Genomic DNA, 72,089 nt, shown 5'->3' with positions numbered 1-72,089 from the left:
TTTCGTTGTTTTCTGGCTTGAATTCGCAAAGAAGAGCACGAAATCTACAAAATCATGACTTTTTACCAAGATTCAACGGCTGAATTGCAAGAAAACAGCAGAATTCTGCACGAAATCATCAAAATTCTTACAGAAAACCGCATATTTCGATGCAAAACAACGATTTCTCGCCGATTTACGTTGTTTTCTGGCTTGAATTCGCAAAGAAGAGCACGAAATCTACAAAATCATCACTTTTTACCAAGATTCTACGGCTGAATTGCAAGAAAACAGCAGAATTCTGCACGAAATCATCAAAATTCTTACAGAAAACCGCATATTTCGATGCAAAACGACGATTTCTCGCCAATTTTCGTTGTTTTCTGGCATGAATTTGCAAAGAAGAGCACGAAATCTACAAAATCATGACTTTTTACCAAGATTCAACGGCTGAATTGCAAGAAAACAGCAGAATTCTGCACGAAATCATCAAAACTCTTAGAGAAAACCGCATATTTCGATGCAAAACGACGATTTCTCGCTGATTTTCGTTGTTTTCTATCTTGAATTCGCAAAGAAGAGCACGAAATCTACAAAATCATAACTTTTTACCTAAATTCAACGGCTGAATTGCAAGAAAACAGCAGAATTCTGCACGAAATCATCAAAATTCTTACAGAAAACCGCATATTTCGATGCAAAACGACGATTTCTCGCCGATTTTCGTTGTTTTCTGGCTTGAATTCGCAAAGAAGAGCACAAAATCTACAAAATCATGACTTTTTACCAAGATTCAACGGCTGAATTGCAAGAAAACAGCAGAATTCTGCACGAAATCATCAAAACTCTTAGAGAAAACCGCATATTTCGATGCAAAACGACGATTTCTCGCTGATTTTCGTTGTTTTCTATCTTGAATTCGCAAAGAAGAGCACGAAATCTACAAAATCATAACTTTTTACCAAGATTCAACGGCTGAATTGCAAGAAAACAGCAGAATTCTGCACGAGATTGTCAAAATTCTTAGAGAAAACCGCATATGTCGGTGCGAAACGACGATTTCTCGCCGATTTTCGTTGTTTTCTGGCTTGAATTCGCAAAGAAGAGCACGAAATCTACAAAATCATGACTTTTTACCAAGATTCAACGGCTGAATTGCAAGAAAACAGCAGAATTCTGCACGAAATCATCAAAATTCTTACAGAAAACCGCATTTTTCGATGCAAAACGACGATTTCTCGCCGATTTTCGTTGTTTCCTGGCTTGAATTCGCAAAGAAGAGCACGAAATCTACAAAATCATGACTTTTTACCAAGATTCTACGGCTGAATTGCAAGAAAACAGCAGAATTCTGCACGAAATCATCAAAATTCTTACAGAAAACCGCATATTTCGATGCAAAACAACGATTTCTCGCTGATTTTCGTTGTTTTCTATCTTGAATTCGCAAAGAAGAGCACGAAATCTACAAAATCATGACTTTTTACCAAGATTCAACGGCTGAATTGCAAGAAAACAGCAGAATTCTGCACGAAATCGTCAATATTCTTAGAGAAAACCGCATATTTCGATGCAAAACGACGATTTCTCGCCGATTTTCGTTGTTTTCTGGCTTGAATTTGCAAAAAAGAGCACGAAATCTGCAAAATCATCACTTTTTACCAAGATTCAACGGCTGAATTGCAAGAAAACAACAGAATTCTGCACGAAATCATCCAAATTCTTATAGAAAACCGCATTTTTCGATGCAAAATGACGATTTCTCGCCGATTTTCGGGGTTTTCTGGCTTGAATTCGCAAAGAAGAGCACGAAATCTACAAAATCATGACTTTTTACCAAGATTCAACGGCTGAATTGCAAGAAAACAGCAAAATTCTGCACGAAATCATCAAAATTCTTACAGAAAACCGCATATTTCGATGCAAAACGACGATTTCTCGCCGATTTTCGTTGTTTTCTGGCTTGAATTCGCAAAAAAAAGCACGAAATCTACAAAATCATCACTTTTTACCAAGATTCAACGGCTAAATTGCAAGAAAACAGCAGAATTCTGCACGAAATCATCAAAATTCTTACAGAAAACCGCATATTTCGATGCAAAACGATTATTTCTCGCCGATTTTCGTTGTTTTCTGGCTTGAATTCGCAAAGAAAAGCACGAAATCTACAAAATCATGACTTTTTACCAAGATTCAACGGCTGAATTGCAAGAAAACAGCAGAATTCTGCACGAAATCATCAAAATTCTTAGAGAAAACCGCATATTTCGATGCAAAACGACGATTTCTCGCCGATTTTCGTGGTTTTCTGGCTTGAATTCGCAAAGAAGAGCACGAAATCTACAAAATCATGATTTTTTACCAAGATTCAACGGCTGAATTGCAAGACAACAGCAGAATTCTGCACGAAATCATCAAAATTCTTACAGAAAACCGCATATTTCGATGCAAAACGATTATTTCTCGCCGATTTTCGTTGTTTTCTGGCTTGAATTCGCAAAGAAGAGCACGAAATCTACAAAATCATGACTTTTTACCAAGATTCAACGGCTGAATTGCAAGAAAACAGCAGAATTCTGCACGAAATCATCAAAATTCTTACAGAAAACCGCATATTTCGATGCAAAACGACGATTTCTCACCGATTTTCGTTGTTTTCTGGCTTGAATTCGCAAAGAAGAGCACGAAATCTACAAAATCATGACTTTTTACCAAGATTCAACGGCTGAATTGCAAGAAAACAGCAGAATTCTGCACGAAATCATCAAAATTCTTAGAGAAAACCGCATATTTCGATGCAAAACGACGATTTCTCGCCGATTTTCGTGGTTTTCTGGCTTGAATTTGCAAAGAAGAGCACGAAATCTCAGCAGAATTCTGCACGAAATAATCAAAATTCTTACAGAAAACCGCATATTTCGATGCAAAACGACGATTTCTCGCTGATTGTCGTTGTTTTCTGGCTTGAATTCGCAATGAAGAGCACGAAATCTACAAAATCATGACTTTTTACCAAGATTCAACAGCTGAATTGCAAGAAAACAGCAGAATTCTGCACGAAATCATCAAAATTCTTACAGAAAACCGCATATTTCGATGCAAAACGACGATTTCTCGCCGATTTTCGTTGTTTTCTGGCATGAATTTGCAAAGAAGAGCACGAAATCTACAAAATCATGACTTTTTATCAACATTCAACGGCTGAATTGCAAGAAAACAGCAGAATTCTGCACGAAATCATCAAAATTCTTACAGAAAACCGCATATTTCGATGCAAAACGACGATTTCTCGCCGATTTTCGTTGTTTTCTGGCTTGAATTCGCAAAGAAGAGCACGAAATCTACAAAATCATGACTTTTTACCAAGATTCAACGGCTGAATTGCAAGAAAACAGCAGAATTCTGCACGAAATCATCAAAATTCTTAGAGAAAACCGCATACTTCGATGCAAAACGACGATTTCTCGCCGATTTTCGTGGTTTTCTGGCTTGAATTTGCAAAGAAGAGCACGAAATCTCAGCAGAATTCTGCACGAAATAATCAAAATTCTTACAGAAAACCGCATATTTCGATGCAAAACGACGATTTCTCGCCGATTTTCGTTGTTTTCTGGCATGAATTTGCAAAGAAGAGCACGAAATCTACAAAATCATGACTTTTTATCAAGATTCAACGGCTGAATTGCAAGAAAACAGCAGAATTCTGCACGAAATCATCAAAATTCTTAGAGAAAACCGCATATTTCGATGCAAAACGACGATTTCTCGCTGATTTTCGTTGTTTTCTATCTTGAATTCGCAAAGAAGAGCACGAAATCTACAAAATCATGACTTTTTACCAAGATTCAACGGCTGAATTGCAAGAAAACAGCAGAATTCTGCACGAAATCGTCAAAATTCTTAGAGAAAACCGCATATTTCGATGCAAAACGACGATTTCTCGCCGATTTTCGTTGTTTTCTGGCTTGAATTTGCAAAGAAGAGCACGAAATCTACAAAATCATGACTTTTTACCAAGATTCAACGGCTGAATTGCAAGAAAACAGCAGAATTCTGCACGAAATCATCAAAATTCTTACAGAAAACCGCATATTTCGATGCAAAACGACGATTTCTCGCCGATTCTGGTTGTTTTCTGGCTTGAATTCGCAAAGAAGAGCACGAAATCTACAAAATCATGACTTTTTATCAAGATTCAACGGCTGAATTGCAAGAAAACAGCAGAATTCTGCACGAAATCATCAAAATTCTTAGAGAAAACCGCATATTTCGATGCAAAACGACGATTTCTCGCTGATTTTCGTTGTTTTCTATCTTGAATTCGCAAAGAAGAGCACGAAATCTACAAAATCATGACTTTTTACCTAGATTCAACGGCTGAACTGCAAGAAAACAGCAGAGTTCTGCACGAAATCATCAAAATTCTTACAGAAAACCGCATATTTCGATGCAAAACAACGATTTCGCCGATTTTCGTTGTTTTCTATCTTGAATTTGCCAAAAAGAGCACGAAATCTACAAAATCATGACTTTTTACTTAGATTCAACGGCTGAATTGCAAGAAAACAGCAAGATTCTGCACGAAATCATCAAAATTCTTACAGAAAACCGCATATTTCGATGCAAAACGACGATTTCTCGCTGATTTTCGTTGTTTTCTGGCTTGAATTCGCAATGAAGAGCACGAAATCTACAAAATCATGACTTTTTACCAAGATTCAACGGCTGAATTGCAAGAAAACAGCAGAATTCTGCACGAAATCATCAAAATTCTTACAGAAAACCGCATATTTCGATGCAAAACGACGATTTCTCGCCGATTTTCGTTGTTTTCTGGCATGAATTTGCAAAGAAGCGCACGAAATCTACAAAATCATGACTTTTTATCAAGATTCAACGGCTGAATTGCAAGAAAACAGCAGAATTCTGCACGAAATCATCAAAATTCTTAGAGAAAACCGCATATTTCGATGCAAAACGACGATTTCTCGCTGATTTTCGTTGTTTTCTATCTTGAATTTGCAAAGAAGAGCACGAAATCTACAAAATCATGACTTTTTACCAAGATTCAACGGCTGAATTGCAAGAAAACAGCAGAATTCTGCACGAAATCGTCAAAATTCTTAGAGAAAACCGCATATTTCGATGCAAAACGACGATTTCTCGCCGATTTTCGTTGTTTTCTGGCTTGAATTCGCAAAGAAGAGCACGAAATCTACAAAATCATCACTTTTTACCAAGATTCAACGGCTGAATTGCAAGAAAACAGCAGAATTTTGCACGAAATCATCAAAATTCTTAGAGAAAACCGCATATTTCGATGCAAAACGACGATTTCTCGCCGATTTTCGTTATTTTCTGGCTTGAATTCGCGAAGAAGAGCACGAAATCTACAAAATCATCACTTTTTACCAAGATTCAACGGCTGAATTGCAAGAAAACAGCAGAATTCTGCACGAAATCATCAAAATTCTTAGAGAAAACCGCATATTTCGATGCAAAACGACGATTTCTCGCTGATTTTCGTTGTTTTCTATCTTGAATTCGCAAAGAAAAGCACGGAATCTACAAAATCATCACTTTTTACCAAGATTCTTCGGCTGAATTGCAAGAAAACAGCAGAATTCTGCACGAAATCGTCAAAATTCTTAGAGAAAACCGCATATTTCGATGCAAAACGACGATTTCTCGCCGATTTTCGTTGTTTTCTGGCTTGAATTCGCAAAGAAGAGCACGAAATCTACAAAATCATGACTTTTTATCAAGATTCAACAGCTGAATTGCAAGAAAACAGCAGGATTCTGCACGAAATCATCAAAATTCTTACAGAAAACCGCATATTTCGATGCAAAACGACGATTTCTCGCTGATTTTCGTTGTTTTCTGGCTTTAATTCGCAATGAAGAGCACGAAATCTACAAAATCATGACTTTTTACCAAGATTCAACGGCTGAATTGCAAGAAAACAGCAGAATTCTGCACGAAATCATCAAAATTCTTACAGAAAACCGCATATTTCGATGCAAAACGACGATTTCTCGCTGATTTTCGTTGTTTTCTATCTTGAATTTGCAAAGAAGAGCACGAAATCTACAAAATCATGACTTTTTACCTAGATTCAACAGCTGAATTGCAAGAAAACAGCAGGATTCTGCACGAAATCATCAAAATTCTTACAGAAAACCGCATATTTCGATGCAAAACGACGATTTCTCGCCGATTTTCGTTGTTTTCTGGCTTGAATTCGCGAAGAAGAGCACGAAATCTACAAAATCATCACTTTTTACCAAGATTCAACGGCTGAATTGCAAGAAAACAGCAGAATTCTGCACGAAATCATCAAAATTCTTACAGAAAACCGCATATTTTGATGCAAAACGACGATTTCTCGCCGATTTTCGTTGTTTTCTGGCTTGAATTCGCAAAGAAGAGCACGGAATCTACAAAATCATCACTTTTTACCAAGATTCTTCGGCTGAATTGCAAGAAAACAGCAGAATTCTGCACGAAATCATCAAAATTCTTACAGAAAACCGCATATTTCGATGCAAAACGACGATTTCTCGCCGATTTTCGTTGTTTTCTGGCTTGAATTCGCAAAGAAGGGCACGAAATCTACAAAATCATGACTTTTTACCAAGATTCAACGGCTGAATTGCAAGAAAACAGCAGAATTCTGCACGAAATCATCAAAATTCTTAGAGAAAACCGCATATTTCGATGCAAAACGACGATTTCTCGCTGATTTTCGTTGTTTTCTATCTTGAATTCGCAAAGAAGAGCACGAAATCTACAAAATCATGACTTTTTACCTAGATTCAACGGCTGAATTGCAAGAAAACAGCAGAGTTCTGCACGAAATCATCAAAATTCTTACAGAAAACCGCATATTTCGATGCAAAACAACGATTTCTCGCCGATTTTCGTTGTTTTCTATCTTGAATTTGCCAAAAAGAGCACGAAATCTACAAAATCATGACTTTTTACCAAGATTCAACGGCTGAATTGCAAGAAAACAGCAGAATTCTGCACGAAATCGTCAAAATTCTTAGAGAAAACCGCATATTTCGATGCAAAACGACGATTTCTCGCCGATTTTCGTTGTTTTCTGGCTTGAATTCGCAAAGAAGAGCACGAAATCTACAAAATCATCAATTTTTACCAAGATTCAACGGCTGAATTGCAAGAAAACAGCAGAATTTTGCACGAAATCATCAAAATTCTTAGAGAAAACCGCATATTTCGATGCAAAACGACGATTTCTCGCCGATTTTCGTTGTTTTCTGGCTTGAATTCGCGAAGAAGAGCACGAAATCTACAAAATCATGACTTTTTACCAAGATTGAACGGCTGAATTGCAAGAAAACAGCAGAATTCTGCACGAAATCATCAAAATTCTTAGAGAAAACTGCATATTTCGATGCAAAACAACGATTTCTCGCCGATTTTCGTTGTTTTCTATCTTGAGTTCGCCAAGAAAAGCACGAAATCTACAAAATCATGACTTTTTCCCTAGATTCAACCGCTGAATTGCAAGAAAACAGCAGAATTCTGCACGAAATCATCAAAATTCTTACAGAAAACCGCATATTTTGATGCAAAACGACGATTTCTCGCTGATTTTCGTTGTTTTCTATCTTGAATTTGCAAAGATGAGCACGAAATCTACAAAATCATGACTTTTTACCAAGATTCAACGGCTCAATTGCAAGAAAACAGCAGAATTCTGCACGAAATCGTCAAAATTCTTAGAGAAAACCGCATATTTCGATGCAAAACGACGATTTCTCGCCGATTTTCGTGGTTTTCTGGCTTGAATTTGCAAAGAAGAGCACGAAATCTACAAAATCATGACTTTTTACCAAGATTCAACGGCTGAATTGCAAGAATACAACAGAATTCTGCACGAAATCATCAAAATTCTTACAGAAAACCGCATATTTTGATGCAAAACGACGATTTCTCGCTGATTTTCGTTGTTTTCTATGTTGAATTTGCATAGAAGAGCACGAAATCTACAAAATCATGACTTTTTACCAAGATTCAACGGCTCAATTGCTAAAAACAGCAGAATTCTGCACGAAATCATCAAAATTCTTAGAGAAAACCGCATATTTCGATGCAAAACGACGATTTCTCGCCGATTTTCGTTGTTTTCTGGCATGAATTTGTAAAGAAGAGCACGAAATCTACAAAATCATGACTTTTTACCAAGATTCAACGGCTGAATTGCAAGAAAACAGCAGAATTCTGCACGAAATCATCAAAATTCTTAGAGAAAACCGCATATTTCGATGCAAAACGACGATTTCTCGCTGATTTTCGTTGTTTTCAATCTTGAATTCGTAAAGAAGAGCACGAAATCTACAAAATCATGACTTTTTACCAAGATTCAACGGCTGAATTGCAAGAAAACAGCAGATTTCTGCACGAAATCATCAAAATTCTTCGAGAAAACCGCATATTTCGATGCAAAACGACGATTTCTCGCCGATTTTCGTTGTTTTCTGGCTTGAATTCGCAAAGAAGAGCACGAAATCTACAAAATCATCACTTTTTACCAAGATTCAACGGCTGAATTGCAAGAAAACAGCAGAATTCTGCACGAAATCATCAAAATTCTTCGAGAAAACCGCATATTTCGATGCAAAACGACGATTTCTCGCTGATTTTCGATGTTTTCTATCTTGAATTCGCAAAGAAGAGCACGGAATCTACAAAATCATGACTTTTTACCAAGATTCAACGGCTGAATTGCAAGAAAACAGCAGATTTCTGCACGAAATCATCAAAATTCTTCGAGAAAACCGCATATTTCGATGCAAAACGACGATTTCTCGCCGATTTTCGTTGTTTTCTGGCTTGAATTCGCAAAGAAGAGCACGAAATCTACAAAATCATCACTTTTTACCAAGATTCAACGGCTGAATTGCAAGAAAACAGCAGAATTCTGCACGAAATCATCAAAATTCTTAGAGAAAACCGCATATTTCGATGCAAAACGACGATTTCTCCCCGATTTTCGTGGTTTTCTGGCTTGAATTCGCAAAGAAGAGCACGAAATCTACAAAATCATCACTTTTTACCAAGATTCAACGGCTGAATTGCAAGAAAACAGCAGAATTCTGCACGAAATCATCAAAATTCTTAGAGAAAACCGCATATTTCGATGCAAAACGACGATTTCTCGCTGATTTTCGATGTTTTCTATCTTGAATTTGCAAAGAAGAGCACGGAATCTACAAAATCATGACTTTTTACCAAGATTCAACGGCTGAATTGCAAGAAAACAGCAAAATTCTGCACGAAATCATCAAAATTCTTAGAGAAAACCGCATATTTCGATGCAAAACGACGATTTCTCGCCGATTTTCGTGGTTTTCTGGCTTGAATTCGCAAAGAAGACCACGAAATCTACAAAATCATGATTTTTAACCAAGATTCAACGGCTGAATTGCAAGACAACAGCAGAATTCTGCACGAAATCATCAAAATTCTTACAGAAAACCGCATATTTCGATGCAAAACGATTATTTCTCGCCGATTTTCGTTGTTTTCTGGCTTGAATTCGCAAAGAAGAGCACGAAATCTACAAAATCATGACTTTTTACCAAGATTCAACGGCTGAATTGCAAGAAAACAGCAGAATTCTGCACGAAATCAACAAAATTCTTACAGAAAACCGCATATTTCGATGCAAAACGATTATTTCTCGCCGATTTTCGTTGTTTTCTGGCTTGAATTCGCAAAGAAGAGCACGAAATCTACAAAATCATGACTTTTTACCAAGATTCAACGGCTGAATTGCAAGAAAACAGCAGAATTCTGCACGAAATCAACAAAATTCTTACAGAAAACCGCATTTTTCGATGCAAAACGACGATTTCTCGCCGATTTTCGTTGTTTTCTGGCTTGAATTCGCAAAGAAGAGCACGAAATCTACAAAATCATCACTTTTTACAAAGGTTCTTCGGCTGAATTGCAAGAAAACAGCAGAATTCTGCACAAAATCAACAAAATTCTTACAGAAAACCGCATTTTTCGATGCAAAACGACGATTTCTCGCCGATTTTCGTTGTTTTCTGGCTTGAATTCGCAAAGAAGAGCACGAAATCTACAAAATCATCACTTTTTACAAAGGTTCTTCGGCTGAATTGCAAGAAAACAGCAGAATTCTGCACGAAATCATCAAAATTCTTACAGAAAACCGCATATTTTGATGCAAAACGACGATTTCTCGCTGATTTTCGTTGTTTTCTATCTTGAATTTGCAAAGAAGAGCACGAAATCTACAAAATCATGACTTTTTACCAAGATTCAACGGCTGAATTGCAAGAAAACAGCAGAATTCTGCACGAAATCATCAAAATTCTTACAGAAAACCGCATATTTCGATGCAAAACGATTATTTCTCGCCGATTTTCGTTGTTTTCTGGTATGAATTCGCAAAGAAGAGCACGAAATCTACAAAATCATGACTTTTTACCACGATTCAACAGCTGAATTGCAAGAAAACAGCAGAATTCTGCACGAAATCATCAAAATTCTTACAGAAAACCGCATATTTCGACGCAAAACGACGATTTCTCGCCGATTTTCGTTGTTTTCTGGCTTGAATTCGCAAAGAAGAGCACGAAATCTACAAAATCATGACTTTTTACCAAGATTCAACGGCTGAATTGCAAGAAAACAGCAGAATTCTGCACGAAATCATCAAAATTCTTAGAGAAAACTGCATATTTCGATGCAAAACAACGATTTCTCGCCGATTTTTGTTGTTTTCTATCTTGAATTCGCCAAGAAGAGCACGAAATCTACAAAATCATGACTTTTTACCTAGATTCAACGGCTGAATTGCAAGAAAACAGCAGAATTCTGCACGAAATCATCAAAATTCTTACAGAAAACCGCATATTTCGATGCAAAACAACGATTTCTCGCCGATTTTCGTTGTTTTCTATCTTGAATTCGCCAAGAAGAGCACGAAATCTACAAAATCATGACTTTTTACCTAGATTCAACGGCTGAATTGCAAGAAAACAGTAGAATTCTGCACGAAATCATCAAAATTCTTACAGAAAACCGCATATTTCGATGCAAAACGACGATTTCTCGCCGATTTTCGTTGTTTTCTGGCTTGAATTCGCAAAGAAGGGCACGAAATCTACAAAATCATGACTTTTTACCAAGATTCAACGGCTGAATTACAAGAAAACAGCAGAATTCTGCACGAAATCATCAAAATTCTTACAGAAAACCGCATATTTCGATGCAAAACGACGATTTCTCGCCGATTTTCGTTGTTTTCTGGCATGAATTTGCAAAGAAGAGCACGAAATCTACAAAATCATGACTTTTTACCAAGATTCAACTACTGAATTGCAAGAAAACAGCAGAATTCTGCACGAAATCATCAAAATTCTTAGAGAAAACCGCATATTTCGATGCAAAACGACGATTTCTCGCTGATTTTCGTTGTTTTCTATCTTGAATTCGCAAAGAAGAGCACGAAATCTACAAAATCATGACTTTTTACCAAGATTCAACGGCTGAATTGCAAGAAAACAGCAGAAAGAATTTTGATGATTTCGTGCAGAATTCTGCTGTTTTCTTGCGATTCAGCCGTTGAATCTTGGTAAAAAGTCATGATTTTGTAGATTTCGTGCTCTTCTTTGCGAATTCAAGCCAGAAAACAACGAAAATCGGCGAGAAATCGTCGTTTTGCATCGAAATATGCGGTTTTCTGTAAGAATTTTGATGATTTCGTGCAGAATTCTGCTGTTTTCTTGCAATTCAGCCGTTGAATCTAGGTAAAAAGTCATGATTTTGTAGATTTCGTGCCCTTCTTGGCGAATTCAAGATAGAAAACAACGAAAATCGGCGAGAAATCGTTGTTTTGCATCGTAATATGCAGTTTTCTCTAAGAATTTTGATGATTTCGTGCAGGATTCTGCTGTTTTCTTGCAATTCAGCCGTTGAATCTTGGTAAAAAGTCATGATTTTGTAGATTTCGTGCTTTTCTTTGCGAATTCAAGCCAGAAAACAACGAAAATCGGCGAGAAATCGTCGTTTTGCATCGAAATATGCGGTTTTCTGTAAGAATTTTGATGATTTCGTGCAGAATTCTGCTGTTTTCTTGCAATTCAGCCGTTGAATCTTGGTAAAAAGTCATGATTTTGTAGATTTCGTGCTCTTCTTTGCGAATTCATGCCAGAAAACAACGAAAATCGGCGAGAAATCGTCGTTTTGCATCGAAATATGCGGTTTTCTGTAAGAATTTTGATGATTTCGTGCAGAATTCTGCTGTTTTCTTGCAATTCAGCCGTTGAATCTAGGTAAAAAGTCATGATTTTGTAGATTTCGTGCCCTTCTTGGCGAATTCAAGATAGAAAACAACGAAAATCGGCGAGAAATCGTTGTTTTGCATCGAAATATGCGGTTTTCTGTAAGAATTTTGATGATTTCGTGCAGAATTCTGCTGTTTTCTTGCAATTCAGATGTTGAATCTTGGTAAAAAGTCATGATTTTGTAGATTTAGTGCTCTTCTTTGCAAATTCAAGCCAGAAAACAACGAAAATCGGCGAGAAATCGTCGTTTTGCATCGAAATATGCGGTTTTCTCTAAGAATTTTGACGATTTCGTCCAGAATTCTGCTGTTTTCTTGCAATTCAGCCGTTGAATCTTGGTAAAAAGTCATGATTTTGTAGATTTCGTGCTCTTCTTTGCAAATTCATGCCAGAAAACAACGAAAATCGGCGAGAAATCGTCGCTTTGCATCGAAATATGCGGTCTTCTGTAAGAATTTTGATGATTTCGTGCAGAATTCTGCTGTTTTCTTGCAATTCAGCCGTTGAATCTTGGTAAAAAGTCATGATTTTGTAGATTTCGTGCTCTTCTTTGCGAATTCAAGCCAGAAAACAACGAAAATCGCCGAGAAATCGTCGTTTTGCATCGAAATATGCGGTTTTCTGTAAGAATTTTGATGATTTCGTGCAGAATTCTGCAGTTTTCTTGCAATTCAGCCGTTGAATCTAGGTAAAAAGTGATGATTTTGTAGATTTCGTGCTCTTCTTGGCGAATTCAAGATAGAAAACAACGAAAATCGGCGAGAAATCGTTGTTTTGCATCGAAATATGCGGTTTTCTGTAAGAATTTTGATGATTTCGTGCAGAATTCTGCTGTTTTCTTGCAATTCAGCCGTTGAATCTAGGTAAAAAGTCATGATCTTGTAGATTTCGTGCTCTTCTTGGCGAATTCAAGATAGAAAACAACGAAAATCGGCGAGAAATCGTTGTTTTGCATCGAAATATGCAGTTTTCCCTAAGAATTTTGATGATTTTGTGCAGAATTCTGCTGTTTTCTTGCAATTCAGCCGTTGAATCTTGGTAAAAAGTCATGATTTTGTAGATTTCGTGCTCTTCTTTGCGAATTCAAGATAGAAAACAACGAAAATCAGCGAGAAATCGTCGTTTTGCATCGAAATATGCGGTTTTCTCTAAGAATTTTGATGATTTCGTGCAGAATTCTGCTGTTTTCTTGCAATTCAGCCGTTGAATCTTGGTAAAAAGTCATGATTTTGTAGATTTCGTGCTCTTCTTTGCGAGTTCAAGCCAGAAAACCACGAAAATCGGCGAGAAATCGTCGTTTTGCATCGAAATATGCGGTTTTCTCTAAGAATTTTGATGATTTCGCGCAGAATTCTGCTGTTTTCTTGCAATTCAGCCGTTGAATCTTGGTAAAAAGTGATGATTTTGTAGATTTCGTGCTCTTCTTTGCGAATTCAAGCCAGAAAACAACGAAAATCGGCGAGAAATCGTCGTTTTGCATCGAAATATGCGGTTTTCTCTAAGAATTTTGACGATTTCGGGCAGAATTCTGCTGTTTTCTTGCAATTCAGCCGTTGAATCTTGGTAAAAAGTCATGATTTTGTAGATTTCGTGCTCTTCTTTGCGAATTCAAGATAGAAAACAACGCAAATCAGCGAGAAATCGTCGTTTTGCATCGAAATATGCGGTTTTCTGTAAGAATTTTGATGATTTCGTGCAGAATTCTGCTGTTTTCTTGCAATTCAGCCGTTGAATCTTGGTAAAAAGTCATGATTTTGTAGATTTCGTGCTCTTCCTTGCGAATTCAAGCCAGAAAACAACGAAAATCGGCGAGAAATCGTCGTTTTGCATCGAAATATGCGGTTTTCTGTAAGAATTTTGATGATTTCGTGCAAAATTCTGCTGTTTTCTTGCAATTCAGCCGTTGAATCTAGGTAAAAAGTCATGATTTTGTAGATTTCGTGCTCTTCTTGGCGAATTCAAGATAGAAAACAACGAAAATCGGCGAGAAATCGTAGTTTTGCATCGAAATATGCAGTTTTCTCTAAGAATTTTGATGATTTCGTGCAGAATTCTGCTGTTTTCTTGCGATTCAGCCGTTGAATCTTGGTAAAAAGTCATGATTTTGTAGATTTCGTGCTCTTCTTTGCGAATTCAAGCCAGAAGACAACGAAAATCGGCGAGAAATCGTCGTTTTGCATCGAAATATGCGGTTTTCTGTAAGAATTTTGATGATTTCGTGCAGAATTCTGCTGTTTTCTTGCAATTCAGCCGTTGAATCTAGGTAAAAAGTCATGATTTTGTAGATTTCGTGCTCTTCTTGGCGAATTCAAGATAGAAAACAACGAAAATCGGCGAGAAATCGTTGTTTTGCATCGTAATATGCAGTTTTCTCTAAGAATTTTGATGATTTCGTGCAGAATTCTGCTGTTTTCTTGCAATTCAGCCGTTGAATCTTGGTAAAAAGTCATGATTTTGTAGATTTCGTGCTTTTCTTTGCGAATTCAAGCCAGAAAACAACGAAAATCGGCGAGAAATCGTCGTTTTGCATCGAAATATGCGGTTTTCTGTAAGAATTTTGATGATTTCGTGCAGAATTCTGCTGTTTTCTTGCAATTCAGCCGTTGAATCTTGGTAAAAAGTCATGATTTTGTAGATTTCGTGCTCTTCTTTGCGAATTCATGCCAGAAAACAACGAAAATCGGCGAGAAATCGTCGTTTTGCATCGAAATATGCGGTTTTCTGTAAGAATTTTGATGATTTCGTGCAGAATTCTACTGTTTTCTTGCAATTCAGCCGTTGAATCTAGGTAAAAAGTCATGATTTTGTAGATTTCGTGCCCTTCTTGGCGAATTCAAGATAGAAAACAACGAAAATCGGCGAAAAATCGTTGTTTTGCATCGAAATATGCGGTTTTCTGTAAGAATTTTGATGATTTCGTGCAGAATTCTGCTGTTTTCTTGCAATTCAGCCGTTGAATCTTGGTAAAAAGTCATGATTTTGTAGATTTAGTGCTCTTCTTTGCAAATTCAAGCCAGAAAACAACGAAAATCGGCGAGAAATCGTCGTTTTGCATCGAAATATGCGGTTTTCTCTAAGAATTTTGACGATTTCGTGCAGAATTCTGCTGTTTTCTTGCAATTCAGCCGTTGAATCTTGGTAAAAAGTCATGATTTTGTAGATTTCGTGCTCTTCTTTGCGAATTCAAGATAGAAAACAACGCAAATCAGCGAGAAATCGTCGTTTTGCATCGAAATATGCGGTTTTCTGTAAGAATTTTGATGATTTCGTGCAGAATTCTGCTGTTTTCTTGCAATTCAGCCGTTGAATCTTGGTAAAAAGTCATGATTTTGTAGATTTCGTGCTCTTCTTTGCGAATTCAAGCCAGAAAACAACGAAAATCGGCGAGAAATCGTCGTTTTGCATCGAAATATGCGGTTTTCTGTAAGAAATTTGATGATTTCGTGCAGAATTCTGCTGTTTTCTTGCAATTCAGCCGTTGAATCTAGGTAAAAAGTCATGATTTTGTAGATTTCGTGCTCTTCTTGGCGAATTCAAGATAGAAAACAACGAAAATCGGCGAGAAATCGTAGTTTTGCATCGAAATATGCAGTTTTCTCTAAGAATTTTGATGATTTCGTGCAGAATTCTGCTGTTTTCTTGCAATTCAGCCGTTGAATCTTGGTAAAAAGTCATGATTTTGTAGATTTCGTGCTCTTCTTTGCGAATTCAAGCCAGAAAACAACGAAAATCGGCGAGAAATCGTCGTTTTGCATCGAAATATGCGGTTTTCTGTAAGAATTTTGATGATTTCGTGCAGAATTCTGCTGTTTTCTTGCAATTCAGCCGTTGAATCTAGGTAAAAAGTCATGATTTTGTAGATTTCGTGCCCTTCTTGGCGAATTCAAGATAGAAAACAACGAAAATCGGCGAGAAATCGTTGTTTTGCATCGAAATATGCGGTTTTCTGTAAGAATTTTGATGATTTCGTGCAGAATTCTGCTGTTTTCTTGCAATTCAGCCGTTGAATCTTGGTAAAAAGTCATGATTTTGTAGATTTAGTGCTCTTCTTTGCAAATTCAAGCCAGAAAACAACGAAAATCGGCGAGAAATCGTCGTTTTGCATCGAAATATGCGGTTTTCTCTAAGAATTTTGACGATTTCGTGCAGAATTCTGCTGTTTTCTTGCAATTCAGCCGTTGAATCTTGGTAAAAAGTCATGATTTTGTAAATTTCGTGCTCTTCTTTGCGAATTCAAGATAGAAAACAACGCAAATCAGCGAGAAATCGTCGTTTTGCATCGAAATATGCGGTTTTCTGTAAGAATTTTGATGATTTCGTGCAGAATTCTGCTGTTTTCTTGCAATTCAGCCGTTGAATCTTGGTAAAAAGTCATGATTTTGTAGATTTCGTGCTCTTCTTTGCGAATTCAAGCCAGAAAACAACGAAAATCGGCGAGAAATCGTCGTTTTGCATCGAAATATGCGGTTTTCTGTAAGAATTTTGATGATTTCGTGCAGAATTCTGCTGTTTTCTTGCAATTCAGCCGTTGAATCTAGGTAAAAAGTCATGATTTTGTAGATTTCGTGCTCTTCTTGGCGAATTCAAGATAGAAAACAACGAAAATCGGCGAGAAATCGTAGTTTTGCATCGAAATATGCAGTTTTCTCTAAGAATTTTGATGATTTCGTGCAGAATTCTGCTGTTTTCTTGCAATTCAGCCGTTGAATCTTGGTAAAAAGTCATGATTTTGTAGATTTCGTGCTCTTCTTTGCGAATTCAAGCCAGAAAACAACGAAAATCGGCGAGAAATCGTCGTTTTGCATCGAAATATGCGGTTTTCTGTAAGAATTTTGATGATTTCGTGCAGAATTCTGCTGTTTTCTTGCAATTCAGCCGTTGAATCTAGGTAAAAAGTCATGATTTTGTAGATTTCGTGCTCCTCTTGGCGAATTCAAGATAGAAAACAACGAAAATCGGCGAGAAATCGTTGTTTTGCATCGTAATATGCAGTTTTCTCTAAGAATTTTGATGATTTCGTGCAGAATTCTGCTGTTTTCTTGCAATTCAGCCGTTGAATCTTGGTAAAAAGTCATGATTTTGTAGATTTCGTGCTTTTCTTTGCGAATTCAAGCCAGAAAACAACGAAAAACGGCGAGAAATCGTCGTTTTGCATCGAAATATGCGGTTTTCTGTAAGAATTTTGATGATTTCGTGCAGAATTCTGCTGTTTTCTTGCAATTCAGCCGTTGAATCTTGGTAAAAAGTCATGATTTTGTAGATTTCGTGCTCTTCTTTGCGAATTCATGCCAGAAAACAACGAAAATCGGCGAGAAATCGTCGTTTTGCATCGAAATATGCGGTTTTCTGTAAGAATTTTGATGATTTCGTGCAGAATTCTGCTGTTTTCTTGCAATTCAGCCGTTGAATCTAGGTAAAAAGTCATGATTTTGTAGATTTCGTGCTCTTCTTGGCGAATTCAAGATAGAAAACAACGAAAATCGGCGAGAAATCGTTGTTTTGCATCGAAATATGCGGTTTTCTGTAAGAATTTTGATGATTTCGTGCAGAATTCTGCTGTTTTCTTGCAATTCAGCCTTTGAATCTTGGTAAAAAGTCATGATTTTGTAGATTTAGTGCTCTTCTTTGCAAATTCAAGCCAGAAAACAACGAAAATCGGCGAGAAATCGTCGTTTTGCATCGAAAAATGCGGTTTTCTGTAAGAATTTTGATGATTTCGTGCAGAATTCTGCTGTTTTCTTGCAATTCAGCCGTTGAATCTTGGTAAAAAGTCATGATTTTGTAGATTTCGTGCTCTTCTTTGCGAATTCAAGCCAGAAAACAACGAAAATCGGCGAGAAATCGTCGTTTTGCATCGAAATATGCGGTTTTCTCTATGAATTTTGATGATTTCGTGCAGAATTCTGCTGTTCTCTTGCAATTCAGCCGTTGAATCTTGGTAAAAAGTGATGATTTTGTAGATTTCGTGCTCTTCTTTGCGAATTAAAGCCAGAAAACAACGAAAATCGGCGAAAAATCGTCGTTTTGCATCGAAATATGCGGTTTTCTTTAAGAATTTTGACGATTTCGTGCAGAATTCTGCTGTTTTCTTGCAATTCAGCCGTTGAATCTTGGTAAAAAGTCATGATTTTGTACATTTTGTGCTCTTCTTTGCGAATTCAAGATAGAAAACAACGAAAATCAGCGAGAAATCGTCGTTTTGCATCGAAATATGCGGTTTTCTCTAAGAATTTTGATGATTTCGTCCAGAATTCTGCTGTTTTCTTGCAATTCAGCCGTTGAATCTTGGTAAAAAGTCATGATTTTGTAGATTTCGTGCTCTTCTTTGCAAATTCATGCCAGAAAACAACGAAAATCGGCGAGAAATCGTCGCTTTGCATCGAAATATGCGGTCTACTGTAAGAATTTTGATGATTTCGTGCAGAATTCTGCTGTTTTCTTGCAATTCAGCCGTTGAATCTTGGTAAAAAGTCATGATTTTGTAGATTTCGTGCTCTTCTTTGCGAATTCAAGCCAGAAAACAACGAAAATCGCCGAGAAATCGTCGTTTTGCATCGAAATATGCGGTTTTCTGTAAGAATTTTGATGATTTCGTGCAGAATTCTGCTGTTTTCTTGCAATTCAGCCGTTGAATCTAGGTAAAAAGTGATAATTTTGTAGATTTCGTGCTCTTCTTGGCGAATTCAAGATAGAAAACAACGAAAATCGGCGAGAAATCGTTGTTTTGCATCGAAATATGCGGTTTTCTGTAAGAATTTTGATGATTTCGTGCAGAATTCTGCTGTTTTCTTGCAATTCAGCCGTTGAATCTAGGTAAAAAGTCATGATTTTGTAGATTTCGTGCTCTTCTTGGCGAATTCAAGATAGAAAACAACGAAAATCGGCGAGAAATCGTTGTTTTGCATCGAAATATGCGGTTTTCTCTAAGAATTATGACGATTTCGTGCAGAATTCTGCTGTTTTCTTGCAATTCAGCCGTTGAATCTTGGTAAAAAGTCATGATTTTGTAGATTTCGTGCTCTTCTTTGCGAATTCAAGATAGAAAACAACGCAAATCAGCGAGAAATCGTCGTTTTGCATCGAAATATGCGGTTTTCTGTAAGAATTTTGATGATTTCGTGCAGAATTCTGCTGTTTTCTTGCAATTCAGCCGTTGAATCTTGGTAAAAAGTCATGATTTTGTAGATTTCGTGCTCTTCTTTGCGAATTCAAGCCAGAAAACAACGAAAATCGGCGAGAAATCGTCGTTTTGCATCGAAATATGCGGTTTTCTGTAAGAATTTTGATGATTTCGTGCAGAATTCTGCTGTTTTCTTGCAATTCAGCCGTTGAATCTAGGTAAAAAGTCACGATTTTGTAGATTTCGTGCTCTTCTTGGCGAATTCAAGATAGAAAACAACGAAAATCGGCGAGAAATCGTTGTTTTGCATCGAAATATGCAGTTTTCTCTAAGAATTTTGATGATTTCGTGCAGAATTCTGCTGTTTTCTTGCAATTCAGCTGTTGAATCTTGGTAAAAAGTCATGATTTTGTAGATTTCGTGCTCTTTTTTGCAAATTCAAGCCTGAAAACAACGAAAATCGGCGAGAAATCGTCGTTATGCATCGAAATATGCGGTTTTCTGTAAGAATTTTGATGATTTCGTGCAGAATTCTGCTGTTTTCTTGCAATTCAGCCGTTGAATCTTGGTAAAAATTTATGATTTTGTAGATTTCGTGCTCTTCTTTACGAATTCAAGCCAGAAAACAACAAAAATCGGCGAGACATCGTCGTTTTGCATCGAAAAATGCGGTTTTCTGTAAGAATTTTGATGATTTCGTGCAGAATTCTGCTGTTTTCTTGCAATTCAGCCGTTGAATCTTGGTAAAAAGTCATGATTTTGTAGATTTCGTGCTCTTCTTTGCGAATTCAAGCCAGAAAACAACGAAAATCGGCGAGAAATCGTCGTTTTGCATCGAAATATGCGGTTTTCTCTAAGAATTTTGACGATTTCGTGCAGAATTCTGCTGTTTTCTTGCAATTCAGCCGTTGAATCTTGGTAAAGTCATGATTTTGTAGATTTCGTGCTCTTTTTTGCGAATTCAAGATAGAAAACAACGCAAATCAGCGAGAAATCGTCGTTTTGCATCGAAATATGCGGTTTTCTGTAAGAATTTTGATGATTTCGTGCAGAATTCTGCTGTTTTCTTGCAATTCAGCCGTTGAATCTAGGTAAAAAGTCATGATTTTGTAGATTTCGTGCTCTTTTTTGCGAATTCAAGCCTGAAAACAACGAAAATCGGCGAGAAATCGTCGTTATGCATCGAAATATGCGGTTTTCTGTAAGAATTTTGATGATTTCGTGCAGAATTCTGCTGTTTTCTTGCAATTCAGCCGTTGAATCTTGGTAAAGTCATGATTTTGTAGATTTCGTGCTCTTTTTTGCGAATTCAAGATAGAAAACAACGCAAATCAGCGAGAAATCGTCGTTTTGCATCGAAATATGCGGTTTTCTGTAAGAATTTTGATGATTTCGTGCAGAATTCTGCTGTTTTCTTGCAATTCAGCCGTTGAATCTAGGTAAAAATTCATGATTTTGTAGATTTCGTGCTCTTCTTTACGAATTCAAGCCAGAAAACAACAAAAATCGGCGAGACATCGTCGTTTTGCATCGAAAAATGCGGTTTTCTGTAAGAATTTTGATGATTTCGTGCAGAATTCTGCTGTTTTCTTGCAATTCAGCCGTTGAATCTTGGTAAAAAGTCATGATTTTGTAGATTTCGTGCTCTTCTTTGCGAATTCAAGCCAGAAAACAACGAAAATCGGCGAGAAATCGTCGTTTTGCATCGAAATATGCGGTTTTCTCTAAGAATTTTGACGATTTCGTGCAGAATTCTGCTGTTTTCTTGCAATTCAGCCGTTGAATCTTGGTAAAGTCATGATTTTGTAGATTTCGTGCTCTTTTTTGCGAATTCAAGATAGAAAACAACGCAAATCAGCGAGAAATCGTCGTTTTGCATCGAAATATGCGGTTTTCTGTAAGAATTTTGATGATTTCGTGCAGAATTCTGCTGTTTTCTTGCAATTCAGCCGTTGAATCTAGGTAAAAAGTCATGATTTTGTAGATTTCGTGCTCTTCTTGGCGAATTCAAGATAGAAAACAACGAAAATCGGCGAGAAATCGTTGTTTTGCATCGAAATATGCAGTTTTCTCTAAGAATTTTGATGATTTCGTGCAGAATTCTGCTGTTTTCTAGCAATTCAGCCGTTGAATCTTGGTAAAAAGTGATGATTTTGTAGATTTCGTGCTCTTCTTTGCGAATTCAAGCCAGAAAACAACGAAAATCGGCGAGAAATCATCGTTTTGCATCGAAATATGCGGTTTTCTGTAAGAATTTTGATGATTTCCTGCAGAATTCTGCTGTTTTCTTGCAATTCAGCCGTTGAATCTTGGTAAAAAGTCATGATTTTGTAGATTTCGTGCTCTTCTTGGCGAATTCAAGATAGAAAACAACGAAAATCGGCGAGAAATCGTTGTTTTGCATCGAAATATGCGGTTTTCTGTAAGAATTTTGATGATTTCGTGCAGAATTCTGCTGTTTTCTTGCAATTCAGCCGTTGAATCTTGGTAAAAAGTCATGATTTTGTAGATTTCGTGCTCTTCTTGGCGAATTCAAGATAGAAAACAACGAAAATCGGCGAGAAATCGTTGTTTTGCATCGAAATATGCGGTTTTCTGTAAGAATTTTGATGATTTCGTGCAGAATTCTGCTGTTTTCTTGCAATTCAGCCGTTGAATCTAGGTAAAAAGTCATGATTTTGTAGATTTCGTGCTCTTCTTGGCGAATTCAAGATAGAAAACAACAAAAATCAGCGAGAAATCGTCGTTTTGCATCGAAATATGCGGTTTTCTCTAAGAATTTTGATGATTTCGTGCAGAATTCTGCTGTTTTCTTGCAATTCAGCCGTTGAATCTTGGTAAAAAGTGATGATTTTGTAGATTTCGTGCTCTTCTTTGCGAATTCAAGCCAGAAAACAACGAAAATCGGCGAGAAATCGTCGTTTTGCATCGAAATATGCGGTTTTCTGTAAGAATTTTGATGATTTCGTGCAGAATTCTGCTGTTTTCTTGCAATTCAGCCGTTGAATCTAGGTAAAAAGTCATGATTTTGTAGATTTCGTGCTCTTCTTGGCGAATTCAAGATAGAAAACAACGAAAATCGGCGAGAAATCGTTGTTTTGCATCGAAATATGCGGTTTTCTGTAAGAATTTTGATGATTTCGTGCAGAATTCTGCTGTTTTCTTGCAATTCAGCCGTTAAATCTAGGTAAAAAGTCATGATTTTGTAGATTTCGTGCTCTTCTTGGCGAATTCAAGATAGAAAACAACGAAAATCGGCGAGAAATCGTTGTTTTGCATCGAAATATGCTGTTTTCTCTAGGAATTTTGATGATTTCGTGCAGAATTCTGCTGTTTTCTTGCAATTCAGCCGTTGAATCTTGGTAAAAAGTCATGATTTTGTAGATTTCGTGCTCTTCTTTGCGAATTCAAGCCAGAAAACAACGAAAATCGGCGAGAAATCGTCGTTTTGCATCGAAATATGCGGTTTTCTGTAAGAATTTTGATGATTTCGTGCAGAATTCTGCTGTTTTCTTGCAATTCAGCCGTTGAATCTTGGTAAAAAGTCATGATTTTGTAGATTTCGTGCTCTTCTTTGCGAATTCAAGCCAGAAAACAACGAAAATCGGCGAGAAATCGTCGTTTTGCATCGAAATATGCGGTTTTCTGTAAGAATTTTGATGATTTCGTGCAGAATTCTGCTGTTTTCTTGCAATTCAGCCGTTGAATCTAGGTAAAAAGTCATGATTTTGTAGATTTCGTGCTCTTCTTGGCGAATTCAAGATAGAAAACAACGAAAATCGGCGAGAAATCGTTGTTTTGCATCGAAATATGCGGTTTTCTGTAAGAATTTTGATGATTTCGTGCAGAATTCTGCTGTTTTCTTGCAATTCAGCCGTTGAATCTAGGTAAAAAGTCATGATTTTGTAGATTTCGTGCTCTTCTTGGCGAATTCAAGATAGGAAACAACGAAAATCGGCGAGAAATCGTTGTTTTGCATCGAAATATGCAGTTTTCTCTAAGAATTTTGATGATTTCGTGCAGAATTCTGCTGTTTTCTTGCAATTCAGCCGTTGAATCTTGCTAAAAAGTCATGATTTTGTAGATTTCGTGCTCTTCTTTGCGAATTCAAGCCAGAAAACAACGAAAATCGGCGAGAAATCGTCGTTTTGCATCGAAATATGCGGTTTTCTGTAAGAATTTTGATGATTTCCTGCAGAATTCTGCTGTTTTCTTGCAATTCAGCCGTTGAATCTTGGTAAAAAGTCATGATTTTGTAGATTTCGTGCTCTTCTTTGCGAATTCAAGCCAGAAAACAACGAAAATCGGCGAGAAATCGTCGTTTTGCATCGAAAAATGCAGTTTTCTGTAAGAATTTTGATGATTTCGTGTAGAATTCTGCTGTTTTCTTGCAATTCAGATGTTGAATCTTGGTAAAAAGTCATGATTTTGTAGATTTCGTGCTCTTCTTTGCGAATTCAAGCCAGAAAACAACGAAAATCGGCGAGAAATCGTCGTTTTGCATCGAAATATGCGGTTTTCTGTAAGAATTTTGATGATTTCGTGCAGAATTCTGCTGTTTTCTTGCAATTCAGCCGTTGAATCTTGGTAAAAAGTCATGATTTTGTAGATTTCGTGCTCTTCTTTGCGAATTCAAGCCAGAAAACAACAAAAATCGGCGAGAAATCGTCGTTTTGCATCGAAATATGCGGTTTTCTGTAAGAATTTTGAAGATTTCGTGCAGAATTCTGCTGTTTTCTTGCAACTCAGCCGTTGAATCTTGGTAAAAAGTCATGATTTTGTAGATTTCGTGCTCTTCTTTGCGAATTCAAGCCAGAAAACAACGAAAATCGGCGAGAAATCGTCGTTTTGCATCGAAATAAGCGGTTTTCTGTAAGAATTTTGATGATTTCCTGCTGAATTCTGCTGTTTTCTTGCAATTCAGCGTTGAATCTTGGTAAAAAGTCATGATTTTGTAGATTCCGTGCTCTTCTTTGCGAATTCAAGCCAGAAAACAACGAAAATCGGCGAGAAATCGTCGTTTTGCATCGAAAAATGCAGTTTTCTGTAAGAATTTTGATGATTTCGTGCAGAATTCTGCTGTTTTATTGCAATTCAGCCGTTGAATCTTGGTAAAAAGTCATGATTTTGTAGATTTCGTGCTCTTCTTTGCGAATTCAAGCCAGAAAACAACGAAAATCGGCGAGAAATCGTCGTTTTGCATCGAAATATGCGGTTTTCTGTAAGAATTTTGATGATTTCGTGCAGAATTCTGCTGTTTTCTTGCAATTCAGCCGTTGAATCTAGGTAAAAAGTCATGATTTTGTAGATTTCGTGCTCTTCTTGGCGAATTCAAGATAGAAAACAACGAAAATCGGCGAGAAATCGTTGTTTTGCATCGAAATATGCGGTTTTCTGTAAGAATTTTGATGATTTCGTGCAGAATTCTGCTGTTTTCTTGCAATTCAGCCGTTGAATCTAGGTAAAAAGTCATGATTTTGTACATTTCGTGCTCTTCTTGGCGAATTCAAGATAGAAAACAACGAAAATCGGCGAGAAATCGTTGTTTTGCATCGAAATATGCAGTTTTCTCTAAGAATTTTGATGATTTCGTGCAGAATTCTGCTGTTTTCTTGCAATTCAGCCGTTGAATCTTGGTAAAAAGTCATGATTTTGTAGATTTCGTGCTCTTCTTTGCGAATTCAAGCCAGAAAACAACGAAAATCGGCGAGAAATCGTCGTTTTGCATCGAAATATGCGGTTTTCTGTTAGAATTTTGATGATTTCCTGCAGAATTCTGCTGTTTTCTTGCAATTCAGCCGTTGAATCTTGGTAAAAAGTCATGATTTTGTAGATTTCGTGCTCTTCTTTGCGAATTCAAGCCAGAAAACAACGAAAATCGGCGAGAAATCGTCGTTTTGCATCGAAAAATGCAGTTTTCTGTAAGAATTTTGATGATTTCGTGCAGAATTCTGCTGTTTTCTTGCAATTCAGCCGTTGAATCTAGGTAAAAAGTCATGATTTTGTAGATTTTGTGCTCTTCTTGGCGAATTCAAGATAGAAAACAACAAAAATCAGCGAGAAATCGTCGTTTTGCATCGAAATATGCGGTTTTCTCTAAGAATTTTGATGATTTCGTGCAGAATTCTGCTGTTTTCTTGCAATTCAGCCGTTGAATTTTGGTAAAAAGTGATGATTTTATAGATTTCGTGCTCTTCTTTGCGAATTCAAGCCAGAAAACAACGAAAATCGGCGAGAAATCGTCGTTTTGCATCGAAATATGCGGTTTTCTGTAAGAATTTTGATGATTTCGTGCAGAATTCTGCTGTTTTCTTGCAATTCAGCCGTTGAATCTAGGTAAAAAGTCATGATTTTGTAGATTTCGTGCTCTTCTTGGCGAATTCAAGATAGAAAACAACGAAAATCGGCGAGAAATCGTTGTTTTGCATCGAAATATGCGGTTTTCTGTAAGAATTTTGATGATTTCGTGCAGAATTCTGCTGTTTTCTTGCAATTCAGCCGTTAAATCTAGGTAAAAAGTCATGATTTTGTAGATTTCGTGCTCTTCTTGGCGAATTCAAGATAGAAAACAACGAAAATCGGCGAGAAATCGTTGTTTTGCATCGAAATATGCTGTTTTCTCTAGGAATTTTGATGATTTCGTGCAGAATTCTGCTGTTTTCTTGCAATTCAGCCGTTGAATCTTGGTAAAAAGTCATGATTTTGTAGATTTCGTGCTCTTCTTTGCAAATTCAAGCCAGAAAACAACGAAAATCGGCGAGAAATCGTCGTTTTGCATCGAAATATGCGTTTTTCTGTAAGAATTTTGATGATTTCGTGCAGAATTCTGCTGTTTTCTTGCAATTCAGCTGTTGAATCTTGGTAAAAAGTCATGATTTTGTAGATTTCGTGCTCTTCTTTGCGAATTCAAGCCAGAAAACAACGAAAATCGGCGAGAAATCGTCGTTTTGCATCGAAATATGCGGTTTTCTGTAAGAATTTTGATGATTTCGTGCAGAATTCTGCTGTTTTCTTGCAATTCAGCCGTTGAATCTAGGTAAAAAGTCATGATTTTGTAGATTTCGTGCTCTTCTTGGCGAATTCAAGATAGAAAACAACGAAAATCGGCGAGAAATCGTTGTTTTGCATCGAAATATGCGGTTTTCTGTAAGAATTTTGATGATTTCGTGCAGAATTCTGCTGTTTTCTTGCAATTCAGCCGTTGAATCTAGGTAAAAAGTCATGAGTTTGTAGATTTCGTGCTCTTCTTGGCGAATTCAAGATAGGAAACAACGAAAATCGGCGAGAAATCGTTGTTTTGCATCGAAATATGCAGTTTTCTCTAAGAATTTTGATGATTTCGTGCAGAATTCTGCTGTTTTCTTGCAATTCAGCTGTTGAATCTTGCTAAAAAGTCATGATTTTGTAGATTTCGTGCTCTTCTTTGCGAATTCAAGCCAGAAAACAACGAAAATCGGCGAGAAATCGTCGTTTTGCATCGAAATATGCGGTTTTCTGTAAGAATTTTGATGATTTCCTGCAGAATTCTGCTGTTTTCTTGCAATTCAGCCGTTGAATCTTGGTAAAAAGTCATGATTTTGTAGATTTCGTGCTCTTCTTTGCGAATTCAAGCCAGAAAACAACGAAAATCGGCGAGAAATCGTCGTTTTGCATCGAAAAATGCAGTTTTCTGTAAGAATTTTGATGATTTCGTGCAGAATTCTGCTGTTTTCTTGCAATTCAGATGTTGAATCTTGGTAAAAAGTCATGATTTTGTAGATTTCGTGCTCTTCTTTGCGAATTCAAGCCAGAAAACAACGAAAATCGGCGAGAAATCGTCGTTTTGCATCGAAATATGCGGTTTTCTGTAAGAATTTTGATGATTTCGTGCAGAATTCTGCTGTTTTCTTGCAATTCAGCCGTTGAATCTTGGTAAAAAGTCATGATTTTGTAGATTTCGTGCTCTTCTTTGCGAATTCAAGCCAGAAAACAACGAAAATCGGCGAGAAATCGTCGTTTTGCATCGAAATATGCAGTTTTCTGTAAGAATTTTGATGATTTCGTGCAGAATTCTGCTGTTTTCTTGCAACTCAGCCGTTGAATCTTGGTAAAAAGTCATGATTTTGTAGATTTCGTGCTCTTCTTTGCGAATTCAAGCCAGAAAACAACGAAAATCGGCGAGAAATCGTCGTTTTGCATCGAAATAAGCGGTTTTCTGTAAGAATTTTGATGATTTCCTGCTGAATTCTGCTGTTTTCTTGCAATTCAGCCGTTGAATCTTGGTAAAAAGTCATGATTTTGTAGATTCCGTGCTCTTCTTTGCGAATTCAAGATGGAAAACAACGAAAATCGGCGAGAAATCGTTGTTTTGCATCGAAATATGCGGTTTTCTGTAAGAATTTTGATGATTTCGTGCAGAATTCTGCTGTTTTCTTGCAATTCAGCCGTTAAATCTAGGTAAAAAGTCATGATTTTGTAGATTTCGTGCTCTTCTTGGCGAATTCAAGATAGAAAACAACGAAAATCGGCGAGAAATCGTTGTTTTGCATCGAAATATGCTGTTTTCTCTAGGAATTTTGATGATTTCGTGCAGAATTCTGCTGTTTTCTTGCAATTCAGCCGTTGAATCTTGGTAAAAAGTCATGATTTTGTAGATTTCGTGCTCTTCTTTGCGAATTCAAGCCAGAAAACAACGAAAATCGGCGAGAAATCGTCGTTTTGCATCGAAATATGCGTTTTTCTGTAAGAATTTTGATGATTTCGTGCAGAATTCTGCTGTTTTCTTGCAATTCAGCTGTTGAATCTTGGTAAAAAGTCATGATTTTGTAGATTTCGTGCTCTTCTTTGCGAATTCAAGCCAGAAAACAACGAAAATCGGCGAGAAATCGTCGTTTTGCATCGAAATATGCGGTTTTCTGTAAGAATTTTGATGATTTCGTGCAGAATTCTGCTGTTTTCTTGCAATTCAGCCGTTGAATCTAGGTAAAAAGTCATGATTTTGTAGATTTCGTGCTCTTCTTGGCGAATTCAAGATAGAAAACAACGAAAATCGGCGAGAAATCGTTGTTTTGCATCGAAATATGCGGTTTTCTGTAAGAATTTTGATGATTTCGTGCAGAATTCTGCTGTTTTCTTGCAATTCAGCCGTTGAATCTAGGTAAAAAGTCATGAGTTTGTAGATTTCGTGCTCTTCTTGGCGAATTCAAGATAGGAAACAACGAAAATCGGCGAGAAATCGTTGTTTTGCATCGAAATATGCAGTTTTCTCTAAGAATTTTGATGATTTCGTGCAGAATTCTGCTGTTTTCTTGCAATTCAGCCGTTGAATCTTGCTAAAAAGTCATGATTTTGTAGATTTCGTGCTCTTCTTTGCGAATTCAAGCCAGAAAACAACGAAAATCGGCGAGAAATCGTCGTTTTGCATCGAAATATGCGGTTTTCTGTAAGAATTTTGATGATTTCCTGCAGAATTCTGCTGTTTTCTTGCAATTCAGCCGTTGAATCTTGGTAAAAAGTCATGATTTTGTAGATTTCGTGCTCTTCTTTGCGAATTCAAGCCAGAAAACAACGAAAATCGGCGAGAAATCGTCGTTTTGCATCGAAAAATGCAGTTTTCTGTAAGAATTTTGATGATTTCGTGCAGAATTCTGCTGTTTTCTTGCAATTCAGATGTTGAATCTTGGTAAAAAGTCATGATTTTGTAGATTTCGTGCTCTTCTTTGCGAATTCAAGCCAGAAAACAACGAAAATCGGCGAGAAATCGTCGTTTTGCATCGAAATATGCGGTTTTCTGTAAGAATTTTGATGATTTCGTGCAGAATTCTGCTGTTTTCTTGCAATTCAGCCGTTGAATCTTGGTAAAAAGTCATGATTTTGTAGATTTCGTGCTCTTCTTTGCGAATTCAAGCCAGAAAACAACGAAAATCGGCGAGAAATCGTCGTTTTGCATCGAAATATGCAGTTTTCTGTAAGAATTTTGATGATTTCGTGCAGAATTCTGCTGTTTTCTTGCAACTCAGCGTTGAATCTTGGTAAAAAGTCATGATTTTGTAGATTTCGTGCTCTTCTTTGCGAATTCAAGCCAGAAAACAACGAAAATCGGCGAGAAATCGTCGTTTTGCATCGAAATAAGCGGTTTTCTGTAAGAATTTTGATGATTTCCTGCTGAATTCTGCTGTTTTCTTGCAATTCAGCCGTTGAATCTTGGTAAAAAGTCATGATTTTGTAGATTCCGTGCTCTTCTTTGCGAATTCAAGCCAGAAAACAACGAAAATCGGCGAGAAATCGTCGTTTTGCATCGAAAAATGCAGTTTTCTGTAAGAATTTTGATGATTTCGTGCAGAATTCTGCTGTTTTCTTGCAATTCAGCCGTTGAATCTTGGTAAAAAGTCATGATTTTGTAGATTTCGTGCTCTTCTTTGCGAATTCAAGCCAGAGAACAACGAAAATCGGCGAGAAATCGTCGTTTTGCATCGAAATATGCGGTTTTCTGTAAGAATTTTGATGATTTCGTGCAGAATTCTGCTGTTTTCTTGCAATTCAGCCGTTGAATCTAGGTAAAAAGTCATGATTTTGTAGATTTCGTGCTCTTCTTGGCGAATTCAAGATAGAAAACAACGAAAATCGGCGAGAAATCGTTGTTTTGCATCGAAATATGCGGTTTTCTGTAAGAATTTTGATGATTTCGTGCAGAATTCTGCTGTTTTCTTGCAATTCAGCCGTTGAATCTAGGTAAAAAGTCATGATTTTGTAGATTTCGTGCTCTTCTTGGCGAATTCAAGATAGAAAACAACGAAAATCGGCGAGAAATCGTTGTTTTGCATCGAAATATGCAGTTTTCTCTAAGAATTTTGATGATTTCGTGCAGAATTTTGCAGTTTTCTTGCAATTCAGCCGTTGAATCTTGGTAAAAAGTCATGATTTTGTAGATTTCGTGCTCTTCTTTGCGAATTCAAGCCAGAAAACAACGAAAATCGGCGAGAAATCGTCGTTTTGCATCGAAATATGCGGTTTTCTGTAAGAATTTTGATGATTTCCTGCAGAATTCTGCTGTTTTCTTGCAATTCAGCCGTTGAATCTTGGTAAAAAGTCATGATTTTGTAGATTTCGTGCTCTTCTTGGCGAATTCGAGATAGAAAACAACGAAAATCGGCGAGAAATCGTTGATTTGCATCGAAATATGCAGTTTTCTCTAAGAATTTTGATGATTTCGTGCAGAATTCTGCTGTTTTCTTGCAATTCAGCTGTTGAATCTTGGTAAAAAGTCATGATTTTGTAGATTTCGTGCTCTTCTTTGCGAATTCAAGCCAGAAAACAACGAAAATCGGCGAGAAATCGTCGTTTTGCATCGAAATAAGCGGTTTTCTGTAAGAATTTTGATGATTTCCTGCAGAATTCTGCTGTTTTCTTGCAATTCAGCCGTTGAATCTTGGTAAAAAGTCATGATTTTGTAGATTTCGTGCTCTTCTTTGCGAATTCGAGCCAGAAAACAACGAAAATCGGCGAGAAATCGTCGTTTTGCATCGAAAAATGCAGTTTTCTGTAAGAATTGTGATGATTTCGTGCAGAATTCTGCTGTTTTCTTGCAATTCAGATGTTGAATCTTGGTAAAAAGTCATGATTTTGTTGATTTCGTGCTTTTCTTTGCGAATTCAAGCCAGAAAACAACGAAAATCGGCGAGAAATCGTCGTTTTGCATCGAAATATGCGGTTTTCTGTAAGAATTTTGATGATTTCGTGCAGAATTCTGCTGTTTTCTTGCAATTCAGCTGTTGAATCTAGGTAAAAAGTCATGATTTTGTAGATTTCGTGCTCTTCTTGGCGAATTCAAGATTGAAAACAACGAAAATCGGCGAGAAATCGTTGTTTTGCATCGAAATATGCGGTTTTCTGTAAGAATTTTGATGATTTCGTGCAGAATTCTGCTGTTTTCTTGCAATTCAGCCGTTGAATCTATGTAAAAAGTCATGATTTTGTAGATTTCGTGCTCTTCTTGGCGAATTCAAGATAGAAAACATCGAAATTCGGTGAGAAATCGTCGTTTTGCATCGAAATATGCGGTTTTCTGTAAGAATTTTGATGGTTTCGTGCAGAATTCTGCTGTTTTCTTGCAATTCAGCCGTAGAATCTTGGTAAAAAGTGATGATTTTGTAGATTCCGTGCTCTTCTTTGCGAATTCAAGATAGAAGACAACGAAAATCGGCGAGAAATCGTCGTTTTGCATCGAAATATGCGGTTTTCTGTAAGAATTTTGATGATTTCCTGCAGAATTCTGCTGTTTTCTTGCAATTCAGCCGTTGAATCTTGGTAAAAAGTCATGATTTTGTAGATTTCGTGCTCTTCTTTGCGAATTCAAGCCAGAAAACAACGAAAATCGGCGAGAAATCGTCGTTTTGCATCGAAAAATGCAGTTTTCTGTAAGAATTTTGATGATTTCGTGCAGAATTCTGCTGTTTTCTTGCAATTCAGATGTTGAATCTTGGTAAAAAGTCATGATTTTGTAGATTTCGTGCTCTTCTTTGCGAATTCAAGCCAGAAAACAACGAAAATCGGCGAGAAATCGTCGTTTTGCATCGAAATATGCGGTTTTCTGTAAGAATTTTGATGATTTCGTGCAGAATTCTGCTGTTTTCTTGCAATTCAGCCGTTGAATCTTGGTAAAAAGTCATGATTTTGTAGATTCCGTGCTCTTCTTTGCGAATTCAAGATAGAAAACAACGAAAATCAGCGAGAAATCGTCGTTTTGCATCGAAATATGCGGTTTTCTCTAAAAATTTTGATGATTTCGTGCAGAATTCTGCTGTTTTCTTGCAATTCAGCCGTTGAATCTTGGTAAAAAGTCATGATTTTGTAGATTTCGTGCTCTTCTTTGCGAATTCAAGCCAGAAAACAACGAAAATCGGCGAGAAATCGTCGTTTTGCATCGAAATATGCGGTTTTCTGTAAGAATTTTGATGATTTCCTGCAGAATTCTGCTGTTTTCTTGCAATTCAGCCGTTGAATCTTGGTAAAAAGTCATGCTTTTGTAGATTTCGTGCTCTTCTTTGCGAATTCAAGCCAGAAAATAACGAAAATCGGCGAGAAATCGTCGTTTTGCATCGAAAAATGCAGTTTTCTGTAAGAATTTTGATGATTTCGTGCAGAATTCTGCTGTTTTCTTGCAATTCAGCCGTTGAATCTTGGTAAAAAGTCATGATTTTGTAGATTTCGTGCCCTTCTTTGCGAATTCAAGCCAGAAAACAACGAAAATCGGCGAGAAATCGTCGTTTTGCATCGAAATATGCGGTTATCTGTAAGAATTTTGATGATTTCGTGCAGAATTCTGCTGTTTTCTTGCAATTCAGCCGTTGAATCTAGGTTAAAAGTCATGATTTTGTAGATTTCGTGCTCTTCTTGGCGAATTCAAGATAGAAAACAACGAAAATCGGCGAGAAATCGTTGTTTTGCATCGAAATATGCGGTTTTCTGTAAGAATTTTGATGATTTTGTGCAGAATTCTGCTGTTTTCTTGCAATTCAGCCGTTGAATCTTGGTAAAAAGTCATGATTTTGTAGATTTCGTGCCCTTCTTTGCGAATTCAAGCCAGAAAACAACGAAAATCGGCGAGAAATCGTCGTTTTGCATCGAAATATGCGGTTTTCTGTAAGAATTTTGATGATTTCGTGCAGAATTCTGCTGTTTTCTTGCAATTCAGCCGTTGAATCTTGGTAAAAAGTCATGATTTTGTAGATTCCGTGCTCTTCTTTGCGAATTCAAGATAGAAAACAACGAAAATCAGCGAGAAATCGTCGTTTTGCATCGAAATATGCGGTTTTCTCTAAGAATTTTGATGATTTCGTGCAGAATTCTGCTGTTTTCTTGCAATTCAGCCGTTGAATCTTGGTAAAAAGTCATGATTTTGTAGATTTCGTGCTCTTCTTTGCGAATTCAAGCCAGAAAACAACGAAAATCGGCGAGAAATAATCGTTTTGCATCGAAATATGCGGTTTTCTGTAAGAATTTTGATGATTTCGTGCAGAATTCTGCTGTTTTCTTGAAATTCAGCCGTTGAATCTTGGTAAAAAGTGATGATTTTGTAGATTTCGTGCTCTTCTTTGCAAATTCAAGCCAGAAAACAACGAAAATCGGCGAGAAATCGTCGTTTTGCATCGAAATATGCGGTTTTCTCTAAGAATTTTGACGATTTCGTGCAGAATTCTGCTGTTTTCTTGCAATTCAGCCGTTGAATCTTGGTAAAAAGTCATGATTTTGTAGATTTCGTGCTCTCCTTTGCGAATTCAAGATAGAAAACAACGAAAATTGGCGAGAAATCGTCGTTTTGCAACGAAATATGCGGTTTTCTGTAAGAATTTTGATGATTTCGTGCAGAATTCTGCTGTTTTCTTGCAATTCAGCCGTTGAATCTTGGTAAAAAGTGATGATTTTGTAGATTTCGTGCTCTTCTTTGCAAATTCAAGCCAGAAAACAACGAAAATCGGCGAGAAATCGTCGTTTTGCATCGAAATATGCGGTTTTCTGTAAGAATTTTGATGATTTCGTGCAGAATTCTGCTGTTTTCTTGCAATTCAGCTGTTGAATCTAGGTAAAAAGTCATGATTTTGTAGATTTCGTGCTCTTCTTGGCGAATTCAAGATTGAAAACAACGAAAATCGGCGAGAAATCGTTGTTTTGCATCGAAATATGCGGTTTTCTGTAAGAATTTTGATGATTTCGTGCAGAATTCTGCTGTTTTCTTGCAATTCAGCCGTTGAATCTATGTAAAAAGTCATGATTTTGTAGATTTCGTGCTCTTCTTGGCGAATTCAAGATAGAAAACATCGAAAATCGGTGAGAAATCGTCGTTTTGCATCGAAATATGCGGTTTTCTGTAAGAATTTTGATGATTTCGTGCAGAATTCTGCTGTTTTCTTGCAATTCAGCCGTAGAATCTTGGTAAAAAGTGATGATTTTGTAGATTCCGTGCTCTTCTTTGCGAATTCAAGATAGAAAACAACGAAAATCAGCGAGAAATCGTCGTTTTGCATCGAAATATGCGGTTTTCTCTAAGAATTTTGATGATTTCGTGCAGAATTCTGCTGTTTTCTTGCAATTCAGCCGTTGAATCTTGGTAAAAAGTAATGATTTTGTAGAATTTGTGCTCTTCTTTGCGAATTCAAGCCAGAAAACAACGAAAATCGGCGAGAAATCGTCGTTTTGCATCGAAATATGCGGTTTTCTCTAAGAATTTTGACGATTTCGTGCAGAATTCTGCTGTTTTCTTGCAATTCAGCCGTTGAATCTTGGTAAAAAGTCATGATTTTGTAGATTTCGTGCTCTTCTTTGCAAATTCATGCTAGAAAACAACGAAAATCGGCGAGAAATCGTCGTTTTGCATCGAAATATGCGGTTTTCTGTGAGAATTTTGATGATTTCGTGCAGAATTCTGCTGTTTTCTTGCAATTCAGCCGTTGAATCTTGGTAAAAAGTCATGATTTTGAAGATTTCGTGCTCTTCTTTGCGAATTCAAGCCAGAAAACAACGAAAATCGGCGAGAAATCGTCGTTTTGCATCGAAATATGCGGTTTTCTGTAAGAATTTTGATGATTTCGTGCAGAATTCTGCTGTTTTCTTGCAATTCAGCCGTTGAATCTAGGTAAAAAGTCATGATTTTGTAGATTTCGTGCTCTTCTTGGCGAATTCAAGATAGAAAACAACGAAAATCGGCGAGAAATCGTTGTTTTGCATCGAAATATGCAGTTTTCTCTAAGAATTTTGATGATTTCGTGCAGAATTCTGCTGTTTTCTTGCATTCAGCCGTTGAATCTTGGTAAAAAGTGATGATTTTGTAGATTTCGTGCTCTTCTTTGCGAATTCAAGCCAGAAAACAACGAAAATCGGCGAGAAATCGTTGTTTTGCATCGAAATATGCGGTTTTCTGTAAGAATTTTGATGATTTCGTGCAGAATTCTGCTGTTTTCTTGCAATTTAGCCGTTGAATCTTGGTAAAAAGTCATGATTTTGTAGATTTCGTGCTCTTCTTTGCGAATTCAAGCCAGAAAACAACGAAAATCGGCGAGAAATCGTCGTTTTGCATCGAAAAATGCGGTTTTCTGTAAGAATTTTGATGATTTCATGCAGAATTCTGCTGTTTTCTTGCAATTCAGCCGTTGAATCTTGGTAAAAAGTCATGATTTTGTAGATTTCGTGCTCTTCTTTGCGAATTCAAGCCAGAAAACAACGAAAATCGGCGAGAAATCGTCGTTTTGCATCGAAATATGCGGTTTTCTGTAAGAATTTTGTTGATTTCCTGCAGAATTCTGCTGTTTTCTTGCAATTCAGCCGTTGAATCTTGGTAAAAAGTCATGATTTTGTAGATTTCGTGCTCTTCTTTGCGAATTCAAGCCAGAAAACAACGAAAATCGGCGAGAAATCGTCGTTTTGCATCGAAATATGCGGTTTTCTCTAAGAATTTTGATGATTTCGTGCAGAATTCTGCTGTTTTCTTGCAATTCAGCCGTTGAATCTTGGTAAAAAGTGATGATTTTGTAGATTTCGTGCTCTTCTTTGCGAATTCAAGCCAGAAAACAACGAAAATCGGCGAGAAATCGTCGTTTTGCATCGAAATATGCGGTTTTCTCTAAGAATTTTGACGATTTCGTGCAGAATTTTGCTGTTTACTTGCAATTCAGCCGTTGAATCTTGGTAAAAAGTGATGATTTTGTAGATTTCGTGCTCTTCTTTGCGAATTCAAGCCAGAAAACAACGAAAATCGGCGAGAAATCGTCGTTTTGCATCGAAATATGCGGTTTTCTCTAAGAATTTTGATGATTTCGTGCAGAATTCTGCTGTTTCTTGCAATTCAGCCGTTGACTCTTGGTAAAAAGTGATGATTTTGTAGATTTCGTGCTCTTCTTTGCGAATTCAAGCCAGAAAACAACGAAAATCGGCGAGAAATCGTCGTTTTGCATCGAAATATGCGGTTTTCTCTAAGAATTTTGATGATTTCGTGCAGAATTCTGCTGTTTACTTGCAATTCAGCCGTTGAATCTTGGTAAAAAGTCATGATTTTGTAGATTTCGTGCTCTTCTTTGCGAATTCAAGATAGAAAACAACGAAAATCAGCGAGAAATCGTCGTTTTGCATCGAAATATGCGGTTTTCTCTAAGAATTTTGATGATTTCGTGCAGAATTCTGCTGTTTTCTTGCAATTCAGCAGTTGAATCTTGGTAAAAAATCATGATTTTGTAGATTTCGTGCTCTTCTTTGCAAATTCATGCCAGAAAACAACGAAAATCGCCGAGAAATCGTCGATTTGCATCGAAAAATGCGGTTTTCTGTAAGAATTTTGATGATTTCGTGCAGAATTCTGCGGTTTTCTTGCAATTCAGCCGTTGAATCTTGGTAAAAAGTCATGATTTTGTAGATTTCGTGCTCTTCTTTGCAAATTCAAGCCAGAAAACAACGAAAATCTGCGAGAAATCGTCGTTTTGCATCGAAATATGCGATTTTCTGTAAGAATTTTGATGATTTCGTGCAGAATTCTGCTGTTTTCTTGCAATTCAGCCGTTGAATCTTGGTAAAAAGTCATGATTTTGTAGATTTCGTGCTCTTCTTTGCGAATTCAAGCCAGAAAACAACGAAAATCGGCGAGAAATCGTCGTTTTGCATCGAAACATGCGGTTTTCTCTAAGAATTTTGATGATTTCGTGCAGAATTCTGCTGTTTTCTTGAAATTCAGCTGTTGAATCTTGGTAAAAAGTCATGATTTTGTAGATTTCGTGCTCTTCTTTGCGAATTCAAGCCAGAAAACAACGAAAATCGGCGAGAAATCGTCGATTTGCATCGAAAAATGCGGTTTTCTGTAAGAATTTTGATGATTTCGTGCAGAATTCTGCAGTTTTCTTGCAATTCAGCCGTTGAATCTTGGTAAAAAGTATTGATTTTATAGATTTCGTGCTCTTCTTTGCGAATTCAAGCCAGAAAACAACGAAAATCGGCGAGAAATCGTCGTTTTGCATCGAAAAATGCGGTTTTCTCTAAGAATTTTGATGATTTCGTGCAGAATTCTGCTGTTTTCTTGCAATTCAGCCGTAGAATCTTGGTAAAAAGTGATGATTTTGTAGATTTCGTGCTCTTCTTTGCGAATTCAAGCCAGAAAACAACGAAAATCGGCGAGAAATCGTCGTTTTGCACCGAAATATGCGGTTTTCTGTAAGAATTTTGATGATTTCGTGCAGAATTCTGCTGTTTTCTTGCAATTCAGCCGTAGAATCTTGGTAAAAAGTGATGATTTTGTAGATTTCGTGCTCTTCTTTGCGAATTCAAGCCAGAAAACAACGAAAATCGGCGAGAAATCGTCGTTTTGCATCGAAATATGCGGTTTTCTCTAAGAATTTTGATGATTTCGTGCAGAATTCTGCTGTTTTCTTGCAATTCAGCCGTTGACTCTTGGTAAAAAGTGATGATTTTGTAGATTTCGTGCTCTTCTTTGCGAATTCAAGCCAGAAAACAACGAAAATCGGCGAGAAATCGTCGTTTTGCATCGAAATATGCGGTTTTCTGTAAGAATTTTGATGATTTCGTGCAGAATTCTGCTGTTTTCTTGCAATTCAGCCGTAGAATCTTGGTAAAAAGTGATGATTTTGTAGATTTCGTGCTCTTCTTTGCGAATTCAAGCCAGAAAACAACGAAAATCGGCGAGAAATCGTTGTTTTGCATCGAAATATGCGGTTTTCTGTAAGAATTTTGATGATTTCGTGCAGAATTCTGCTGTTTTCTTGCAGTTCAGCCGTTGAATCTTGGTAAAAAGTCATGATTTTGTAGATTTCGTGCTCTTCTTTGCGAATTCAAGCCAGAAAACAACGAAAATCGGCGAGAAATCGTCGATTTGCATCGAAAAATGCGGTTTTCTGTAAGAATTTTGATGATTTCGTGCAGAATTCTGCGGTTTTCTTGCAATTCAGCCGTAGAATCTTGGTAAAAAGTGATGATTTTGTAGATTTCGTGCTCTTCTTTGCGAATTCAAGCCAGAAAACAACGAAAATCGGCGAGAAATCGTCGTTTTGCATCGAAATATGCGGTTTTCTCTAAGAATTTTGATGATTTCGTGCAGAATTCTGCTGTTTTCTTGCAATTCAGCCGTTGACTCTTGGTAAAAAGTGATGATTTTGTAGATTTCGTGCTCTTCTTTGCGAATTCAAGCCAGAAAACAACGAAAATCGGCGAGAAATCGTCGTTTTGCATCGAAATATGCGGTTTTCTGTAAGAATTTTGATGATTTCGTGCAGAATTCTGCTGTTTTCTTGCAATTCAGCCGTAGAATCTTGGTAAAAAGTGATGATTTTGTAGATTTCGTGCTCTTCTTTGCGAATTCAAGCCAGAAAACAACGAAAATCGGCGAGAAATCGTTGTTTTGCATCGAAATATGCGGTTTTCTGTAAGAATTTTGATGATTTCGTGCAGAATTCTGCTGTTTTCTTGCAGTTCAGCCGTTGAATCTTGGTAAAAAGTCATGATTTTGTAGATTTCGTGCTCTTCTTTGCGAATTCAAGTCAGAAAACAACGAAAATCGGCGAGAAATCGTCGATTTGCATCGAAAAATGCGGTTTTCTGTAAGAATTTTGATGATTTCGTGCAGAATTCTGCGGTTTTCTTGCAATTCAGCCGTTGAATCTTGGTAAAAAGTCATGATTTTGTAGATTTCGTGCTCTTCTTTGCGAATTCAAGCCAGAAAACAACGAAAATCGGCGAGAAATCGTTGTTTTGCATCGAAAAATGCGGTTTTCTGTAAGAATTTTGATGATTTCATGCAGAATTCTGCTGTTTTCTTGCAATTCAGCCGTTGAATCTTGGTAAAAAGTCATGATTTTGTAGATTTCGTGCTCTTCTTTGCGAATTCAAGTCAGAAAACAACGAAAATCGGCGAGAAATCGTCGATTTGCATCGAAAAATGCGGTTTTCTGTAAGAATTTTGATGATTTCGTGCAGAATTCTGCTGTTTTCTTGCAATTTAGCCGTTGAATCTTGGTAAAAAGTCATGATTTTGTAGATTTCGTGCTCTTCTTTGCGAATTCAAGCCAGAAAACAACGAAAATCGGCGAGAAATCGTCGTTTTGCATCGAAAAATGCGGTTTTCTGTAAGAATTTTGATGATTTCATGCAGAATTCTGCTGTTTTCTTGCAATTCAGCCGTTGAATCTTGGTAAAAAGTCATGATTTTGTAGATTTCGTGCTCTTCTTTGCGAATTCAAGCCAGAAAACAACGAAAATCGGCGAGAAATCGTCGTTTTGCATCGAAATATGCGGTTTTCTGTAAGAATTTTGTTGATTTCCTGCAGAATTCTGCTGTTTTCTTGCAATTCAGCCGTTGAATCTTGGTAAAAAGTCATGATTTTGTAGATTTCGTGCTCTTCTTTGCGAATTCAAGCCAGAAAACAACGAAAATCGGCGAGAAATCGTCGTTTTGCATCGAAATATGCGGTTTTCTCTAAGAATTTTGATGATTTCGTGCAGAATTCTGCTGTTTTCTTGCAATTCAGCCGTTGAATCTTGGTAAAAAGTGATGATTTTGTAGATTTCGTGCTCTTCTTTGCGAATTCAAGCCAGAAAACAACGAAAATCGGCGAGAAATCGTCGTTTTGCATCGAAATATGCGGTTTTCTCTAAGAATTTTGACGATTTCGTGCAGAATTTTGCTGTTTACTTGCAATTCAGCCGTTGAATCTTGGTAAAAAGTGATGATTTTGTAGATTTCGTGCTCTTCTTTGCGAATTCAAGCCAGAAAACAACGAAAATCGGCGAGAAATCGTCGTTTTGCATCGAAATATGCGGTTTTCTCTAAGAATTTTGATGATTTCGTGCAGAATTCTGCTGTTTCTTGCAATTCAGCCGTTGACTCTTGGTAAAAAGTGATGATTTTGTAGATTTCGTGCTCTTCTTTGCGAATTCAAGCCAGAAAACAACGAAAATCGGCGAGAAATCGTCGTTTTGCATCGAAATATGCGGTTTTCTCTAAGAATTTTGATGATTTCGTGCAGAATTCTGCTGTTTACTTGCAATTCAGCCGTTGAATCTTGGTAAAAAGTCATGATTTTGTAGATTTCGTGCTCTTCTTTGCGAATTCAAGATAGAAAACAACGAAAATCAGCGAGAAATCGTCGTTTTGCATCGAAATATGCGGTTTTCTCTAAGAATTTTGATGATTTCGTGCAGAATTCTGCTGTTTTCTTGCAATTCAGCAGTTGAATCTTGGTAAAAAATCATGATTTTGTAGATTTCGTGCTCTTCTTTGCAAATTCATGCCAGAAAACAACGAAAATCGCCGAGAAATCGTCGATTTGCATCGAAAAATGCGGTTTTCTGTAAGAATTTTGATGATTTCGTGCAGAATTCTGCGGTTTTCTTGCAATTCAGCCGTTGAATCTTGGTAAAAAGTCATGATTTTGTAGATTTCGTGCTCTTCTTTGCAAATTCAAGCCAGAAAACAACGAAAATCTGCGAGAAATCGTCGTTTTGCATCGAAATATGCGATTTTCTGTAAGAATTTTGATGATTTCGTGCAGAATTCTGCTGTTTTCTTGCAATTCAGCCGTTGAATCTTGGTAAAAAGTCATGATTTTGTAGATTTCGTGCTCTTCTTTGCGAATTCAAGCCAGAAAACAACGAAAATCGGCGAGAAATCGTCGTTTTGCATCGAAACATGCGGTTTTCTCTAAGAATTTTGATGATTTCGTGCAGAATTCTGCTGTTTTCTTGAAATTCAGCTGTTGAATCTTGGTAAAAAGTCATGATTTTGTAGATTTCGTGCTCTTCTTTGCGAATTCAAGCCAGAAAACAACGAAAATCGGCGAGAAATCGTCGATTTGCATCGAAAAATGCGGTTTTCTGTAAGAATTTTGATGATTTCGTGCAGAATTCTGCAGTTTTCTTGCAATTCAGCCGTTGAATCTTGGTAAAAAGTATTGATTTTATAGATTTCGTGCTCTTCTTTGCGAATTCAAGCCAGAAAACAACGAAAATCGGCGAGAAATCGTCGTTTTGCATCGAAAAATGCGGTTTTCTCTAAGAATTTTGAAGATTTCGTGCAGAATTCTGCTGTTTTCTTGCAATTCAGCCGTAGAATCTTGGTAAAAAGTGATGATTTTGTAGATTTCGTGCTCTTCTTTGCGAATTCAAGCCAGAAAACAACGAAAATCGGCGAGAAATCGTCGTTTTGCACCGAAATATGCGGTTTTCTGTAAGAATTTTGATGATTTCGTGCAGAATTCTGCTGTTTTCTTGCAATTCAGCCGTAGAATCTTGGTAAAAAGTGATGATTTTGTAGATTTCGTGCTCTTCTTTGCGAATTCAAGCCAGAAAACAACGAAAATCGGCGAGAAATCGTCGTTTTGCATCGAAATATGCGGTTTTCTCTAAGAATTTTGATGATTTCGTGCAGAATTCTGCTGTTTTCTTGCAATTCAGCCGTTGACTCTTGGTAAAAAGTGATGATTTTGTAGATTTCGTGCTCTTCTTTGCGAATTCAAGCCAGAAAACAACGAAAATCGGCGAGAAATCGTTGTTTTGCATCGAAATATGCGGTTTTCTGTAAGAATTTTGATGATTTCGTGCAGAATTCTGCTGTTTTCTTGCAGTTCAGCCGTTGAATCTTGGTAAAAAGTCATGATTTTGTAGATTTCGTGCTCTTCTTTGCGAATTCAAGCCAGAAAACAACGAAAATCGGCGAGAAATCGTCGATTTGCATCGAAAAATGCGGTTTTCTGTAAGAATTTTGATGATTTCGTGCAGAATTCTGCGGTTTTCTTGCAATTCAGCCGTAGAATCTTGGTAAAAAGTGATGATTTTGTAGATTTCGTGCTCTTCTTTGCGAATTCAAGCCAGAAAACAACGAAAATCGGCGAGAAATCGTCGTTTTGCATCGAAATATGCGGTTTTCTCTAAGAATTTTGATGATTTCGTGCAGAATTCTGCTGTTTTCTTGCAATTCAGCCGTTGACTCTTGGTAAAAAGTGATGATTTTGTAGATTTCGTGCTCTTCTTTGCGAATTCAAGCCAGAAAACAACGAAAATCGGCGAGAAATCGTCGTTTTGCATCGAAATATGCGGTTTTCTGTAAGAATTTTGATGATTTCGTGCAGAATTCTGCTGTTTTCTTGCAATTCAGCCGTAGAATCTTGGTAAAAAGTGATGATTTTGTAGATTTCGTGCTCTTCTTTGCGAATTCAAGCCAGAAAACAACGAAAATCGGCGAGAAATCGTTGTTTTGCATCGAAATATGCGGTTTTCTGTAAGAATTTTGATGATTTCGTGCAGAATTCTGCTGTTTTCTTGCAGTTCAGCCGTTGAATCTTGGTAAAAAGTCATGATTTTGTAGATTTCGTGCTCTTCTTTGCGAATTCAAGTCAGAAAACAACGAAAATCGGCGAGAAATCGTCGATTTGCATCGAAAAATGCGGTTTTCTGTAAGAATTTTGATGATTTCGTGCAGAATTCTGCGGTTTTCTTGCAATTCAGCCGTTGAATCTTGGTAAAAAGTCATGATTTTGTAGATTTCGTGCTCTTCTTTGCGAATTCAAGCCAGAAAACAACGAAAATCGGCGAGAAATCGTTGTTTTGCATCGAAATATGCGGTTTTCTGTAAGAATTTTGATGATTTCTTGCAGAATTCTGCTGTTATCTTGCAATTCAGCCGTTGAATCTTGGTAAAAAGTCATGATTTTGTAGATTTCGTGCTCTTCTTTGCAAATTCAAGCCAGAAAACAACGAAAATCGGCGAGAAATAATCGTTTTGCATCGAAATATGCGGTTTTCTGTAAGAATTTTGATGATTTCGTGCAGAATTCTGCTCTTTTCTTGCAATTCAGCTGTTGAATCTTGGTAAAAAGTCATGATTTTGTAGATTTCGTGCTCTTTTTTGCGAATTCAAGCCAGAAAACCACAAAAATCGGCGAGAAATCGTCGTTTTGCATCGAAATATGCGGTTTTCTCTAAGAATTTTGATGATTTCGTGCAGAATTCTGCTGTTTTCTTGCAATTCAGCCGTTGAATCTTGGTAAAAAGTGATGATTTTGTAGATTTCGTGCTCTTCTTTGCAAATTCAAGCCAGAAAACAACGAAAATCGGCGAGAAATCGTTGTTTTGCATCGAAATATGCGGTTTTCTGTAAGAATTTTGATGATTTCGTGCAGAATTCTGCTGTTTTCTTGCAATTCAGCCGTTGAATCTTGGTAAAAAGTCATGATTTTGTAGATTTCGTGCTCTTCTTTGCGAATTCAAGCCAGAAAACAACGAAAATCGGCGAGAAATCGTCGATTTGCATCGAAAAATGCGGTTTTCTGTGAGAATTTTGATGATTACGTGCAGAATTCTGCGGTTTTCTTGCAATTCAGCCGTAGAATCTTGGTAAAAAGTGATGATTTTGTAGATTTCGTGCTCTTCTTTGCGAATTCAAGCCAGAAAACAACGAAAATCGGCGAGAAATCGTTGTTTTGCATCGAAATATGCGGTTTTCTGTAAGAATTTTGATGATTTCGTGCAGAATTCTGCTGTTTTCTTGCAGTTCAGCCGTTGAATCTTGGTAAAAAGTCATGATTTTGTAGATTTCGTGCTCTTCTTTGCGAATTCAAGCCAGAAAACAACGAAAATCGGCGAGAAATCGTCGATTTGCATCGAAAAATGCGGTTTTCTGTAAGAATTTTGATGATTTCGTGCAGAATTCTGCGGTTTTCTTGCAATTCAGCCGTAGAATCTTGGTAAAAAGTGATGATTTTGTAGATTTCGTGCTCTTCTTTGCGAATTCAAGCCAGAAAACAACGAAAATCGGCGAGAAATCGTCGTTTTGCATCGAAATATGCGGTTTTCTCTAAGAATTTTGATGATTTCGTGCAGAATTCTGCTGTTTTCTTGCAATTCAGCCGTTGACTCTTGGTAAAAAGTGATGATTTTGTAGATTTCGTGCTCTTCTTTGCGAATTCAAGCCAGAAAACAACGAAAATCGGCGAGAAATCGTCGTTTTGCATCGAAATATGCGGTTTTCTGTAAGAATTTTGATGATTTCGTGCAGAATTCTGCTGTTTTCTTGCAATTCAGCCGTAGAATCTTGGTAAAAAGTGATGATTTTGTAGATTTCGTGCTCTTCTTTGCGAATTCAAGCCAGAAAACAACGAAAATCGGCGAGAAATCGTTGTTTTGCATCGAAATATGCGGTTTTCTGTAAGAATTTTGATGATTTCGTGCAGAATTCTGCTGTTTTCTTGCAGTTCAGCCGTTGAATCTTGGTAAAAAGTCATGATTTTGTAGATTTCGTGCTCTTCTTTGCGAATTCAAGTCAGAAAACAACGAAAATCGGCGAGAAATCGTCGATTTGCATCGAAAAATGCGGTTTTCTGTAAGAATTTTGATGATTTCGTGCAGAATTCTGCGGTTTTCTTGCAATTCAGCCGTTGAATCTTGGTAAAAAGTCATGATTTTGTAGATTTCGTGCTCTTCTTTGCGAATTCAAGCCAGAAAACAACGAAAATCGGCGAGAAATCGTTGTTTTGCATCGAAATATGCGGTTTTCTGTAAGAATTTTGATGATTTCTTGCAGAATTCTGCTGTTATCTTGCAATTCAGCCGTTGAATCTTGGTAAAAAGTCATGATTTTGTAGATTTCGTGCTCTTCTTTGCAAATTCAAGCCAGAAAACAACGAAAATCGGCGAGAAATAATCGTTTTGCATCGAAATATGCGGTTTTCTGTAAGAATTTTGATGATTTCGTGCAGAATTCTGCTCTTTTCTTGCAATTCAGCTGTTGAATCTTGGTAAAAAGTCATGATTTTGTAGATTTCGTGCTCTTTTTTGCGAATTCAAGCCAGAAAACCACAAAAATCGGCGAGAAATCGTCGTTTTGCATCGAAATATGCGGTTTTCTCTAAGAATTTTGATGATTTCGTGCAGAATTCTGCTGTTTTCTTGCAATTCAGCCGTTGAATCTTGGTAAAAAGTGATGATTTTGTAGATTTCGTGCTCTTCTTTGCAAATTCAAGCCAGAAAACAACGAAAATCGGCGAGAAATCGTTGTTTTGCATCGAAATATGCGGTTTTCTGTAAGAATTTTGATGATTTCGTGCAGAATTCTGCTGTTTTCTTGCAATTCAGCCGTTGAATCTTGGTAAAAAGCATGATTTTGTAGATTTCGTGCTCTTCTTTGCGAATTCAAGCCAGAAAACAACGAAAATCGGCGAGAAATCGTCGTTTTGCATCGAAAAATGCGGTTTTCTGTAAGAATTTTGATGATTTCGTGCAGAATTCTGCTGTTTTCTTGCAATTCAGCCGTAGAATCTTGGTAAAAAATGATGATTTTGTAGATTTCGTGCTCTTCTTTGCGAATTCAAGCCAGAAAACAACGAAAATCGGCGAGAAATCGTCGTTTTGCATCGAAATATGCGGTTTTCTGTAAGAATTTTGATGATTTCGTGCAGAATTCTGCTGTTTTCTTGCAATTCAGCCGTAGAATCTTGGTAAAAAGTGATGATTTTGTAGATTTCGTGCTCTTCTTTGCGAATTCAAGCCAGAAAACGACGAAAATTGGCAAGAAATCGTTGTTTTGCATCGAAATATGCGGTTTTCCGTAAGAATTTTGATGATTTCGTGCAGAATTTTGCTGTTTTCTTGCAATTCAGCCGTTGAATCTTGGTAAAAAGTCATGATTTTGTAGATTTCGTGCTCTTCTTTGCGAATTCAAGCCAGAAAACAACGAAAATCGGCGAGAAATCGTCGTTTTGCATCGAAATATGCGGTTTTCTGTAAGAATTTTGATGATTTCGTGCAGAATTTTGCTGTTTTCTTGCAATTCAGCCGTTGAATCTTGGTAAAAAGTCATGATTTTGTAGATTTCGTGCTCTTCTTTGCGAATTCAAGCCAGAAAACGACGAAAATTGGCAAGAAATCGTTGTTTTGCATCGAAATATGCGGTTTTCTGTAAGAATTTTGATGATTTCGTGCAGAATTTTGCTGTTTTCTTGCAATTCAGCCGTTATATCTTGGTAAAAAGTCATGATTTTGTAGATTTCGTGCTCTTCTTTGCAAATTCAAGCCAGAAAACAACGAAAATCGGCGAGAAATCGTCGTTTTGCATCGAAATATGCGGTTTTCTGTACGAATTTTGATGATTTCGTACAGAATTCTGCTGTTTTCTTGCAATTCAGCCGTTGAATCTTGGTAAAAATCATGATTTTGTAGATTCCGTGCTCTTCTTTGCGAATTCAAGATAGAAAACAACGAAAATCAGCGAGAAATCGTCGTTTTGCATCGAAATATGCGGTTTTCTCTAAGAATTTTGATGATTTCGTGCAGAATTCTGCTGTTTTCTTGCAATTCAGCCGTTGAATCTTGGTAAAAAGTGATGATTTTGTAGATTTCGTGCTCTTCTTTGCGAATTCAAGCCAGAAAACAACGAAAATCGGCGAGAAATCGTCGTCTTGCATCGAAATATGCGGTTTTCTTTAAGAATTTTGATGATTTCGTGCAGAATTCTGCTGTTTTCTTGCAATTCAGCCGTTGAATCTTGGTAAAAAGTGATGATTTTGTAGATTTCGTGCTCTTCTTTGCGAATTCAAGCCAGAAAACAACGAAAATCGGCGAGAAATCGTCGTTTTGCATCGAAATATGCGGTTTTCTCTAAGAATTTTGACGATTTCGTGCAGAATTCTGCTGTTTACTTGCAATTCAGCCGTTGAATCTTGGTAAAAAGTCATGATTTTGTAGATTTCGTGCTCTTCTTTGCGAATTCAAGATAGAAAACAACGAAAATCAGCGAGAAATCGTCGTTTTGCATCGAAATATGCGGTTTTCTCTAAAAATTTTGATGATTTCGTGCAGAATTCTGCTGTTTTCTTGCAATTCAGCCGTTGAATCTTGGTAAAAAGTCATGATTTTGTAGATTTCGTGCTCTTCTTTGAAATTCATGCCAGAAAACAACGAAAATCGGCGAGAAATCGTCGTTTTGCATCGAAATATGCGGTTTTCTGTAAGAATTTTGATGATTTCGTGCAGAATTCTGCTGTTTTCTTGCAATTCAGCCGTTGAATCTTGGTAAAAAGTCATGATTTTGTAGATTTCGTGCTCTTCTTTGCGAATTCAAGCCAGAAAACAACGAAAATCGGCGAGAAATCGTCGTTTTGCATCGAAATATGCGGTTTTCTGTAAGAATTTTGATGATTTCGTGCAGAATTCTGCTGTTTCCTTGAAATTCAGCCGTTGAATCTAGGTAAAAAGTCATGATTTTATAGATTTCGTGCTCTTCTTGGCGAATTCAAGATAGAAAACAACGAAAATCGGCGAGAAATCGTTGTTTTGCATCGAAATATGCGGTTTTCTGTAAGAATTTTGATGATTTCGTGCAGAATTCTGTTGTTTTCTTGCAATTCAGCCGTTGAATCTAGGTAAAAAGTCATGATTTTGTAGATTTCGTGCTCATCTTTGCGAAGTCAAGATAGAAAACAACGAAAATCGGCGAGAAATCGTTGTTTTGCATCGAAATATGCAGTTTTCTCTAAGAATTTTGATGATTTCGTGCAGAATTCTGCTGTTTTCTTGCAATTCAGCAGTTGAATCTTGGTAAAAAGTCATGATTTTGTAGATTTCGTGCTCTTCTTTGCAAATTCATGCCAGAAAACAACGAAAATCGCCGAGAAATCGTCGTTTTGCATCGAAATATGCGGTTTTCTGTAAGAATTTTGATGATTTCGTGCAGAATTCTGCTGTTTTCTTGCAATTCAGCCGTTGAATCTTGGTAAAAAGTCATGATTTTGTAGATTTCGTGCTCTTCTTTGCGAATTCAAGCCAGAAAACAACGAAAATCGGCGAGAAATCGTCGACTTGCATCGAAATATGCGGTTTTCTCTAAGAATTTTGATGATTTCGTGCAGAATTCTGCGGTTTTCTTGCAATTCAGCCGTTGAATCTTGGTAAAAAGTCATGATTTTGTAGATTTCGTGCTCTTCTTTGCGAATTCAAGCCAGAAAACAACGAAAATCGGCGAGAAATCGTCGTTTTGCATCGAAATATGCGGTTTTCTGTAAGAATTTTGATGATTTCGTGCAGAATTCTGCTGTTTTCTTGCAATTCAGCCGTTGAATCTTGGTAAAAAGTCATGATTTTGTAGATTTCGTGCTCTTCTTTGCGAATTCAAGCCAGAAAACAACGAAAATCGGCGAGAAATAATCGTTTTGCATCGAAATATGCGGTTTTCTGTGAGAATTTTGATGATTTCGTGCAAAATTCTGCTGTTTTCTTGCAATTCAGCCGTTGAATCTTGGTAAAAAGTCATGATTTTGTAGATTTCGTGCTCTTCTTTGCGAATTCAAGCCAGAAAACCACGAAAATCGGCGAGAAATCGTCGTTTTGCATCGAAATATGCGGTTTTCTCTAAGAATTTTGATGATTTCGTGCAAAATTCTGCTGTTTTCTTGCAATTCAGCCGTTGAATCTTGGTAAAAAGTCATGATTTTGTAGATTTCGTGCTCTTCTTTGCGAATTCAAGCCAGAAAACCACGAAAATCGGCGAGAAATCGTCGTTTTGCATCGAAATATGCGGTTTTCTCTAAGAATTTTGATGATTTCGTGCAGAATTCTGCTGTTTCCTTGCAATTCAGCCGTTGAATCTTGGTAAAAAGTGATGATTTTGTAGATTTCGTGCTCTTCTTTGCGAATTCAAGCCAGAAAACAACGAAAATCGGCGAGAAATCGTTGTTTTGCATCGAAATATGCGGTTTTCTCTAAGGATTTTGACGATTTCGTGCAGAATTCTGCTGTTTTCTTGCAATTCAGCCGTTGAATCTTGGTAAAAAGTCATGATTTTGTAAATTTCGTGCTCTTCTTGGCGAATTCAAGATAGAAAACAACGAAAATCGGCGAGAAATCGTTGTTTTGCATCGAAATATGCAGTTTTCTCTAAGAATTTTCATGATTTCGTGAAGAATTCTGCTGTTTTCTTGCAATTCAGCTGTTGAATCTTGGTAAAAAGTCATGATTTTGTAGATTTCGTGCTCTTCTTTGCGAATTCAAGCCAGAAAACAACGAAAATCGGCGAGAAATCGTCGTTTTGCATCGAAATATGCGGTTTTCTGTAAGAATTTTGATGATTTCGTGCAGTATTTTGCTGTTTTCTTGCAATTCAGCCGTAGAATCTTGGTAAAAAGTGATGATTTTGTAGATTTCGTGCTCTTCTTTGCGAATTCAAGCCAGAAAACAACGAAAATCGGCGAGAAATCGTTGTTATGCGTCGAAATATGCGGTTTTCTGTAAGAATTTTGATGATTTCGTGCAGATTTCTGCTGTTCTCTTGCAATTCAGCCGTAGAATCTTGGTAAAAAGTGATGATTTTGTAGATTTCGTGCTATTCTTTGCGAATTCAAGCCAGAAAACAACGAAAATCGGCGAGAAATCGTCGTTTTGCATCGAAATATGCGGTTTTCTGTAAGAATTTTGATGATTTCGTGCAGAATTCTGCTGTTTTCTTGCAATTCAGCCGTAGAATCTTGGTAAAAAGTAATGATTTTGTAGATTTCGTGCTCTTCTTTGCGAATTCAAGCCAGAAAACAACGAAAATCGGCGAGAAATCGTTGTTTTGCATCGAAATATGCGGTTTTCTGTAAGAATTTTGATGATTTCGTGCAGAATTCTGCTGTTTTCTTGCAATTCAGCCGTTGAATCTTGGTAAAAAGTTATGATTTTGTAGATTTCGTGCTCTTCTTTGCGAATTCAAGCCAGAAAACAACGAAAATCGGCGAGAAATCGTCGTTTTGCATCGAAAAATGCGGTTTTCTGCAAGAATTTTGATGATTTCGTGCAGAATTCTGCTGTTTTCTTGCAATTCAGCCGTTGAATCTTGGTAAAAAGTCATGATTTTGTAGATTTCGTGCTCTTCTTTGCGAATTCAAGCCAGAAAACAACGAAAATCGGCGAGAAATCGTCGTTTTGCCTCGAAATATGCGGTTTTCTCTAAGAATTTTGATGATTTCGTGCAGAATTCTGCTGTTTTCTTGCAATTCAGCCGTAGAATCTTGGTAAAAAGTGATGATTTTGTAGATTTCGTGCTCTTCTTTGCGAATTCAAGCCAGAAAACAACGAAAATCGGCGAGAAATCGTTGTTATGCGTCGAAAAATGCGGTTTTCTGTAAGAATTTTGATGATTTCGTGCAGAATTCTGCTGTTTTCTTGCAATTCAGCCGTAGAATCTTGGTAAAAAGTGATGATTTTGTAGATTTCGTGCTCTTCTTTGCGAATTCAAGCCAGAAAACAACGAAAATCGGCGAGAAATCGTCGTTTTGCATCGAAATATGCGGTTTTCTCTAAGAATTTTGATGATTTCGTGCAGAATTCTGCTGTTTTCTTGCAATTCAGCCGTTGAATCTTGGTAAAAAGTCATGATTTTGTAGATTTCGTGCTCTTCTTTGCGAATTCAAAATAGAAAACAACGAAAATCAGCGAGAAATCGTCGTTTTGCATCGAAATATGCGGTTTTCTCTAAGAATTTTGATGATTTCGTGCAGAATTCTGCTGTTTTCTTGCAATTCAGCCGTTGAATCTTGGTAAAAGTCATGATTTTGTAGATTTCGTGCTCTTCTTTGCGAATTCAAGCGAGAAAACAACGAAAATCGGCGAGAAATCGTCGTTTTGCATCGAAATATGCGGTTTTCTTGCAATTCAGCCGTAGAATCTTGGTAAAAAGTGATGATTTTGTAGATTTCGTGCTCTTCTTTGCGAATTCAAGCCAGAAAACAACGAAAATCGGCGAGAAATCGTCGTTTTGCATCGAAATATGCGGTTTTCTCTAAGAATTTTGACGATTTCGTGCAGAATTCTGCTGTTTACTTGCAATTCAGCCGTTGAATCTTGGTAAAAAGTCATGATTTTGTAGATTTCGTGCTCTTCTTTGCGAATTCAAAATAGAAAACAACGAAAATCAGCGAGAAATCGTCGTTTTGCATCGAAATATGCGGTTTTCTCTAAGAATGTTGATGATTTCGTGCAGAATTCTGCTGTTTTCTTGCAATTCAGCCGTTGAATCTTGGTAAAAGTCATGATTTTGTAGATTTCGTGCTCTTCTTTGCGAATTCAAGCGAGAAAACAACGAAAATCGGCGAGAAATCGTCGTTTTGCATCGAAATATGCGGTTTTCTGTAAGAATTTTGATGATTTCGTGCAGAATTCTGCTGTTTTCTTGCAATTCAGATGTTGAATCTTCGTAAAAAGTGATGATTTTGTAGATTTCGTGCTCTTCTTTGCGAATTCAAGCCAGAAAACAACGAAAATCGGCGAGAAATCGTCGTTTTGCATCGAAATATGCGGTTTACTCTAAGAATTTTGATGATTTCGTGCAGAATTCGGCTGTTTTCTTGCAATTCAGCCGTTGAATCTTGGTAAAAAGTAATGCTTTTGTAGATTTCGTGCTCTTCTTTGCGAATTCAAGCCAGAAAACAACGAAAATCGGCGAGAAATCGTCGTTTTGCATCGAAATATGAGGTTTTCTCTAAGAATTTTGATGATTTCGTGCAGAAGTCTGCTGTTTTCTTGCAATTCAGCCGTTGAATCTAGGTAAAAAGTGATGATTTTGTAGATTTCGTGCTCTTCTTTGCGAATTCAAGCCAGAAAACAACGAAAATCGGCGAAAAATCGTCGTTTTGCATCGAAATATGCGGTTTTCTCTAAGAATTTTGACGATTTCGTGCAGAATTCTGCTGTTTACTTGCAATTCAGCCGTTGAATCTTGGTAAAAAGTCATGATTTTGTAGCTTTCGTGCTCTTCAATGCGAATTCAAGATAGAAAACAACGAAAATCAGCGAGAAATCGTCGTTTTGCATCGAAATATGCGGTTTTCTCTAAGAATTTTGATGATTTCGTGCAGAATTCTGCTGTTTTCTTGCAATTCAGCCGTTGAATCTTGGTAAAAACTCATGATTTTGTAGATTTCGTGCTCTTCTTTGCAAATTCATGCCAGAAAACAACGAAAATCGGCGAGAAATCGTCGTTTTGCATCGAAATATGCGGTTTTCTGTAAGAATTTTGATGATTTCGTGCAGAATTCTGCTGTTTTCTTGCAATTCAGCCGTTGAATCTTGGTAAAAAGTCATGATTTTGTAGATTTCGTGCTCTTCTTTGCGAATTCAAGCGACAAAACAACGAAAATCGGCGAGAAATCGTCGTCTTGCATCGAAATATGCGGTTTTCTGTAAGAATTTTGATGATTTCGTGCAGAATTCTGCTGTTTTCTTGCAATTCAGCCGTTGAATCTAGGTAAAAAGTCATGATTTTATAGATTTCGTGCTCTTCTTGGCGAATTCAAGATAGAAAACAACGAAAATCGGCGAGAAATCGTTGTTTTGCATCGAAATATGCGGTTTTCTGTAAGAATTTTGATGATTTCGTGTAGAATTCTGCTGTTTTCTTGCAATTCAGCCGTTGAATCTAGGTAAAAAGTCATGATTTTGTAGATTTCGTGCTCTTCTTGGCGAATTCAAGATAGAAAACAACGAAAATCGGCGAGAAATCGTTGTTTTGCATCGAAATATGCAGTTTTCTCTAAGAATTTTGTGATTTCGTGCAGAATTCTGCTGTTTTCTTGCAATTCAGCCGTTGAATCTTGGTAAAAAGTCATGATTTTGTAGACTTCGTGCTCTTCTTTGCGAATTCAAGCCAGAGAACAACGAAAATCGGCGAGAAATCGTCGTTTTGCATCGAAATATGCGGTTTTCTGTAAGAATTTTGATGATTTCGTGCAGAATTCTGCTGTTTTCTTGCAATTCAGCCGTAGAATCTTGGAAAAAAGTGATGATTTTGTAGATTTCGTGCTCTTCTTTGCGAATTCAAGCCAGAAAACAACGAAAATCGGCGAGGAATCGTTGTTTTGCATCGAAATATGCGGTTTTCTGTAAGAATTTTGATGATTTCGTGCAGAATTCTGCTGTTTTCTTGCAATTCAGCCGTTGAATCTTGGTAAAAAGTCATGATTTTGTAGATTTCGTGCTCTTCTTTGCGAATTCAAGCCAGAAAACAACGAAAATCGGCGAGAAATCGTCGATTTGCATCGAAAAATGCGGTTTTCTGTGAGAATTTTGATGATTTCGTGCAGAATTCTGCGGTTTTCTCGCAATTCAGCCGTTGAATCTTGGTAAAAAGCATGATTTTGTAGATTTCGTGCTCTTCTTTGCGAATTCAAGCCAGAAAACAACGAAAATCGGCGAGAAATCGTCGTTTTGCATCGAAAAATGCGGTTTTCTGTAAGAATTTTGATGATTTCGTGCAGAATTCTGCTGTTTTCTTGCAATTCAGCCGTAGAATCTTGGTAAAAAATGATGATTTTGTAGATTTCGTGCTCTTCTTTGCGAATTCAAGCCAGAAAACAACGAAAATCGGCGAGAAATCGTCGTTTTGCATCGAAATATGCGGTTTTCTGTAAGAATTTTGATGATTTCGTGCAGAATTCTGCTGTTTTCTTGCAATTCAGCCGTAGAATCTTGGTAAAAAGTGATGATTTTGTAGATTTCGTGCTCTTCTTTGCGAATTCAAGCCAGAAAACAACGAAAATTGGCAAGAAATCGTTGTTTTGCATCGAAATATGCGGTTTTCTGTAAGAATTTTGATGATTTCGTGCAGAATTTTGCGGTTTTCTTGCAATTCAGCCGTAGAATCTTGGTAAAAAGTGATGATTTTGTAGATTTCGTGCTCTTCTTTGCGAATTCAAGCCAGAAAACAACGAAAATCGGCGAGAAATCGTCGTTTTGCATCGAAATATGCGGTTTTCTCTAAGAATTTTGACGATTTCGTGCAGAATTCTGCTGTTTACTTGCAATTCAGCCGTTGAATCTTGGTAAAAAGTCATGTTTTTGTAGATTTCGTGCTCTTCTTTGCGAATTCAAAATAGAAAACAACGAAAATCAGCGAGAAATCGTCGTTTTGCATCGAAATATGCGGTTTTCTCTAAGAATTTTGATGATTTCGTGCAGAATTCTGCTGTTTTCTTGCAATTCAGCCGTTGAATCTTGGTAAAAGTCATGATTTTGTAGATTTCGTGCTCTTCTTTGCGAATTCAAGCGAGAAAACAACGAAAATCGGCGAGAAATCGTCGTTTTGCATCGAAATATGCGGTTTTCTGTAAGAATTTTGATGATTTCGTGCAGAATTCTGCTGTTTTCTTGCAATTCAGATGTTGAATCTTGGTAAAAAGTGATGATTTTGTAGATTTCGTGCTCTTCTTTGCGAATTCAAGCCAGAAAACAACGAAAATCGGCGAGAAATCGTCGTTTTGCATCGAAATATGCGGTTTACTCTAAGAATTTTGATGATTTCGTGCAGAATTCGGCTGTTTTCTTGCAATTCAGCCGTTGAATCTTGGTAAAAAGTAATGCTTTTGTAGATTTCGTGCTCTTCTTTGCGAATTCAAGCCAGAAAACAACGAAAATCGGCGAGAAATCGTCGTTTTGCATCGAAATATGAGGTTTTCTCTAAGAATTTTGATGATTTCGTGCAGAAGTCTGCTGTTTTCTTGCAATTCAGCCGTTGAATCTAGGTAAAAAGTGATGATTTTGTAGATTTCGTGCTCTTCTTTGCGAATTCAAGCCAGAAAACAACGAAAATCGGCGAAAAATCGTCGTTTTGCATCGAAATATGCGGTTTTCTCTAAGAATTTTGACGATTTCGTGCAGAATTCTGCTGTTTACTTGCAATTCAGCCGTTGAATCTTGGTAAAAAGTCATGATTTTGTAGATTTCGTGCTCTTCAATGCGAATTCAAGATAGAAAACAACGAAAATCAGCGAGAAATCGTCGTTTTGCATCGAAATATGCGGTTTTCTCTAAGAATTTTGATGATTTCGTGCAGAATTCTGCTGTTTTCTTGCAATTCAGCCGTTGAATCTTGGTAAAAAGTCATGATTTTGTAGATTTCGTGCTCTTCTTTGCAAATTCATGCCAGAAAACAACGAAAATCGGCGAGAAATCGTCGTTTTGCATCGAAATATGCGGTTTTCTGTAAGAATTTTGATGATTTCGTGCAGAATTCTGCTGTTTTCTTGCAATTCAGCCGTTGAATCTTGGTAAAAAGTCATGATTTTGTAGATTTCGTGCTCTTCTTTGCGAATTCAAGCGACAAAACAACGAAAATCGGCGAGAAATCGTCGTCTTGCATCGAAATATGCGGTTTTCTGTAAGAATTTTGATGATTTCGTGCAGAATTCTGCTGTTTTCTTGCAATTCAGCCGTTGAATCTAGGTAAAAAGTCATGATTTTATAGATTTCGTGCTCTTCTTGGCGAATTCAAGATAGAAAACAACGAAAATCGGCGAGAAATCGTTGTTTTGCATCGAAATATGCGGTTTTCTGTAAGAATTTTGATGATTTCGTGTAGAATTCTGCTGTTTTCTTGCAATTCAGCCGTTGAATCTAGGTAAAAAGTCATGATTTTGTAGATTTCGTGCTCTTCTTGGCGAATTCAAGATAGAAAACAACGAAAATCGGCGAGAAATCGTTGTTTTGCATCGAAATATGCAGTTTTCTCTAAGAATTTTGTGATTTCGTGCAGAATTCTGCTGTTTTCTTGCAATTCAGCCGTTGAATCTTGGTAAAAAGTCATGATTTTGTAGACTTCGTGCTCTTCTTTGCGAATTCAAGCCAGAGAACAACGAAAATCGGCGAGAAATCGTCGTTTTGCATCGAAAAATGCGGTTTTCTGTAAGAATTTTGATGATTTCGTGCAGAATTCTGCGGTTTTCTCGCAATTCAGCCGTTGAATCTTGGTAAAAAGCATGATTTTGTAGATTTCGTGCTCTTCTTTGCGAATTCAAGCCAGAAAACAACGAAAATCGGCGAGAAATCGTCGTTTTGCATCGAAAAATGCGGTTTTCTGTAAGAATTTTGATGATTTCGTGCAGAATTCTGCTGTTTTCTTGCAATTCAGCCGTAGAATCTTGGTAAAAAATGATGATTTTGTAGATTTCGTGCTCTTCTTTGCGAATTCAAGCCAGAAAACAACGAAAATCGGCGAGAAATCGTCGTTTTGCATCGAAATATGCGGTTTTCTGTAAGAATTTTGATGATTTCGTGCAGAATTCTGCTGTTTTCTTGCAATTCAGCCGTAGAATCTTGGTAAAAAGTGATGATTTTGTAGATTTCGTGCTCTTCTTTGCGAATTCAAGCCAGAAAACAACGAAAATTGGCAAGAAATCGTTGTTTTGCATCGAAATATGCGGTTTTCTGTAAGAATTTTGATGATTTCGTGCAGAATTTTGCGGTTTTCTTGCAATTCAGCCGTAGAATCTTGGTAAAAAGTGATGATTTTGTAGATTTCGTGCTCTTCTTTGCGAATTCTAGCCAGAAAACAACGAAAATCGGCGAGAAATCGTCGTTTTGCATCGAAATATGCGGTTTTCTCTAAGAATTTTGACGATTTCGTGCAGAATTCTGCTGTTTACTTGCAATTCAGCCGTTGAATCTTGGTAAAAAGTCATGATTTTGTAGATTTCGTGCTCTTCTTTGCGAATTCAAAATAGAAAACAACGAAAATCAGCGAGAAATCGTCGTTTTGCATCGAAATATGCGGTTTTCTCTAAGAATTTTGATGATTTCGTGCAGAATTCTGCTGTTTTCTTGCAATTCAGCCGTTGAATCTTGGTAAAAGTCATGATTTTGTAGATTTCGTGCTCTTCTTTGCGAATTCAAGCGAGAAAACAACGAAAATCGGCGAGAAATCGTCGTTTTGCATCGAAATATGCGGTTTTCTGTAAGAATTTTGATGATTTCGTGCAGAATTCTGCTGTTTTCTTGCAATTCAGATGTTGAATCTTGGTAAAAAGTGATGATTTTGTAGATTTCGTGCTCTTCTTTGCGAATTCAAGCCAGAAAACAACGAAAATCGGCGAGAAATCGTCGTTTTGCATCGAAATATGCGGTTTACTCTAAGAATTTTGATGATTTCGTGCAGAATTCGGCTGTTTTCTTGCAATTCAGCCGTTGAATCTTGGTAAAAAGTAATGCTTTTGTAGATTTCGTGCTCTTCTTTGCGAATTCAAGCCAGAAAACAACGAAAATCGGCGAGAAATCGTCGTTTTGCATCGAAATATGAGGTTTTCTCTAAGAATTTTGATGATTTCGTGCAGAAGTCTGCTGTTTTCTTGCAATTCAGCCGTAGAATCTTGGTAAAAAGTGATGATTTTGTAGATTTCGTGCTCTTCTTTGCGAATTCAAAATAGAAAACAACGAAAATCAGCGAGAAATCGTCGTTTTGCATCGAAATATGCGGTTTTCTCTAAGAATTTTGATGATTTCGTGCAGAATTCTGCTGTTTTCTTGCAATTCAGCCGTTGAATCTTGGTAAAAGTCATGATTTTGTAGATTTCGTGCTCTTCTTTGCGAATTCAAGCGAGAAAACAACGAAAATCGGCGAGAAATCGTCGTTTTGCATCGAAATATGCGGTTTTCTTGCAATTCAGCCGTAGAATCTTGGTAAAAAGTGATGATTTTGTAGATTTCGTGCTCTTCTTTGCGAATTCAAGCCAGAAAACAACGAAAATCGGCGAGAAATCGTCGTTTTGCATCGAAATATGCGGTTTTCTCTAAGAATTTTGACGATTTCGTGCAGAATTCTGCTGTTTACTTGCAATTCAGCCGTTGAATCTTGGTAAAAAGTCATGATTTTGTAGATTTCGTGCTCTTCTTTGCGAATTCAAAATAGAAAACAACGAAAATCAGCGAGAAATCGTCGTTTTGCATCGAAATATGCGGTTTTCTCTAAGAATGTTGATGATTTCGTGCAGAATTCTGCTGTTTTCTTGCAATTCAGCCGTTGAATCTTGGTAAAAGTCATGATTTTGTAGATTTCGTGCTCTTCTTTGCGAATTCAAGCGAGAAAACAACGAAAATCGGCGAGAAATCGTCGTTTTGCATCGAAATATGCGGTTTTCTGTAAGAATTTTGATGATTTCGTGCAGAATTCTGCTGTTTTCTTGCAATTCAGATGTTGAATCTTGGTAAAAAGTGATGATTTTGTAGATTTCGTGCTCTTCTTTGCGAATTCAAGCCAGAAAACAACGAAAATCGGCGAGAAATCGTCGTTTTGCATCGAAATATGCGGTTTACTCTAAGAATTTTGATGATTTCGTGCAGAATTCGGCTGTTTTCTTGCAATTCAGCCGTTGAATCTTGGTAAAAAGTAATGCTTTTGTAGATTTCGTGCTCTTCTTTGCGAATTCAAGCCAGAAAACAACGAAAATCGGCGAGAAATCGTCGTTTTGCATCGAAATATGAGGTTTTCTCTAAGAATTTTGATGATTTCGTGCAGAAGTCTGCTGTTTTCTTGCAATTCAGCCGTTGAATCTAGGTAAAAAGTGATGATTTTGTAGATTTCGTGCTCTTCTTTGCGAATTCAAGCCAGAAAACAACGAAAATCGGCGAAAAATCGTCGTTTTGCATCGAAATATGCGGTTTTCTCTAAGAATTTTGACGATTTCGTGCAGAATTCTGCTGTTTACTTGCAATTCAGCCGTTGAATCTTGGTAAAAAGTCATGATTTTGTAGCTTTCGTGCTCTTCAATGCGAATTCAAGATAGAAAACAACGAAAATCAGCGAGAAATCGTCGTTTTGCATCGAAATATGCGGTTTTCTCTAAGAATTTTGATGATTTCGTGCAGAATTCTGCTGTTTTCTTGCAATTCAGCCGTTGAATCTTGGTAAAAACTCATGATTTTGTAGATTTCGTGCTCTTCTTTGCAAATTCATGCCAGAAAACAACGAAAATCGGCGAGAAATCGTCGTTTTGCATCGAAATATGCGGTTTTCTGTAAGAATTTTGATGATTTCGTGCAGAATTCTGCTGTTTTCTTGCAATTCAGCCGTTGAATCTTGGTAAAAAGTCATGATTTTGTAGATTTCGTGCTCTTCTTTGCGAATTCAAGCGACAAAACAACGAAAATCGGCGAGAAATCGTCGTCTTGCATCGAAATATGCGGTTTTCTGTAAGAATTTTGATGATTTCGTGCAGAATTCTGCTGTTTTCTTGCAATTCAGCCGTTGAATCTAGGTAAAAAGTCATGATTTTATAGATTTCGTGCTCTTCTTGGCGAATTCAAGATAGAAAACAACGAAAATCGGCGAGAAATCGTTGTTTTGCATCGAAATATGCGGTTTTCTGTAAGAATTTTGATGATTTCGTGTAGAATTCTGCTGTTTTCTTGCAATTCAGCCGTTGAATCTAGGTAAAAAGTCATGATTTTGTAGATTTCGTGCTCTTCTTGGCGAATTCAAGATAGAAAACAACGAAAATCGGCGAGAAATCGTTGTTTTGCATCGAAATATGCAGTTTTCTCTAAGAATTTTGTGATTTCGTGCAGAATTCTGCTGTTTTCTTGCAATTCAGCCGTTGAATCTTGGTAAAAAGTCATGATTTTGTAGACTTCGTGCTCTTCTTTGCGAATTCAAGCCAGAGAACAACGAAAATCGGCGAGAAATCGTCGTTTTGCATCGAAATATGCGGTTTTCTGTAAGAATTTTGATGATTTCGTGCAGAATTCTGCTGTTTTCTTGCAATTCAGCCGTAGAATCTTGGAAAAAAGTGATGATTTTGTAGATTTCGTGCTCTTCTTTGCGAATTCAAGCCAGAAAACAACGAAAATCGGCGAGGAATCGTTGTTTTGCATCGAAATATGCGGTTTTCTGTAAGAATTTTGATGATTTCGTGCAGAATTCTGCTGTTTTCTTGCAATTCAGCCGTTGAATCTTGGTAAAAAGTCATGATTTTGTAGATTTCGTGCTCTTCTTTGCGAATTCAAGCCAGAAAACAACGAAAATCGGCGAGAAATCGTCGATTTGCATCGAAAAATGCGGTTTTCTGTGAGAATTTTGATGATTTCGTGCAGAATTCTGCGGTTTTCTCGCAATTCAGCCGTTGAATCTTGGTAAAAAGCATGATTTTGTAGATTTCGTGCTCTTCTTTGCGAATTCAAGCCAGAAAACAACGAAAATCGGCGAGAAATCGTCGTTTTGCATCGAAAAATGCGGTTTCCTGTAAGAATTTTGATGATTTCGTGCAGAATTCTGCTGTTTTCTTGCAATTCAGCCGTAGAATCTTGGTAAAAAATGATGATTTTGTAGATTTCGTGCTCTTCTTTGCGAATTCAAGCCAGAAAACAACGAAAATCGGCGAGAAATCGTCGTTTTGCATCGAAATATGCGGTTTTCTGTAAGAATTTTGATGATTTCGTGCAGAATTCTGCTGTTTTCTTGCAATTCAGCCGTAGAATCTTGGTAAAAAGTGATGATTTTGTAGATTTCGTGCTCTTCTTTGCGAATTCAAGCCAGAAAACAACGAAAATTGGCAAGAAATCGTTGTTTTGCATCGAAATATGCGGTTTTCTGTAAGAATTTTGATGATTTCGTGCAGAATTTTGCGGTTTTCTTGCAATTCAGCCGTAGAATCTTGGTAAAAAGTGATGATTTTGTAGATTTCGTGCTCTTCTTTGCGAATTCAAGCCAGAAAACAACGAAAATCAGCGAGAAATCGTCGTTTTGCATCGAAATATGCGGTTTTCTCTAAGAATTTTGACGATTTCGTGCAGAATTCTGCTGTTTACTTGCAATTCAGCCGTTGAATCTTGGTAAAAAGTCATGATTTTGTAGATTTCGTGCTCTTCTTTGCGAATTCAAAATAGAAAACAACGAAAATCAGCGAGAAATCGTCGTTTTGCATCGAAATATGCGGTTTTCTCTAAGAATTGTGATGATTTCGTGCAGAATTCTGCTGTTTTCTTGCAATTCAGCCGTTGAATCTTGGTAAAAGTCATGATTTTGTAGATTTCGTGCTCTTCTTTGCGAATTCAAGCGAGAAAACAACGAAAATCGGCGAGAAATCGTCGTTTTGCATCGAAATATGCGGTTTTCTGTAAGAATTTTGATGATTTCGTGCAGAATTCTGCTGTTTTCTTGCAATTCAGATGTTGAATCTTGGTAAAAAAAGGATGATTTTGTAGATTTCGTGCTCTTCTTTGCGAATTCAAGCCAGAAAACAACGAAAATCGGCGAGAAATCGTCGTTTTGCATCGAAATATGCGGTTTACTCTAAGAATTTTGATGATTTCGTGCAGAATTCGGCTGTTTTCTTGCAATTCAGCCGTTGAATCTTGGTAAAAAGTAATGCTTTTGTAGATTTCGTGCTCTTCTTTGCGAATTCAAGCCAGAAAACAACGAAAATCGGCGAGAAATCGTCGTTTTGCATCGAAATATGAGGTTTTCTCTAAGAATTTTGATGATTTCGTGCAGAAGTCTGCTGTTTTCTTGCAATTCAGCCGTTGAATCTAGGTAAAAAGTGATGATTTTGTAGATTTCGTGCTCTTCTTTGCGAATTCAAGCCAGAAAACAACGAAAATCGGCGAAAAATCGTCGTTTTGCATCGAAATATGCGGTTTTCTCTAAGAATTTTGACGATTTCGTGCAGAATTCTGCTGTTTACTTGCAATTCAGCCGTTGAATCTTGGTAAAAAGTCATGATTTTGTAGATTTCGTGCTCTTCAATGCGAATTCAAGATAGAAAACAACGAAAATCAGCGAGAAATCGTCGTTTTGCATCGAAATATGCGGTTTTCTCTAAGAATTTTGATGATTTCGTGCAGAATTCTGCTGTTTTCTTGCAATTCAGCCGTTGAATCTTGGTAAAAAGTCATGATTTTGTAGATTTCGTGCTCTTCTTTGCAAATTCATGCCAGAAAACAACGAAAATCGGCGAGAAATCGTCGTTTTGCATCGAAATATGCGGTTTTCTGTAAGAATTTTGATGATTTCGTGCAGAATTCTGCTGTTTTCTTGCAATTCAGCCGTTGAATCTTGGTAAAAAGTCATGATTTTGTAGATTTCGTGCTCTTCTTTGCGAATTCAAGCGACAAAACAACGAAAATCGGCGAGAAATCGTCGTCTTGCATCGAAATATGCGGTTTTCTGTAAGAATTTTGATGATTTCGTGCAGAATTCTGCTGTTTTCTTGCAATTCAGCCGTTGAATCTAGGTAAAAAGTCATGATTTTATAGATTTCGTGCTCTTCTTGGCGAATTCAAGATAGAAAACAACGAAAATCGGCGAGAAATCGTTGTTTTGCATCGAAATATGCGGTTTTCTGTAAGAATTTTGATGATTTCGTGTAGAATTCTGCTGTTTTCTTGCAATTCAGCCGTTGAATCTAGGTAAAAAGTCATGATTTTGTAGATTTCGTGCTCTTCTTGGCGAATTCAAGATAGAAAACAACGAAAATCGGCGAGAAATCGTTGTTTTGCATCGAAATATGCAGTTTTCTCTAAGAATTTTGTGATTTCGTGCAGAATTCTGCTGTTTTCTTGCAATTCAGCCGTTGAATCTTGGTAAAAAGTCATGATTTTGTAGACTTCGTGCTCTTCTTTGCGAATTCAAGCCAGAGAACAACGAAAATCGGCGAGAAATCGTCGTTTTGCATCGAAAAATGCGGTTTTCTGTAAGAATTTTGATGATTTCGTGCAGAATTCTGCGGTTTTCTCGCAATTCAGCCGTTGAATCTTGGTAAAAAGCATGATTTTGTAGATTTCGTGCTCTTCTTTGCGAATTCAAGCCAGAAAACAACGAAAATCGGCGAGAAATCGTCGTTTTGCATCGAAAAATGCGGTTTTCTGTAAGAATTTTGATGATTTCGTGCAGAATTCTGCTGTTTTCTTGCAATTCAGCCGTAGAATCTTGGTAAAAAATGATGATTTTGTAGATTTCGTGCTCTTCTTTGCGAATTCAAGCCAGAAAACAACGAAAATCGGCGAGAAATCGTCGTTTTGCATCGAAATATGCGGTTTTCTGTAAGAATTTTGATGATTTCGTGCAGAATTCTGCTGTTTTCTTGCAATTCAGCCGTAGAATCTTGGTAAAAAGTGATGATTTTGTAGATTTCGTGCTCTTCTTTGCGAATTCAAGCCAGAAAACAACGAAAATTGGCAAGAAATCGTTGTTTTGCATCGAAATATGCGGTTTTCTGTAAGAATTTTGATGATTTCGTGCAGAATTTTGCGGTTTTCTTGCAATTCAGCCGTAGAATCTTGGTAAAAAGTGATGATTTTGTAGATTTCGTGCTCTTCTTTGCGAATTCAAGCCAGAAAACAACGAAAATCGGCGAGAAATCGTCGTTTTGCATCGAAATATGCGGTTTTCTCTAAGAATTTTGACGATTTCGTGCAGAATTCTGCTGTTTACTTGCAATTCAGCCGTTGAATCTTGGTAAAAAGTCATGATTTTGTAGATTTCGTGCTCTTCTTTGCGAATTCAAAATAGAAAACAACGAAAATCAGCGAGAAATCGTCGTTTTGCATCGAAATATGCGGTTTTCTCTAAGAATTTTGATGATTTCGTGCAGAATTCTGCTGTTTTCTTGCAATTCAGCCGTTGAATCTTGGTAAAAGTCATGATTTTGTAGATTTCGTGCTCTTCTTTGCGAATTCAAGCGAGAAAACAACGAAAATCGGCGAGAAATCGTCGTTTTGCATCGAAATATGCGGTTTTCTGTAAGAATTTTGATGATTTCGTGCAGAATTCTGCTGTTTTCTTGCAATTCAGATGTTGAATCTTGGTAAAAAGTGATGATTTTGTAGATTTCGTGCTCTTCTTTGCGAATTCAAGCCAGAAAACAACGAAAATCGGCGAGAAATCGTCGTTTTGCATCGAAATATGCGGTTTACTCTAAGAATTTTGATGATTTCGTGCAGAATTCGGCTGTTTTCTTGCAATTCAGCCGTTGAATCTTGGTAAAAAGTAATGCTTTTGTAGATTTCGTGCTCTTCTTTGCGAATTCAAGCCAGAAAACAACGAAAATCGGCGAGAAATCGTCGTTTTGCATCGAAATATGAGGTTTTCTCTAAGAATTTTGATGATTTCGTGCAGAAGTCTGCTGTTTTCTTGCAATTCAGCCGTTGAATCTAGGTAAAAAGTGATGATTTTGTAGATTTCGTGCTCTTCTTTGCGAATTCAAGCCAGAAAACAACGAAAATCGGCGAAAAATCGTCGTTTTGCATCGAAATATGCGGTTTTCTCTAAGAATTTTGACGATTTCGTGCAGAATTCTGCTGTTTACTTGCAATTCAGCCGTTGAATCTTGGTAAAAAGTCATGATTTTGTAGATTTCGTGCTCTTCAATGCGAATTCAAGATAGAAAACAACGAAAATCAGCGAGAAATCGTCGTTTTGCATCGAAATATGCGGTTTTCTCTAAGAATTTTGATGATTTCGTGCAGAATTCTGCTGTTTTCTTGCAATTCAGCCGTTGAATCTTGGTAAAAAGTCATGATTTTGTAGATTTCGTGCTCTTCTTTGCAAATTCATGCCAGAAAACAACGAAAATCGGCGAGAAATCGTCGTTTTGCATCGAAATATGCGGTTTTCTGTAAGAATTTTGATGATTTCGTGCAGAATTCTGCTGTTTTCTTGCAATTTAGCCGTTGAATCTTGGTAAAAAGTCATGATTTTGTAGATTTCGTGCTCTTCTTTGCGAATTCAAGCGACAAAACAACGAAAATCGGCGAGAAATCGTCGTCTTGCATCGAAATATGCGGTTTTCTGTAAGAATTTTGATGATTTCGTGCAGAATTCTGCTGTTTTCTTGCAATTCAGCCGTTGAATCTAGGTAAAAAGTCATGATTTTATAGATTTCGTGCTCTTCTTGGCGAATTCAAGATAGAAAACAACGAAAATCGGCGAGAAATCGTTGTTTTGCATCGAAATATGCGGTTTTCTGTAAGAATTTTGATGATTTCGTGTAGAATTCTGCTGTTTTCTTGCAATTCAGCCGTTGAATCTAGGTAAAAAGTCATGATTTTGTAGATTTCGTGCTCTTCTTGGCGAATTCAAGATAGAAAACAACGAAAATCGGCGAGAAATCGTTGTTTTGCATCGAAATATGCAGTTTTCTCTAAGAATTTTGTGATTTCGTGCAGAATTCTGCTGTTTTCTTGCAATTCAGCTGTTGAATCTTGGTAAAAAGTCATGATTTTGTAGACTTCGTGCTCTTCTTTGCGAATTCAAGCCAGAGAACAACGAAAATCGGCGAGAAATCGTCGTTTTGCATCGAAATATGCGGTTTTCTGTAAGAATTTTGATGATTTCGTGCAGAATTCTGCTGTTTTCTTGCAATTCAGCCGTAGAATCTTGGAAAAAAGTGATGATTTTGTAGATTTCGTGCTCTTCTTTGCGAATTCAAGCCAGAAAACAACGAAAATCGGCGAGGAATCGTTGTTTTGCATCGAAATATGCGGTTTTCTGTAAGAATTTTGATGATTTCGTGCAGAATTCTGCTGTTTTCTTGCAATTCAGCCGTTGAATCTTGGTAAAAAGTCATGATTTTGTAGATTTCGTGCTCTTCTTTGCGAATTCAAGCCAGAAAACAACGAAAATCGGCGAGAAATCGTCGATTTGCATCGAAAAATGCGGTTTTCTGTGAGAATTTTGATGATTTCGTGCAGAATTCTGCGGTTTTCTCGCAATTCAGCCGTTGAATCTTGGTAAAAAGCATGATTTTGTAGATTTCGTGCTCTTCTTTGCGAATTCAAGCCAGAAAACAACGAAAATCGGCGAGAAATCGTCGTTTTGCATCGAAAAATGCGGTTTTCTGTAAGAATTTTGATGATTTCGTGCAGAATTCTGCTGTTTTCTTGCAATTCAGCCGTAGAATCTTGGTAAAAAATGATGATTTTGTAGATTTCGTGCTCTTCTTTGCGAATTCAAGCCAGAAAACAACGAAAATCGGCGAGAAATCGTCGTTTTGCATCGAAATATGCGGTTTTCTGTAAGAATTTTGATGATTTCGTGCAGAATTCTGCTGTTTTCTTGCAATTCAGCCGTAGAATCTTGGTAAAAAGTGATGATTTTGTAGATTTCGTGCTCTTCTTTGCGAATTCAAGCCAGAAAACAACGAAAATTGGCAAGAAATCGTTGTTTTGCATCGAAATATGCGGTTTTCTGTAAGAATTTTGATGATTTCGTGCAGAATTTTGCTGTTTTCTTGCAATTGAGCCGTTGAATCTTGGTAAAAAGTCATGATTTTGTAGATTTCGTGCTCTTCTTTGCGAATTCAAGCCAGAAAACAACGAAAATCGGCGAGAAATCGTCGTTTTGCATCGAAAAATGCGGTTTTCTGTAAGAATTTTGATGATTTCGTGCAGAATTCTGCTGTTTTCTTGCAATTCAGCCGTTGAATCTTGGTAAAAAGTCATGATTTTTTAGATTTCGTGCTCTTCTTTGCGAATTCAAGCCAGAAAACAACGAAAATCAGCGAGAAATCGTCGTTTTGCATCGAAATATGCGGTTTTCTGTACGAATTTTGATGATTTCGTACAGAATTCTGCTGTTTTCTTGCAATTCAGCCGTTGAATCTTGGTAAAATTCATGATTTTGTAGATTCCGTGCTCTTCTTTGCGAATTCAAGATAGAAAACAACGAAAATCAGCGAGAAATCGTCGTTTTGCATCGAAATATGCGGTTTTCTCTAAGAATTTTGATGATTTCGAGCAGAATTCTGCTGTTTTCTTGCAATTCAGCCGTTGAATCTTGGTAAAAAGTGATGATTTTGTAGATTTCGTGCTCTTCTTTGCGAATTCAAGCCAGAAAACAACGAAAATCGGCGAGAAATCGTCGTTTTGCATCGAAATATGCGGTTTTCTTTAAGAATTTTGATGATTTCGTGCAGAATTCTGCTGTTTTCTTGCAATTCAGCCGTTGAATCTTGGTAAAAAGTGATGATTTTGTAGATTTCGTGCTCTTCTTTGCGAATTCAAGCCAGAAAACAACGAAAATCGGCGAGAAATCGTCGTTTTGCATCGAAATATGCAGTTTTCTCTAAGAATTTTGACGATTTCGTGCAGAATTCTGCTGTTTACTTGCAATTCAGCCGTTGAATCTTGGTAAAAAGTCATGATTTTGTAGATTTCGTGCTCTTCTTTGCGAATTCAAGATAGAAAACAACGAAAATCAGCGAGAAATCGTCGTTTTGCATCGAAATATGCGGTTTTCTCTAAAAATTTTGATGATTTCGTGCAGAATTCTGCTGTTTTCTTGCAATTCAGCCGTTGAATCTTGGTAAAAAGTCATGATTTTGTAGATTTCGTGCTCTTCTTTGAAATTCATGCCAGAAAACAACGAAAATCGGCGAGAAATCGTCGTTTTGCATCGAAATATGCGGTTTTCTGTAAGAATTTTGATGATTTCGTGCAGAATTCTGCTGTTTTCTTGCAATTCAGCCGTTGAATCTTGGTAAAAAGTCATGATTTTGTAGATTTCGTGCTCTTCTTTGCGAATTCAAGCCAGAAAACAACGAAAATCGGCGAGAAATCGTCGTTTTGCATCGAAATATGCGGTTTTCTGTAAGAATTTTGATGATTTCGTGCAGAATTCTGCTGTTTTCTTGAAATTCAGCCGTTGAATCTAGGTAAAAAGTCATGATTTTATAGATTTCGTGCTCTTCTTGGCGAATTCAAGATAGAAAACAACGAAAATCGGCGAGAAATCGTTGTTTTGCATCGAAATATGCGGTTTTCCTTAAGAATTTTGATGATTTCGTGCAGAATTCTGCTGTTTTCTTGCAATTCAGCCGTTGAATCTAGGTAAAAAGTCATGATTTTGTAGATTTCGTGCTCATCTTGGCGAAGTCAAGATAGAAAACAACGAAAATCGGCGAGAAATCGTTGTTTTGCATCGAAATATGCAGTTTTCTCTAAGAATTTTGATGATTTCGTGCCGAATTCTGCTGTTTTCTTGCAATTCAGCTGTTGAATCTTGGTAAAAAGTCATGATTTTGTAGATTTCGTGCTCTTCTTTGCGAATTCAAGCCAGAAAACAACGAAAATCGGCGAGAAATCGTCGTTTTGCATCGAAATATGCGGTTTTCTCTAAGAATTTTGACGATTTCGTGCAGAATTCTGCTGTTTACTTGCAATTCAGCTGTTGAATCTGGGTAAAAAGTCATGATTTTGTAGATTTCGTGCTCTTCTTTGCGAATTCAAGACAGAAAACAACGAAAATCAGCGAGAAATCGTTGTTTTGCATCGAAATATGCGGTTTTCTCTAAGAATTCTGCTGTTTTCTTGCAATTCAGCAGTTGAATCTTGGTAAAAAGTCATGATTTTGTAGATTTCGTGCTCTTCTTTGCGAATTCAAGCCAGAAAACCACGAAAATCGGCGAGAAATCGTCGTTTTGCATCGAAATATGCGGTTTTCTCTAAGAATTTTGATGATTTCGTGCAGAATTCTGCTGTTTTCTTGCAATTCAGACGTTGAATCTTGGTAAAAAGTGATGATTTTGTAGATTTCGTGCTCTTCTTTGCGAATTCAAGCCAGAAAACAACGAAAATCGGCGAGAAATCGTCGATTTGCATCGAAATATGCGGTTTTCTCTAAGAATTTTGATGATTTCGTGCAGAATTCTGCTGTTTTCTTGCAATTCAGCCGTTGAATCTTGGTAAAAAGTCATGATTTTTTAGATTTCGTGCTCTTCTTTGCGAATTCAAGCCAGAAAACAACGAAAATCAGCGAGAAATCGTCGTTTTGCATCGAAATATGCGGTTTTCTGTACGAATTTTGATGATTTCGTACAGAATTCTGCTGTTTTCTTGCAATTCAGCCGTTGAATCTTGGTAAAAATCATGATTTTGTAGATTCCGTGCTCTTCTTTGCGAATTCAAGATAGAAAACAACGAAAATCAGCGAGAAATCGTCGTTTTGCATCGAAATATGCGGTTTTCTCTAAGAATTTTGATGATTTCGTGCAGAATTCTGCTGTTTTCTTGCAATTCAGCCGTTGAATCTTGGTAAAAAGTGATGATTTTGTAGATTTCGTGCTCTTCTTTGCGAATTCAAGCCAGAAAACAACGAAAATCGGCGAGAAATCGTCGTTTTGCATCGAAATATGCGGTTTTCTTTAAGAATTTTGATGATTTCGTGCAGAATTCTGCTGTTTTCTTGCAATTCAGCCGTTGAATCTTGGTAAAAAGTGATGATTTTGTAGATTTCGTGCTCTTCTTTGCGAATTCAAGCCAGAAAACAACGAAAATCGGCGAGAAATCGTCGTTTTGCATCGAAATATGCAGTTTTCTCTAAGAATTTTGACGATTTCGTGCAGAATTCTGCTGTTTACTTGCAATTCAGCCGTTGAATCTTGGTAAAAAGTCATGATTTTGTAGATTTCGTGCTCTTCTTTGCGAATTCAAGATAGAAAACAACGAAAATCAGCGAGAAATCGTCGTTTTGCATCGAAATATGCGGTTTTCTCTAAAAATTTTGATGATTTCGTGCAGAATTCTGCTGTTTTCTTGCAATTCAGCCGTTGAATCTTGGTAAAAAGTCATGATTTTGTAGATTTCGTGCTCTTCTTTGAAATTCATGCCAGAAAACAACGAAAATCGGCGAGAAATCGTCGTTTTGCATCGAAATATGCGGTTTTCTGTAAGAATTTTGATGATTTCGTGCAGAATTCTGCTGTTTTCTTGCAATTCAGCCGTTGAATCTTGGTAAAAAGTCATGATTTTGTAGATTTCGTGCTCTTCTTTGCGAATTCATGCCAGAAAACAACGAAAATCGGCGAGAAATCGTCGTTTTGCATCGAAATATGCGGTTTTCTGTAAGAATTTTGATGATTTCGTGCAGAATTCTGCTGTTTTCTTGAAATTCAGCCGTTGAATCTAGGTAAAAAGTCACGATTTTATAGATTTCGTGCTCTTCTTGGCGAATTCAAGATAGAAAACAACGAAAATCGGCGAGAAATCGTTGTTTTGCATCGAAATATGCGGTTTTCCTTAAGAATTTTGATGATTTCGTGCAGAATTCTGCTGTTTTCTTGCAATTCAGCCGTTGAATCTAGGTAAAAAGTCATGATTTTGTAGATTTCGTGCTCATCTTGGCGAAGTCAAGATAGAAAACAACGAAAATCGGCGAGAAATCGTTGTTTTGCATCGAAATATGCAGTTTTCTCTAAGAATTTTGATGATTTCGTGCCGAATTCTGCTGTTTTCTTGCAATTCAGCTGTTGAATCTTGGTAAAAAGTCATGATTTTGTAGATTTCGTGCCCTTCTTTGCGAATTCAAGCCAGAAAACAACGAAAATCGGCGAGAAATCGTCGTTTTGCATCGAAATATGCGGTTTTCTCTAAGAATTTTGACGATTTCGTGCAGAATTCTGCTGTTTACTTGCAATTCAGCTGTTGAATCTGGGTAAAAAGTCATGATTTTGTAGATTTCGTGCTCTTCTTTGCGAATTCAAGACAGAAAACAACGAAAATCAGCGAGAAATCGTCGTTTTGCATCGAAATATGCGGTTTTCTCTAAGAATTCTGCTGTTTTCTTGCAATTCAGCAGTTGAATCTTGGTAAAAAGTCATGATTTTGTAGATTTCGTGCTCTTCTTTGCGAATTCAAGCCAGAAAACCACGAAAATCGGCGAGAAATCGTCGTTTTGCATCGAAATATGCGGTTTTCTCTAAGAATTTTGATGATTTCGTGCAGAATTCTGCTGTTTTCTTGCAATTCAGACGTTGAATCTTGGCAAAAAGTGATGATTTTGTAGATTTCGTGCTCTTCTTTGCGAATTCAAGCCAGAAAACAACGAAAATCGGCGAGAAATCGTCGATTTGCATCGAAATATGCGGTTTTCTCTAAGAATTTTGATGATTTCGTGCAGAATTCTGCGGTTTTCTTGCAATTCAGCCGTTGAATCTTGGTAAAAAGTCATGATTTTGTAGATTTCGTGCTTTTCTTTGCGAATTCAAGCCAGAAAACAACGAAAATCGGCGAGAAATCGTCGATTTGCATCGAAAAATGCGGTTTTCTCTAAGAATTTTGATGATTTCGTGCAGAATTCTGCGGTTTTCTTGCAATTCAGCCGTTGAATATTGGTAAAAAGTCATGATTTTGTAGATTTCGTGCTCTTCTTGGCGAATTCAAGATAGAAAACAACGAAAATCGGCGAGAAATCGTTGTTTTGCATCGAAATATGCGGTTTTCCTTAAGAATTTTGATGATTTCGTGCAGAATTCTGCTGTTTTCTTGCAATTCAGCCGTTGAATCTAGGTAAAAAGTCATGATTTTGTAGATTTCGTGCTCATCTTGGCGAAGTCAAGATAGAAAACAACGAAAATCGGCGAGAAATCGTTGTTTTGCATCGAAATATGCAGTTTTCTCTAAGAATTTTGATGATTTCGTGCCGAATTCTGCTGTTTTCTTGCAATTCAGCTGTTGAATCTTGGTAAAAACTCATGATTTTGTAGATTTCGTGCTCTTCTTTGCGAATTCAAGCCAGAAAACAACGAAAATCGGCGAGAAATCGTCGTTTTGCATCGAAATATGCGGTTTTCTCTAAGAATTTTGACGATTTCGTGCAGAATTCTGCTGTTTTCTTGCAATTCAGCCGTTGAATCTTGGTAAAAAGTCATGATTTCGTAGATTTCGTGCTCTTCTTGGCGAATTCAAGATAGAAAACAACGAAAATCGGCGAGAAATCGTTGTTTTGCATCGAAATATGCAGTTTTCTCTAAGAATTTTCATGATTTCGTGCAGAATTCTGCTGTTTTCTTGCAATTCAGCCGTTGAATCTTGGTAAAAAGTCATGATTTTGTAGATTTCGTGCTCTTCTTTGCGAATTCAAGCCAGAAAACAACGAAAATCGGGGAGAAATCGTCGTT

This window comes from Gnatocerus cornutus, chromosome 3 (assembly GCF_029298725.1).
Source record: "Gnatocerus cornutus isolate USDA-ARS CGAHR chromosome 3, icGnaCorn1.1, whole genome shotgun sequence".
In the NCBI taxonomy this organism is placed as follows: domain Eukaryota; kingdom Metazoa; phylum Arthropoda; class Insecta; order Coleoptera; family Tenebrionidae; genus Gnatocerus; species Gnatocerus cornutus.
This window is presented reverse-complemented; position numbering follows the sequence as displayed.